The sequence below is a fragment of the Triplophysa dalaica genome, chromosome 11 (assembly GCF_015846415.1).
Source record: "Triplophysa dalaica isolate WHDGS20190420 chromosome 11, ASM1584641v1, whole genome shotgun sequence".
Taxonomy (NCBI): Eukaryota; Metazoa; Chordata; class Actinopteri; order Cypriniformes; family Nemacheilidae; genus Triplophysa; species Triplophysa dalaica.
The window spans coordinates 14,351,460-14,423,548 of NC_079552.1; the positions used below are offsets into that span (position 1 = coordinate 14,351,460).

The 72,089-nt window shown below is 38.4% G+C and overlaps 2 protein-coding genes across 5 annotated transcripts; one reads left to right on the plus strand and one right to left on the minus strand.

Moving 5' to 3' along the window:
* Positions 1-1,872: 1,872 nt before the first annotated feature.
* fgfr3 (fibroblast growth factor receptor 3) lies at positions 1,873-38,838 on the minus strand. Of its 3 annotated transcripts, none has more exons than XM_056760236.1 (18): positions 38,299-38,838; positions 34,309-34,543; positions 26,382-26,648; positions 24,516-24,569; positions 22,378-22,547; positions 17,402-17,525; positions 17,128-17,318; positions 14,183-14,327; positions 11,624-11,799; positions 9,247-9,395; positions 9,020-9,141; positions 8,811-8,921; positions 8,529-8,719; positions 7,804-7,926; positions 6,857-6,927; positions 5,815-5,952; positions 5,506-5,611; positions 1,873-5,420 (listed from the first exon to the last, which is right to left on the minus strand). In XM_056760236.1, the coding sequence occupies exons 2-18, from the start codon at positions 34,451-34,453 to the stop codon at positions 5,256-5,258; spliced, it is 2,448 nt and encodes an 815-aa protein (XP_056616214.1). In that variant the 5' UTR covers positions 34,454-34,543; positions 38,299-38,838; the 3' UTR covers positions 1,873-5,255. The 3 variants fall into 3 exon arrangements, with proteins under 3 accessions (XP_056616214.1, XP_056616213.1, XP_056616212.1); XM_056760235.1 differs by having other exon boundaries at positions 9,247-9,392; positions 24,504-24,569; XM_056760234.1 differs by having other exon boundaries at positions 24,504-24,569.
* Positions 38,839-64,366: 25,528 nt separating this feature from the next.
* LOC130431940 (uncharacterized) lies at positions 64,367-67,396 on the plus strand. Of its 2 annotated transcripts, none has more exons than XM_056761161.1 (6): positions 64,367-64,487; positions 64,917-65,515; positions 65,614-65,808; positions 66,110-66,277; positions 66,426-66,521; positions 66,920-67,396. In XM_056761161.1, exons 3-6 carry the CDS (start codon positions 65,707-65,709, stop codon positions 67,241-67,243), a joined length of 690 nt encoding a protein of 229 aa, XP_056617139.1. In that variant the 5' UTR covers positions 64,367-64,487; positions 64,917-65,515; positions 65,614-65,706; the 3' UTR covers positions 67,244-67,396. The 2 variants fall into 2 exon arrangements, with proteins under 2 accessions (XP_056617139.1, XP_056617138.1); XM_056761160.1 differs by having other exon boundaries at positions 64,917-64,955; positions 65,402-65,808.
* The last annotated feature ends 4,693 nt before the right edge of the window (positions 67,397-72,089 follow it).

A 72,089-nucleotide genomic window follows, 5' to 3' on the forward strand; every position in this document is an offset into this window, starting at 1 on the left:
CACACAACAACCAATGAGATTGAAAACTTGAGATTTGTAGCGCTGTGAAGCAGCAATGTTCTCAACGATTGGTGCTTGTGGTCATGTGACAACCAATGAGATTCAATTAGCCTAGAAAGGTAGTCGTACCCTAGTCTGGTTTTTAAGTGGAACTTTTGCCATTTAAAAAGTGTTTTTATCAAAGAACATCTTGCATTTTTGAGCATACGAGTAATATTTGGAGCTAACTTAGTCATGCTAGGATATAAACAAGATTATTACTTTTCTCACTCAAAATGGCCGCCCGCAGGCTCAACAAATCTTATTTTTGAATCTTTATAATGGAATGTAGTCTTCAAAAAAGCCTCACATTGCTGATTTTCAACATTCGGTGACACTTGCACAATAGACTTGTATTGTCAGTGTATTTTTTTCTGTAAACACATTTTCCTTTGCCTTTTCAAACTTTGCCTTACAGTTTTCTATGTTCTTATTATTTGTTCAAAATTACTTCATCACTAGCATAAATTACATGACAGAACATATTTCTCGTTTGTAAATAAACAAACGTTTTCAGTGAACTTGCCTTCAGCAAGATTAATTATGCTGCAAATAGGACTTAAAATTGTGTTTGAAGTGCGTTATAACATTCAAATTGTACTCTATAAATATTCAGAATCGGACACATGCCACTGACTTTCTGATTTTGAAGAGTCTGACTCAAATGTAAAGTGACTGGTTTTTAATGAATTGTGCACACACAAATCTCAGCTCATTGGGACAAGCTGGTAATACGGTGACAGCAAAAGATGACATGAGGGAAGCCAAATGAGAGAATTCGAGGCCTATGGCAGACATCAACCCCGAGAGAGTGAGAATTAAATAAGAGGTGCAAAGGAATGAGGTTTCCAAAGCCTCCCCATGAGCAAACACAGCTCTGAATCAGACACACCAATTTAGAATTGGCTCTTACAAACACACTGGTGAAAGGACCTCTTCAGCTGCAAAGTAATGTCCACGCAAGCACACACACAGACACACACATATAAAGTGTGAGTGAATGAGTTTGTTCAGAGCTCTGGGTAAGGACGTTCCCCAGCAGGACATGTTTGAGTCTGAAGAGCCGACAAGACACCAGCAAACAAACATCCACAATGCAGTTTTTGTGACACTTTTTCTTATTTCAGAAATGTAAGTTTTGGGAGAGGATTACGTTGCCGGATCACATGAAAATTGTATGCCAAATGCCACAAAATGTAATGTACAGTATGATGTAAATGACTTGAGTATTTATTTCATTATTATCACCTTTAATAAAAGTTTAAAAGAGCTCTAAGTCAATAACAAAAGAAAAACTTAGAAAACATTACACATTATATAACAACTATACAATGTAACTTGTATTGTAAATAGATACGTTAAAGGTATAGCTTACCCCAAAATAAAAACGTGTCTCATTTCATTTAAAACCTGTGTGATTTTTCTTCTTCTTTGGAACACAAAAGAAGATATTTTGAGAAATGTCACTGTGGTTTTGTGTTCACACCTAATAGAAGTCAATGGGTGCCAATTGGTTTGTTTGGTTACCAACATTCTTCAAAACATATTGTGTCTTTGTGTCGGCATAAAAAAAGAAACTTATTTGGAATAAGATGAAGGTGAATAAATACATTTTCGTTTTGGGTGAACTTTAAGTGTATCAAGCTTCTTTTTCTTGGTTGTAATGTAGCAAATACAAAAGGGTGGATTGAGTAAATACTATATATTTTGGGGTAACCTATCCCTTTAAAATTGTGATGCAATGTTTGTCTTGTTGCTTGGCACATTGTTTTCTATGTTGAATGCTAATTTATAAAATCATCTTTTGTCAAATCAATATTTGATGTTCACACATTTACTTGTTTATAAATTTATTCATTAACTCACATTGCAAAATAATGTTCATACAAATGAAAATAATGTTTATTCAAATTAACACCTTCAGAATGATGTAAGCCCTCAGCTCACAAGTCTGTACTGACTGTATATTTTCATTGATGTATTCTGCATAAGTTATGCATTTCCCTGTGTTTATCTTACAGTAAAACAATTTCATTTTAATTTGAAATATGCTTATCAAAAATTCCTAATAATTACTGAACGCCTGTAATATAAAATTGAACAACTGAACGCAGCGAGCATTGAATATTTTAGGAGAACGTGACAAGCGAGAGCTCATTTTGTTGTGTTTATTGAAAACATTTTGATTGACAGCATAAATCCGTCAGGCACAGACTGATAGAGTGTAAAGAGGTTTACAGCTCATAAGGGGCACAACTGAAATAGAAGGGAATGTTCCAGAGATACAGCGATATGAAAAGAATAATGAAAAACAAAACACAACAAGACTGTTAGTCAACTATTCCATTGGTTTGTTAAACCGAGAGGGATGCAGATGAAGGCTGAATGCTAAATGACCTCACTGCATTAAGAAAGAAGTACCTGGAATGCAATGCGATTCGTTCATAAGAAAATACTGAAGCTTTCATCCCTATTGAAACAAAAAAACACACCTAGATAAAATCTACTCGACATATAACGATCATTTGCAAATTTAAATCTATAACTTAATTTAATATCTTAATTCTAATAAGAGCTGAATGGCACTTTCAAATAGAGCTTAAGAGAGAATACATGTGTGTCGAATAAAGAGGCGACATCAGACCAGTATTGCTAATCATCCAGTCACTTCAAAAGTGCTGGAAAGTAACATAAATCTGTTCGGAAGTTCATGTAAACATTAAAGAAAACCTTCTTCAACCGCTGAACGCATCTTGGCTCTACCTCCATTCTATAATACAAAGCATTTAGGAATGCTGTCCTTTTGAATAACATGAAGGTCATAAAACAAAAAGGAAAGGATAAGCAAAAAAAATCAAAATAAAACATAAATACAAGGAAATAAATAATGATGTTTTTTATAAGGAGGGGTAAGGTCCAGCAACATTGTTTGCTATGTTTGAAACAATGCGAAAGGGCCGTCAGTAGTAGAGCAGAGTATGCAAAGAGCATCGAGAGGTGAGCCAGAGGTTACAGGTTGTACAAATAGATCCCAAAGTCTGCCGTCCAACAACAAACAGTAAACAGACTCCACACGTAACAGACAAACAACAAAACACTGTATCTTAAGGGCCTGTTCACGCATGGCGTCGTCTTGCGTCCATTTGCTCAGTTGTGTTTCTATGTAAATACACACTAGATGGATGTCTTTGTCTCAGTGTCAATGCATTAAATTCTGTTTTGTTCCTAAACGCAAGAACCCGCCCCGTGTGAACGGCCCCTACAGAACATGATGTCCATCAGCCGGAAAAAGAAATGACAGAACGATATCACCCACATTTATGAAAACCCAATCGGAGAATTAAGGTAACGAAGTGCCTTAGAAATATTTTTAAGGAACACCCTGCTTATACTCATCGCGGCTGTATATTCAGACCATAGGTCACAATATTCAGCCGCTTAACTCCCTCTCAGGCACTTAACAAGTACAAAAATTCAATGGTTTGCTGGAGGAGGGAAACACTCACGTCGCACTCTCACAGCCATATCGTATCAAATCTACAGTTTTCGTATTTTAGCAGCAAGCGAATCATCCCAATCTCCTTCTTTCCCCCTTTATATTTTATTGCCAGCTTTCTGCTTGAATGCAATTGACACCCTGAGCCACGACCAAGCTATCCCAGAATGCTTCGCTTAGATTTGCGGGGCCAGAGAAAGTCATCTGACAGCCGTGCACGCTAGAATTGAATAGCAATAAAGGTTCTGTACTCATTAACATAGGACTCAAGCAGAGAGGAAGTTGAAGATTTTGGCACTTTGCGAACATACCGACTCAGAGGATAACCTCAGAAACACTTTTTAGTTTAAGTAAAAGAGCAAATAAGAGCATTCTTAAAACAAACGTTCTTAATATGGTTTCACCATTTAGTTCCTTCATTTCATACGGTTGGAAGAAAGGACCACAGTGCCTGTCCTCGCAGAGGATCATCACTTTTCTAATACTATGGGAAACGGTCTACATATATTTATGTGTGTGTATATAAATTGCATGCAGGGAAGCCAAAATATGGAGAAATGACTATTTAGCAATATACAAAAATGTATAAAAGTGGTATAAGTGTGAGTCTTAAAACACTGGCACACTCTTCTCCTCACGAGAAAAAGCACTTGTGGTCCTTTACAATAAAATTCAATACTGAGATAGTGGGCAAAGCCGACTTATTTCAATTTTTTTACGTTTCAGCGTTACACTGTCCTGATGTTACCGATTTTCGTACATTCTCGTCCCCGTAAACCGAGAGATGGAAGAAAAGCAAAAATAAAATAATCTTGCACTTTTGTAGTCAATAATTTACAAAAATTTAAATCTCAAGAAGAAAACAACTTTTTAGTTTACAGTACCAAAACCCAGACTATCATTTTAGACCTCAACCCCTTTAAAAACCTTATGTCTATAAATAGCTTTACAAATATACATGTTAATTCAAATAAAACTTTTGTTTTGTTTTTTTAGATTAAATGTTTACATGATCTCAACAGTGTACGCTCACTAGCAATGCATTGTTCTTAAAATGTCATTATTTCATGATTTTTTTTAACATACACTGCTACTGACTGCAATATGCTACATATTTAAATCTATATATTTACAATAAAACTTTTTTTTAGATACATACAAAGCACACAGTTAAATTCTAATTCAATCTCACATCTAGGAGACATTTCACTCTCGTTTCTCATCTAGAGAGGGATGATAAAAGTTCCTTGTGAGAAAACAATGGAGCGGAGAGGAGAAACTGGCCATGGGTTTAGTTTTCACTCCAGTCAGATATTGCTGTGAAAAAACGTCCTGTCGGCGTGCTCTCTTTAAGCACAGAGAGAATTCACATGTATGACAGGATGATACTGTCGCTGTTACGCAGCAAACAGTGTTCATTCATTTTTCCTCTTCAACGTTTGCTTTTTGGTAGGCACGGAATGGTTTCACCCTTCTTAACTGTGTAGCGTAAAGGAAACAAACTGGCCGAATACAAAAATAGGAATATTCTCTTTTCAAAAAGCTGAATAATGATTTGGAAGAAAAGGTGGAGCTGTGGAACACAATCTTCCAAACAGCTGAAAGTTTGAAGCTGCTTCATCATGAGATCCGAGAGTCTTGTGTGCTACGCTTCTCCAGTCCGCCGAAGGTCTCAGAGCAGAACCCCACGGCACTAAACCGGAACTCTTTATTGGAGTGTTTATGTTCGTATGACCCCATTGCTGTTGTGATGTTTGGGGAGGCAGGGCTCATCCGGTAAAGAATCATGTGCAAACACAGAGTCGTCGCCGGATGAGCAAGTGCTGTTGGAGTCTGGACAGGTGGGTGAATATTGCTCGAACGGCACTGACAGGTCCAAATACTCCTAAAGTGAGCAAAGAAACACATTAGATTTGCATGCAATTGCTGTATATAAACATAAAGGTGTTTGATTGAATAACATCTCTTACATCGGTTGAAGTCATGGAGAGAACTCTGTCATGATCCTCCACCAGCTGTCTAAAGGTGGGTCTTTGAGAAGGAACAGCGTGCCAACACTCTCGCATTATCATGTACCTGCACAAAAAAAAATATATTTAAATATTATTTATATATTCATTTATTAATGTAAATATGTCCATACAATAAAAACATTATATAATTTATAATAAAAAATATTATTCATATTAGTACAAGCTGGGCATTTACTATGTTATTTAACACCATCATTCACTATATTTAAAAAGATGCATTTTTTTAACATAAAAAAACGTGCGTACAGTTCATGTGTGCAGTTGGCAGGTTTATCCATCCGATGGCCTTCCTTCAGCAGTTTAAACAGCTCCTCCACTGGGATCCCCGGGTACGGTGAGCCGCCCAGGGTGAAAATCTCCCACAACAACACCCCGTAAGACCACCTGAGATGCAAGAGAGCCAATATCATACATCAATCACAGGAAATGAAACCGATACAGCTATGCTCGAAATAATTCAATGTGTAGTAACAATACTCTGTCAATCCCTAACTCGCCCACTCCATCTATCTGTCTCGCTCTTCCTGTTTCTCTCTTGGGTGTTGATACTTGGCAGACGTAAGAGAGCAGTTTTGTTGGTTCTCAGTCAAGCTTATAATATATGTCTGCGATGTGAGACGTGAGTCTATTAAACTAGAAAGAGTGTGTGTGCACACATATGTGTGTGTGTTATCACAAGCTGCGCTGTTAACTCAGGGCTCTTTTGTTTGGACCCGCTCCTCCCACGCCACCACTGAGCACTGCTAATCAAATTAGCCACGCTAAGACACAACAGGAGCTATGAGCCAGCTAACGCTAGTTGGCCAAACACACACACATGCACAGATAGAAGCCTTATGGGGCTGAATTGGCTGGTCATCATATCACTATCCGTTCATTAGCTTTGTGTCACAGTCAAATCTCATTTACGGACATCAGCAAACTTGCATGATGTGCACACACAAAAACAAGCAAACCGAATTAGAGCTTATTGACTCATATATCATAGCAAAAGTACCGCCTAAAGACAGAGACAGATGAAATTATTGTATTATTGCTGTCACAGCCGAACTGTGATTAAATTGTATTTAAGTTTATTGAAAAGTACAGTGTGCGTGACAAATATTTGGTCTGTCGAGAGCATTCATAAACTTTCACACACACATTCACTCAACCGGCGTCGATGTTATCGTACAGTTCACTCGCATTCCTTTACCGCTCGATGAACTATATGAACAGAGGGTATGAAGGAGTGAAAAGATGAAGTGACAGGAGTAAAGAGGTGGTATGCACGGGAATGTAAACTCACACATCGCTCTGGTGCGTGTAGATGCGGTCGAACAGTGCTTCTGGTGCCATCCATTTGACGGGCAGACGACCCTAAAAGACACAGATCAGTCAGAACAACAATAACGCTGAGCCAGCAGATGCCCGGAGAACATCAACAGGCCTGCGGATAATCTCCTACTGTCCTATCGAATACAAATACACTTCAGTAGCCCATGTCAGTACAAACCCAACAGCATTCCACTCTCTAATGCCCTTTAATCTCGAACTGTCCCATCGAATAGCCATGTAGTTCGCCAACATCACCCCACACCCAAAACATGCCATCACAACACCTTAGTGTTCCAACGGACACATGCTTGAAGTGTTGGAGAATCTAGTGAAACTCTATCTTGCCAAGCTACTCTTTTGTGTTTTGCTGTATATAGAAGCTACTTGCACTCAAAAATAAAAATTATTTCATAATTTGTTCACTCTAATGTCATTCCAAACCTGTTTTACTTTCATGCTTCAGCAGAACACAAAAGAAGATATTTTGAAGATAGTTGGTGACCAAACCACACTGGCCCCCATTGACTTCCACTGAGACATTTCTCAAAATATCTTCTTTTGCGAAAATATTCAGAATCGTAATAGCGGGGTGGGCTATCCCCTTACGTTACGGGCATAGTTAATAGTTTAGTGAATTCTATGACATAAAGTAGGTCGAGTGTACACTAATGTATTCTCAGATCCTGTCCAGTTTGAGTCAATACTCACATGCTCAAATTACAGACTCTGGTTTCATTCAACAGTCAATTTATTTATAACAGTCTACTCATAAAGGTCCCTTCAACAACGCATACTCATTCAACACCTCTCAATCTGACGTTTAAAAATATAGTATCGAACCACATCCTCTCTGGTCCAGTGCCACACCGATGGGCTATCCTTCTAGCATTCTGAGACTGATTGTAAGTGTCGACTTACGTTGGTGGTCTTCTTGTAGTAGTCAATATTGTGCACGTCTCTAGCCAGGCCGAAGTCTGCGATCTTCATCACGTTGTCCTCGGTAACCAGTACATTGCGAGCCGCAAGGTCTCTATGGATACACTGGGGATGCAAACATAAAGGGGGTCATCTTTCATTGATAAATGTGGAAAAACATGACATCTCAAATATACAGAAGTGGAAAGAAATTTAGAGACCATTCTAAAGTTTCATTTAATCAGGATTTCTAGTATTGTTGTCATTCCAGTCCAGAGTCTGTTCAATTTCAATAAAATCAAACCTCAGGAGTGACAAAAAGTCAGTGAAAGACTGACAGCATGACAAGACACATGAAAACTGTGATAAAAAATCAAGGTTATCACATAAAAAATGTTTGAATTTTTCCTTTTAGAATATTACTGTTGTAGTGCTTAAAAGTAAATACGATTATATGAGTATATACTTGAGGTCTGAAATACAGAGCATCTTTTCTGATATTTGGAGCTGTTTCTCCTGTGTTCATCTTCTGCAAATAGCTGCAAATATAAATATTTTAATTTGAAATTTGGGAGAAATGTCTTTAGTAGTTCACAGACGAAAAAAAAAAGATTATTTAACCGTAACACATACCTATAAATGCTCAATTTGACAATAAAACTGAGTTATTCTGAAATGGTCTCATAATTTTTTTCTTTGGCAGTAATGTATGTGTTAAAATATGTTACCTTCTTTGAGGCCAGGTACTCCATACCCCTGGCGACTTGATAGGCACAGGACACCAGTTCTTTAAATGTCAGCGTTTCGTTTGGGATCTTACAGGTGTCAAATGAGTAGTCCATTCCAGGAGGTCTTCTGGCACGCAGATACTCCCTAAGATTCCCTTTGGAAGCATATTCCACCAGCACATACAGAGGACCTGCATGCACAAAGGTTCACTTAAGTAAAAAAAGCTATTTTTCAAGTCTTTATTCATAATTCTATTCGATCATTTGTGTGTGTGTGCTGACCATCTTGTGTGCATGCTCCCAGCAGATTGATGATGTTCTTGTGTTTCCCAATCATCTTCATCATCTCCATCTCAGACACAAGATCTGACAAATCCTTATCTGTGCCGTCATCTGAGATATTGCGTGAAAATAAACGTCCATTAATGGTCTGAAAAATTACCCTCATTTTCTTTAGGCAAAATATCATTAAATAAAGTATGAACACACACCTTTGAGCATCTTGACAGCAACAGTGAGAGGTTTGTTGGGTTTCTCTTTATCAATCCCCATTGCTTCAGCCATCACCACCTGACCAAAGCAGCCCTCTCCCAGCGGCTTACCCAGCGTCAGTCTGCAAAGAAATAAACAAATAAAATGACCAAATATTTTCACTGAAATGGTCTATATATAAAAAAAATGATAAACAGACAATCACATTATTTTGGAGTCGACTTACTTTGTACGGGGAAACTCCCATTTAGGGTCTGAGGGGAGTTCAAGCTCAGAGACGTTGGGCAGCATCGGTCCATCGCTGGATGACAGGCGTGCAATCCTAACCAAGGGGGTGTTTGAATTCATGGAAGAGTTCGATTCTAAGGACACCTGCTTGGGTAAAAAATAAAGAGAGCATGTTATTGTCCCTGCAAGACAATGAGAGCAAGAGAGCCATTGTAACAGCCAAAGAGAGAGAGGGAGTAAGAGAGAGAGAATTGAAACAGTAAATATCACAGACAGGAATCAATATTATGAGAAGAACATCTACTCTCAAGTGTTGAGTTACAGACTAAAACATGTTGTGTGTTCCTCTGAGGGCTGTTTTCTGGGTTTGTATCTGTCAGATCTCAGAGTAATGGAAAACAAAAGGGTGTAAAGCAACATTGCTGCCAAACAAACAGCTATTATCTGGAGTGGTTTTGTGTCCTTTAGGGATGTTCAGGAGGCCACCAGCTGACTTCCTGCTCATCTTTCATCTTCACTTACTTGTCTATATAATTTATGCTTCATCTGTACAATTCTACAATAAAATCAACTACTCCCATTAGACACGTAAAATTGCAAATATGTAAGTGTCGGAACAAAAGATGCATTCTATCTAATAGTGAATGCTCACCCAGACCTGGCTGAAATGCCTCTTGTAACCACACCCCCACAAATCCACGTCAGTTCGTTGTACGATTTGACTAAGACCGCCTACATGTATACGAAAGTAATGTAGGTGTACCTGTCAGTACAATTGTTTTGGAACCTGATGTTTCAAATATGGTAGAGGCGTTACATTTCTGTCACACACTTGCAGTATTTGACCAATCACAATGCACTGGTTAACTGGCCAATCATAGCACACCTCGCTCTTCAGAGCGATGAGCTTTGTAAAAAATGTGTGCGTTTGTGAAAGGCAGGGCAAAGAGGAGATACAAACATCCAGGGAATGTGGAAAATACCGCGTTTTTGAACCTTTAAATCGTGTACACACATTGCATCACATCTAAAACAAATGATAATATTCGTTTAAGCCGTGTCATTTGACCCCTTTAAAGGACAGTAAACATTTTATCGGCATCTAGTGGTGAGGTTGTGAATTGCAACCAACGGCTCACTACACCCCTCTCTTTCGGAGCACTACGGTGGCTCACACAGCACTAAGATGTTGTCACATTTTCGCTTCTTTCCTAAAGGAGACGTATTTAGAAATTGCGTTCTGTAGAGAAGTTTGTCCGTTTGGGGCTACCGTAGAAACAACAGGGTGAATTCCATGTAAGGGGACCCGCGGTGTGTGTAGATAGATATAGCTCATTCTAACGTAATAAAAACATATCGCTTTATTATGTAAGTTCTTTAAACACCTCTGAAGATATAGTAATGTATATTATATTTCTGTCCATAGGCTATCCTTAATCTTACACACTAGTCATTTATTATTTGTTTGGAAAAGTATCAATAGAATGTTCAGCTTTCAAAATGTATAGTCAATTGTAAATAACTTGTAGTTCATTTACATTCTAAATTGTGAATGGTCCATCACATCAACAAAATGTAACTGAGCAGATGTCTATTACTGCAAATATGGGGTGATCTTGACAGCATCAAAGCTTAAAATCGACTCTTATCTAAACCGTCAACACAGTTCGCTCTTGCAAACGCTGCTTTTTCGACTCAGAAACACAGATCTTGTCTTTCATAAGCCGCAGAGAAAAGTATGTCAGCAGCGGTAGGAAAATCTAAACGTCTGACAATGATATCTCAATATTTTCTAAAATTAGATCAACCAGCGGCGCTGAGCTGAAAATATCCACACACATAATCAAGCTTCAAGCTTTTGAAAATGAGAAGAAAAGAGACATGACTGCCGTAGCAGATTCCTGTGTAAGATGAAACAATGTCAGACTTTGGTTGCTGGAATAAAATCGCGTAAAAGAAGAAGAGAGATTGAGAATGGGATAAAGATTACAGACACTGACAGAATATGAGTGTGTGACAGCTGCTGTGCTTTAAAATGTTTAAACAACTTGAGCGTAAGTTTCACCAGGAGTGAAACGTGATCTAAACTCTGTCAGTCAGAGGAGAGAAGAAATATTTCTTCTTTATGAGACACTTCTTACTGATGTATTCATAAAAACATACAGCCCCAAAACCTCTCTATTAAACAACCTTTGAATTAAAAACTTTTGGAGTTTTGTGGCCAGTATTTGTTTTTAGAATACAAATAAACTTAAATATCTATAGCATTAGTTGTATAAACTCTAACCATGTAAATGATGCATTCATAGTAATGAGGAGAAGAGACAGAGAAAGAGAAAACAGATTGATCAAATCTTGTATCTACTTTCTGTTACCTGTCTCTTGAGAGGGAATTTGGACAGTTTTTGCACAGTCGGGGCGGGGAGGGTCTTCTGCGGGTTCATTCGCATGCGACACAGGATGATGATGACCATGGTGAGGATGAAGAGCACGCAGCCTGTCACGTAGATGAGGATGTCAGCGTAATCGTCTTCTCTCTCCATCTCCACCGCTGACAGATCAAACGGATCAAAGATTAGATATGTGATTATGTCACCAAGTGTGCTGCTGTTAGACTGAGAAGTTCAGCTTACTAAACTTGTGTTTCCTTATCGGCAGAGTCCCAAATGAACACTCACTAAGTGCCAAATGTGCCAAAATTTGGCAAGCTTTGCATTGACTGGCAAACAATGCTGTACTTGCCAGTTGGCTTCTAATGACGTTTTTTTATAAAGACCTGCAATATAATACATGGCTTAAATCGAATTGTGACACTGATATTCTTGACCCTCTCTGAAAGTGACAGAAGTGATTTAAAAACACACAAACCGCCGACTAAAGCACACATCTGTCACAACTCATGCGTCTTCTAACGTTTTTCTCAGTGGAAAATTTGTCCTCAGAGGTTTATCTAGGATCTCTAAAGGGTTTCCATGTGCCGACACATTTATGGAATTTCCCTTGCAAAACAACACAAGTATAAATAAGAACTGAATCACGATGGTTTGTCGTGTTTTTGAACCGTTAAGTGCAGTTTTGCGTATGATTAGCCAAGTGAAGCGGTACATTTTAATTAATATAATTCATTTTATTTGTTACTGTAGAAATGAATATATGCAAAGGTAAAAAAGTGTTTTAATCACATAAAAAATATATTGTTGAATTTGACTTAAATACATGTAGAAATATAACTGTTGTATTGCTATAATGTGAATATGAACGTGTCTTCTTTGCAGTATTTGAGGTCTGCAAAAATACAGAGCACCTTTTCTGTTATTTTGATCTGTTTCTACAGTTTCATTTTCTGTGAATAAATGCAAATAGAAAAAAATATACATATTTTTTAATTTGATAGAAATATTGTTGGTAGTTCACAGAATGAAATAAAATTATAATTTTATTTAAACAGAAATAATTAGTAAAATCAGAATAACATAAAATAACTTTGTAAGGGTCTCTGAATTTTTTTCAGTGTCTGTACACAATTTGTAGTATGTATATTTTTTATTAAAAATTTTTTTTTATTATTTTATTGATACTATTAACAAAATATTCTAGGCTACAATATTTTCACAATTCACCCAATGTTCTGGCTAATAATGAAAACTGCTTATCGCCACAGAACCCAACAATTCTGCTCAGTAGGGCCATAAGAATTTAATTTACAAACTAGTGCGGGACTGAGAGTATCTCTAGTTACAGGTTGTTTAGAAGAACTAACCCCACTAATTAATTTTATTACAGATGATCTAAAGTCAATGAGTTGTTGTTGTTTATGTGTTCGAAGTTCGTTAAGCGAAAAGCCTGTAGTTAAATTACTGCCTCCTTACAATCGAATTAGCATGCTATCACACCCCTACGCAGGTACAAACATCCCATAATGCCCCTCTCTCCGGGAGGCTTATTTGGCATTACTGTAATGAGCTCCGCACACAGAGCTGTGCCGGAGTTTTTTAATTACGCCAGCAGAATGCAGAGCGGGATAACAGGATGAGCCTGCCGTCGCTTATCCCGTTGTTAAGCAGTGAGGATATAAGAATTAATGAATCCAGTCTTCCAGCTACTGGAACTGTGTACCATCAGCAAATACTCCAGTAAACACCTCTGACAAACACTTTCATTATGAGCACTTGTGTTATCCAGCGGAAACAGTCGACGGGAAAATCTCATCGTTCTTACCATGTTTGAGTAATGGTGTTTTCTGAATATGTCATGTTTAAATCTTAAAACAATTATTAACCTGCCGGACTCGTGTTCCCAGGAAATGGACATAGGTGAGAGCAGATGGCATATTTTATTTGACGCAAAATATTAGTTTAGTCAGTTACGTTCCGATTCAGTCTGGGTTGTATTTTATACCTCGATGTTTATTTGTTAAGATGAAAAATCGTGAAATATAATTTTTCTAGAAAACATTCAGTGCCCAGAACAGATGAATTGTGAAAAATTATATAAAACTGAAGACGGCGTCTTCAAGTACCTTTTCAAGCATGTTTTGAAGTGGGCACCACTGGCCAATCATACAGAGGTGAGATGAACAAATTTATAACGTAATACATTTAGACAAAATCGATTTTACCCATCTCGCATCATCTACGTCAAATTATCTAAATCGATAATTACTTTTTAATCTATATAAACCCGGATGAATACAAACCGCATGCTATCTTAGTCTCAATGGATTTTCCGTTTCGGACTTTCTGAGCATGGCATGGTATGATCTTCACAGTTCACCGCTACACCTCACCATTGTAAAAAAACTCCGAAGAGAATAACATTTATAAAATATAAAACAAAATACTTCACACAATAAATCACCCGTGAATAAAAGATGGACGGAAAAGTCACACGAGAAGAACGGCTAAGTAGGACACCCAAGAGATAGACAAGTATACCTGGTAATACTGTAAGCCAGGCAGAGTGATGGGTAAAGCCAATGGAGTTTCCCGCTAGACATGTGTACTGCCCCGCATCCTCAAAAGACACATTGGTCAGGTAGAGAATCTCCAGCTCTTTATCCGTAGTGTTTATACCCGCAGTCTGAGAAAGCAGAGAGAAAGAGAGAGAGACAGATCCATAAACCAGAAGCCTTAAGAAGAGAACAGGGGAGAACCACACCCAGATCCTGAGAGAAAGATCAGTTAGACCCATCACCAATATACCAGGAATACAACCCTGGCTGAAAGAGAGAGATATAACCTACATGGCAAGAACCAATTCAGTACTTAAGTCAGTAAAAATATTTAAAAAAAAAACATTTGCTTCAGAAGCAAAATTTGTGACACAAAAAAACTTGATTCCAAAAACTATAATTCATGTTCAATTCTTGGATTTAAGCATATTTTTCTTACGGTTTCTTAACCATTAAGAAGGTCATGAAGTTAATTCACGATATATACTCTGAAAACTAGTCTCAATGCCTCACAGTATTGAGCTTCGTAAGTAAATTACAGATATTTTTACTGGAAAACAAGACAGACTGATTAGGGAACCAATTTTCGTGGCGTAAAAGCAAAATAAAACCCTAAACCCTTATGGAAAATGTAAAGTCTGTCAGCGGCGGCGGGTCGTGTAGACTCTCCATCCAGAACGTCTGTGTGAGGTGCAAAGAAAACATAAAAATGCCCCCCGAGGTGAGAAAACTATTACCAGCGAACCTCGTTTCAAATCTCATGAGATAAACCTATTTAACCTTGTTTATCACCCAAGTGGTGTGCATACGTGTGTGTTCAAACGCTGAAAAGAGCTGCGGTTAAATTGTGGCTAGCGGTGTACATTATATGGGAAATCGATACGTATGTGTGTGCGGCGCTGTCTCCGTTTCTATTAAACAGGCCCTTGTTGCATTGATTGGAGAAGAAGAGAAAGCGAGGATTTAAATGAAGCGGACACACGCTCGGCTTACATAACAAGTCCTTGGATCAGGTCACCTTTTTTAATGTGTGAGAAGAGCAGGCTGTTTGTGAGGGAAAAGCAGAGAGAAACGGAGAGTTTGTCTCGACACCACCACCAAAGTCTTGAGTGACAGCGGGTGTTTGGAGAGAGCTTTACCTGGCTGGGACACTGTGAGCCAGAACACATTCTCTGACATGCCTAAAAAGTTGCGGGCTCTGCACCAGTACTGGCCTGCGTCTTTCTCTGACACATTACACAGAGTCAGAGTATCCAAGGCCTCTTTTACCTTACTGACAAAACTCTGCAGAGACATACACAAACACTTGGTCAGAGCGAAGCACGTTGACACATGAATACAGACAACTGATGATTTTAAATGATGCCTCCGCCTTGTTTAGCATTGTGTAACATCATGTTGAAGAGTGCGGTGCGTTTGTATTTTAAAGGGACAGTGCACATATGTTTATCATCTACTCTTCCTCATGTTGTTTTAAACTGGAAGATTAATTGAGAATTTTTGAAGAATGTACTGGTTGTTCTTTTTTGGCGGTGTTGTGTCACTTTTAATTCTTAAAGGAGCAGTTCACCTCCATATGAAAATTCTGTCACCATTTACTCACCTTCTTGTCATTTTTAACCCGTTTGACTTTATTTCTTTAGCAAAACACAAAAGATGATATTTTGTAGAATGAGGGTAACCAAAAAACATTGGTCCCAATTGACTACTATGGACGCAAAACCATTGCAAGTCAATGGTGACCAACGGTTTTCTGTTACCAACATTCTTCAGAATATCTTCTTTTGTGCTCTGCAGGAAAATTTCATTTACTCACCATAAATGATGACAGAATTTTCATTTTGGGGTGAACTATCCCTTTAAGAGCCTCCTCTCAACATTCACTTTAGTTAAACAGTGCCATTAATTCATGGATCAAATGTTCTATTTTTGCCTTCCACATATAAAAGCGATACAAGATTGAGTAAGTTATGAAATATGATTTTTTTTGTCATATTTTCCTTTATAAGCGTAAAGCGTCACTATTGCTTTAAAGTTCACCCAATAATGAAAATTCTGTCATCGTCCCTCTTGTCATTTAAAACCTGTATGGCTTTCTTTAATGTGCAGAACACAAAAGAAGATTTTTTTATGAGTGATTCAATGACAGAATATCCATTTTGGGATGAACCGTCCCTTTAAATGAAATGTGCAAATACTCAATTTTAACCTTCTCCGAATGGTTTTCAGATGCTCATTGACTTTATTCTCGGTTTCCGATCTCTTCCTTGATCGCAGCCTTTGCGCCACACATGATCCGTCGCTCAGCATTCTCTGTGTGGGGGGGGGGTATGGGAACGCTTCAGAGGGTGCTCAGATGAGACTGTGGAGAAGGGAAAAGCCGTCGCGCGGCTCCCAGTAAAATACTGTTTCAATTATGTGGGAGTCTAAAATAGCGTGGCGGTCTGGCCAGCCGACGCTCTCCCCTCCTCTGCCTGCTGACTCGGTCCTTCCCTCGCTTTCCGCACTCACTTTTTCCATGGCTTTTTCGGGAGCCTCTTCCCTCGTTCCCTCCCTCTTTCTCCTGTGAAGAGTGAGTGGGGCAGCAGAGCTAATGGCTGTCTCCCTTCGCGACGCCACCGCGGCGGTTAGCTTAGCGCAAAACATATGTATGCCTCCTCTCTCTCTCTCTCTCTCTCTCTCTCTCTCCTCAAAGGAAAAAGAAAGCAAGAGACCCCGTAATCTCCTGTCGCTCAGGCCTGTAGTGAGATGCTAACATGGGTGGGATTGGGAGTTGGAGGGAGGTGCTCTGAAAGCTACTTATAACTCAAAGGAGACTTAATGTGAGGATTTATTTAAGCTGTAGTTGGATCATGTGCTCCCCTCGACAGTCCTAAATACGTTTTTGTACAATAGAAGCATTTGATGTAAAACAGAAAGAAGTTGTACCTTGAGGATGTGAACGTAGGGGGTGCCATTGGGCCCGTACTGGCTTCCATTCACCTCGATGTGTTTGAGCCACTGGATGTGTGGCTGAGCATCACTGTACACCTTACAGTGAAACTCAACATCACTGCCCACCACCACCGTCTGATTGGCCGGGAGTCCAGCCTGTAGGATGGGGCGGTGAGGCGAGCGCTCTGATTGGACAAGAGAGGTAATCAATGTCAATCTCCGAAAAAGAAAGGTAAAATAAGTTTGCGTGCGAGTTGTGTGTTCATACCGAGCACATCGAGTTGGTAAGTGTGTCTGATAGTCCCGTATTTGTTCTGTACCACACACGTGTAGTTGCCTCGGTCGGATGGAACGGCGCTCTCCATTACCAAACTCCACTGCTGGTGTCGCAACTTCAGAGAGACAGACAGAGAGAGGGTTATTCATGAAGTGAGATATTATATAAGGAGTGAATGTGAGTTCTTCCACAGGTCTTTTGAAAATACGCAGGTGCTAAATTCTCCATGTCAGTATGATGTTATGAGTAAGATCCAGTGGGCTTGGCTTGCTGGTGATGGAATGGTTACCCATGTAGACCCCACATGAATGCCATGCCAACAACACTCATATGTAAAGACTGAGATAATTCCTCCAACAAATGAAACTTCTGAATAGTCTTCCTATAGAATACAAAAGTACATTTAAAAGAACATACATTGATATGGTTTGAGGTGATGGTCAGCTTAAAGTGACAGTTCACCCAAAAGTGAAAATTCTGTCATCATTTACTCACCCTCAGATCAAACTTGTATACTTGTCTTCTAATGGACACAAATTGAAAGATATTTGGAAGAATGTCAGTAACCAAACAGATTACATCCCCCATTAACTGTTAAAGTAGGGAAATAAATACTATGGGAGTCAATGGGGGATGAGATCTGTTTGGTTACAGACATTCTTCCAAATATCTTTCTTTGTGTTTAGCAGAATAAAGAAATGTATACAAGTACAATCTGAGGGTGAGTAAAATGATGACAACATTTTATTTTGGGTTAAATTATCCCTTTAACTGCTGCTTTTAAAGAAAAATATCATAAAATTTGTTAAATTGTGGTTTGATTGTCACCAAAAGTTATAGAATACATTGCTCGAGTCATGTGGACCACAGTTTTATTTTGAGCTAGACACTTTCTAGTCCTTATGAAGTGTCCTTCTATGTCAAGTGCTGCTTTACAAATCGGCAATGAAACTTCTACTTTTTCTTCCACGGAAAATATAAAAGCATATGGGCTGAAGATTGACATGAAGGCCATTAATAACGCCAGATTTTTCGTTCTTGGATGAACTATACCTTTAACATCATCAGACATATGAAATGTGCCAATGGGTCACAAAACCTCTTTCTGTTTACACAAACTCTTCACCTTCTCACACACACTCATTCACATACACTAATTACATGTACGTCTTTCTCTCTGCCTATTTCAGTCTCTCTCTCTCACTGTCTCCCTTTCATTCTCTCCGCACTCTGGAGGTCTGAGTGGAAAAAAATGTAACTGTGTAAATATTATGGCCCATGTTTTTGAACAGTTGCGTGGTAACACCGCCTGAGCGGGCAACACGCACACAGACAAACACACATGCCTATGAAAGTTGGCAAAGGAGTCTGTGCCCCCTGCACTCCTCCCCACGTCCTCTGGTTCCTCACCTCGACTCGCTTGTCAATGAATCTTTGAGGTTTGGTGACTGACACGCTGCATGAGAAATGTGCCTCTATGTGCCACTTTCCAAGAATACTGTACAGTTTGGTGTCTCATTATATTGTGTTACAGTAAGTACAGGCAAAGTACAGGCGAATGCAAAAATATTGTTGTTACATTTAAATGAGGCAAACATCACAAGTTATTTAAAAACATCAAAGGTATTTCCAGTACAAATATATTTATCATATTGCTGGAAATCTCGTATCTCCATATTTCGAGATTTTTTTTTTTGAGACATTAATCATTATTATTAGTCACGCTTTATGTTTGTTGCAGGGTTTAGCAAATATCTAACCAGTAAAAAGTATTAAAAGCGCTTATCAACTTTGATAAAATATATGTAAAATATATACATGTATATATATATATATATAAAATACAGCATGTAAATTGTTTAAAAGTGTGGAAAGTGTGTGTAAAACGGTTGAAATTCCCGTGAACCGGAAGTTTTCAAGTGAAATGAAATTTCTAACGAGAAAAATAGTGGGCTTGGCTTTCGTATTTCTGTACGATTTGATGTATAAAAACAGCCATTGGATTTTGAAATGTAACCGATAGCACACTGACAGCTGAAGGGAAAGAGTTAACGGATGCTCCGCCCAACCCGTCTAACATACATCATTTAAGATGGATAGTCGTGGATGTAAGTGCTTTTTCAGATTTTACCTGAAGTTTATGAGGGCACATGATTTTTAAAAAGAGAATGACCCAGATTGATAAACTATTTACAATAAATGCTGCAATATTTCATGAAAAATAGGCATTGTAATTTTTTATTTCACTCAGACTTTAAGAGAGTTAAATCAGGGCTAACTTGACTCTGCCATTTTGTGTAAGACATTTATCTCAATGTGTCGCCTGAGAAGAATTCTCAGCTGCTCTTCAATCTACGTGAGCCCTTATTTAGGAATGGGAGGACAGATAGAGATAGTGTACTTATCCATCACTTCTTAAAAGACAGAAGCAGAAAGTGTGATGTCACCCTGCACCAGCAGATTCTCACACCCAAGCAGGGCTTTGATAATCAGCTGATATTCTTCATAACATAAACCATATAAATCCTCTTTAACATGATACAGGGGTTAAAAGTTTCATTGTGGGAATATTAAGAGTAAAGAGACTAAAATGTGTGTGAGGAAACTCGGGTCTGTCTCGCGTGCGTCCGCGATTTATAGTCGTGTCAAAATGGTGTAGTCTCTTTCTGTCAGTGGTGCTGTTTAATATGACCCACAGAGACAGGAAGCGAAAACAACTGACCCCAGGGCTAGTCATTAAAACGCCAAAACCGTTTCCCTTTCTCTAACTGGAAGTCTGACTTGAATTGCCGTGTTTTACTATTTAAAGAACCCATCAATATTGTACAGATGGCCCATTATCATACACAGTACATGAACCCTTACATGAAACTCTGTTAAGAGCTCCGGAGAGCCTACTTTTAGCCAACCGGCATATAAAATTTCCTTTTGCATATTTAGGATTCATTCCTAAACAGCTATTACTACTAAAGTTGAAGTGAGTAATTTCTGAACAACTAGCGTCGCTGTTTCAAGCTTGAGGGCCTGTACAATTTAGGCTGTACAATTATTTGGAGTGTTTTTTACATTGGTCTTTTATTGCAATATCATTTGTTTCATATAATCCCATCCTTGAATAGCAATACAAACAAAATAAACCTTGATTGGTCTCATTTCTAAGTGGGCAGGTCTTGTGGAAATATGGTTAACTAGACTTATATAAGTGATTTGCTGAATGTTATTCTCATATAGGATCAGGTATTTAAACACAAAAAATGTGAATGGGGGCCAGTTAACAACATTCTTCAAAGTGTCTTCTTTTCTGTTCTAATGAAGAAAGAAAGTCAGACATGTTTGAAATGACAAGAGGGTGAGTAAATTCCGTTATTTTTGGGGGAACTATCGCTTTAATAAAGACATCTACCGCAGTGGCATACAGACAAAAGGCACATTTGTCGGTGGATTAGTGATTCAACATTTCATCAGTGACTAGCAAAACGCTCCAAGCATGCAGAATTTAAAACGAGGGTACTCCCCGCCGAGAATGCACCCTCAAATTGAGTCATCTCTCCGGAGTACGTAACAGCGTTCCTGCGCTCTCTTGTCACTTGAGCAATATCACAAACACTCACACCCTCTGCTTTCACAAAAGCGCCGGTGTGTATGTGTGCGCGAGGTGTGACTAACCCACAGCGCCGCAGATTAGCATTCTAACAATGCGACTTCGGCTGCCATATGTGAGCGTGACAAAAGCCACGCCCCCTCCGTCAATCAAGCTCTCCAAATCGCCACGGCAACACCCTCACGGAACCTCCCCCTTCTGATGACTCAATAGAGAGGTGAACTTTGACCTTAGAACCCTGGCAGTCAGGGAGCAAAAGTGACTGTGTGTATATGCGTGTGTGAGTATGTTTGTGTTAATGTGTGTGGCCATTTTAAAGGGAATGCTGTGAGAAAGTCAACGGTCTAAACAAAGCCATGGACAGCGAGAGTACACGTTGTGACTGATTTTCTGCATTTAAATCTCATTCCACCATCTTAATCCGCAATTAAACAAGCTCTTGAGAGTCGGCCAGAGAAGTAGTCAAACGCGCAACTGGCTCCGGTGCCGACAGAAACACAATCACATATTGTTCCTCACGTCACACAGAAAAACTGTATTAAAACACTGATTTCCCAGGAAATCCTTTCGAGTCGGCGCGCTTTGCACTTTCTCCACGTTTGTTATCAAGACATCACGACTGTCATCTGCACAAACGCAATTTTTCACACATCTCTATGCATAAACGTACTACCCCTGACTTTTAGCCTTGATCTTAATAGAGACAGAAGCCATTCGGTGTGAGCTGTCCAGCCTCTGTGTATGTGTGCGTTAAATAGAGCTATTATGATGCTGTCAGACATCTCTATGCCAGCAGCGACTGTGTTGACTCAGAGTGCAGGTTTGATATAAAGGATGACCTGGGGTCGGTGCGGACCCCTGGTGTGTGTGTTTGTGAGGGCAGGGTGATCACTATGGCCGTGGAGAGGTGGAAAGGTCAATGTTTTGTTTCTAAATGTCTCTCTTAGGGGACATTGGTTATATGCCAACATGTTAAAGCAAGGGTGAGATATAAAAGTAGATTTGAAGAATTGCTCTTTTCTTTTTTCACATAACTCTTGGAATTAAACAAATAAGAAAGACATTAACTTGAGATTCAGTGAAAACTCCACATAGAACACAAATTTACAAACAGAAAAATAACAACAAGACCACACACACAAACATTTTGCTCCTCTGCTCTTTCTGAAGAACAGCGACAGGTGGAAGTTTCTCTAGAGACTACAGACAAATCACATCCAGAGAGAGAGAGAGCTGCTAAAGAAGCAGATGTTGAGAATCTGTGTATACTATAAACAACTGCAGACTTGTGTTATCTGCAATCCTAAACGCAAACCAAAACATTTGCATAATCTAAAATGTAAAACTATAATTCCTATTTCCTTACTTTAATGCCGCCCATTCTCTGCTCTCCCTTGAATTCCTTCCCATTTTTCAGCCAGTGAATGGTGGGTGGGGGGTTACCAGCAGCGGGACAGCGGAACTTTACTGTATTGGCGGCAGGGACGGCCAATAGCTTCTTCTCCATTCGGTCAGGCCGGGTCCAGTATGGCTCTTCTGTAGGGAGATCAAAATGAGAAAAGAATTAGTTGCTGAAAAACAAAACATTTTGTTATGAAAGTTTGACAAATTAATTAAATAAAGTGTTATTATGATAACACTTTATGTTAGTATAGTGAAGTATGGTTAGCATACTGTTCTATCCTCTATACAAGTGTACGTTAACACGCAGGACTATTTTTTAGGGGGTAGGGTGTTCTCTTCGTGTGGGTGAATGTTTATGGAAAGATTTTTCTCGTGCGCTCTGTGGTAGCGTCAGACTGGCTGCCTAATTCCCAGACTGAATTAAAACTTGTTTGGAAAAGCAAACACACACACATTAAACCCAATGCGAGGCGTTTACGCTCGAAGGAGACAAAAGTCTGAAAGATGCCAGTGTTTAATCCTTCACAGAGCTATAATCGCACAATGCAAATTCCTTATAATAATTAACTATCACAATACAAAATGAATTTCTCATCTAATCCGCATACAAAACTAGTTTATAAGTCTGTCATGTGGTCAGGTCTATGTTTATACAATCATAGTAGTTAATAAATTCTAACATTAACCTCGCTCAGCTAAACAATTGTCATATGTGTTTGTGTGTGGCTTTAAGAGATTGATGCTTTTATCCTACGTCAAACAATTAACTCCAGATCACTATAACCCAAAAACTGCCAGTTTAAACCCACAGACGCCATTCCTCTCCAGACATCTGTAAGCACAAACACATTAACCTAGCTGCCTATATAGAGACATACCATAAACTTATAACACGATTTTTATGTGACATTAATTATAAATCCCTAGACCATACGATTTCTAAATCCCCATAAAACGCTTTTATTGCATTTATGAATATTTTGAAGAGTTCAAGAGTTCCAGATTTAGCTTACTTTTGGAAACAGCATTCCCCCAAGACTGCATCTAATACAATTAGACACACAATAAAGCCATTGCTGCAGTAATTTCGCAATCTATATTTTGCTGAAAATCCATCACTGAAAAAAAAGACACACAGCAGCAATATACTTCTGTTTCTCTGCCTGCTGTATAGATGCTATCAGATATGAGTGTGAAGGATGATTGGCAAGCTGGCATTTCATTTGGCATTCACTAATTCCTCTATACACACACGCGCACGCACACACAAATATTTGTCCCATTTGCAATAGATTCCGTGATCCTAGAAACTGTACAGTCAAACTATCAAGTCCACCGGGTGCATACACGCATCCGCGTGTGTGTTTTGCCCTTGCTAACACGCTTTATGGAATTCAACAAAGACAATCAGCGCTTTGAAGTGAGGACCACAAATCTACAATGACCTAACTTTATTTCCATTTACTTTTATTCCACAGCCAAAATAAGCCATCAAAGTAAAGCAGAACACCACACAGCTGATATTACACACAGCTTGCTTCAGTCAGCCGAGTTGAGAGCCGTAACAAGCTCTTCATCATTACGATATTACAGAATGATGTCATCAGATGTCACACACACAACCTCAGCTCTTCTCGAATGATCCAAAGAGCCCAGACCTCACAGCATTCAGCTCTCTCTCTCTCTCTCTCTCTCTCCCTCTCTCTCTCTGTCTGTCTCTTAATTAGAGCTGGATTACTGGTCATTAAACTCTAAAGGGTTTTTGCTTTTTGCTTAATCCCTTGTTTCATGCCCTCCCCTCAACCCTGAGCCCTCCCCCAGCCCACCACAACAGACAGACGTTCCTTTTCTTTCTTCTTTCTTTCTTTCGATTCTCTATTATTTTTCTCACATTTCACTTGACGTAAATTATTTCTCCTTCTCTCCCTCTCTTGACAATTTGCGTAGCGGTATCAAGTGGAATACAGTAGCTGATGAAATGAGATGCAACCTATAACCCCAGCTAAAGGAAAAACAGCACTTATTACACAAAATAAATTCTTGACTCAAAAAAATGACTGAAATGAAAAATGAGAGGGTGAAACACACCGTTTCCATTACCTGCATCGTCCGAATCTTCATCATAGTCCTCATCATCACCCGAGGACAGGGAATCTGAAAGACACAGTGTGACAGAGAGAAAGAGAGAGAGCGAGAGGTTATATTACTACACCACACTATGGCCTTTCTTTATTAACAATGAACCTATTCATATGAAGGAAAAAAATAAACTGATAACAAATCAAAACCAATTACGGCACACACACTCTCTCAAGCGCTCACAAACACACGGCGGTTAATGCATGACAGATGTTAGCAGTCTTGGAGATTTCTAACAACAGCTGTATTTTTACGCACAATCCCACACATGCCCTGAAATACACATACACAAACACACACTCCCGTATCCTGCTTCTAAATGAACTCATTCAGGAGGAGGAAAAAAACACGGCGGCACTGAAAAAGAGATTATTCTGTCCTCAGCTAGTCCTGTTACACAGGTACAGGGCACACGCTCTTAAAATACCAGCGGAGCGTGAAATCCAACACTGGGCCTATTTAGTGCTAAAGATACGCTGTTCTTGAGACACTGAAGGTTTCTGTGTGCGTGTGCAGACAGTTTTCTGTTATATTTTCACTTTATGTGGCTAAACGGTTGTCATTGGATGCTGTGGCTTAACTTTTATGTGTTTTAGAGATGTGGAGACTTTTTCAGGCGTGATGTTGTTCTGTGGTGGTCCACGTTTTTATTCGAGGAATAGCACAGCCAAAACATATATTTTGAAGATGTGTCACGTCACAAATACTTGCAAACGTCTTCACTGAAGTCATTTTCAAGTGTTATATGTTGCTGTCTATCTGGGCGTCTGTGAGATGTGTTCTGTGTTAAAGTGTGCCGAACAGGATATTGCTGTCTTCTGAACTCTTTATCGGCATGCGGTAATTGGTGCAGATTGTGTGCCCATTTCAGTTTTTTTTCTTTCTTTATCCGGACGCACGCAGGGAGGAGAGCTGATCTGAGCTGGCCTAACGCCAAACACATGTGGGTAAAAGAAACCTTTCCCCTCCATGTTCCCTCATCCATCTGCTTTAAATGATGAGGTGATTCCACATCATTACATTCTAATGAGTTGTCAATGAGCAACTCAGCTTGTGTCCCTGAGTTTACAGGACTAAAGATCACCCCGGATTATACTGTTTAAACACCTATTACAAAAAAGTGATAGTTAACCCAAAAGAATTAAATTCTGTCATCATTAACCCTGATGTCATTTCAAACTTGTATGACTTTCTTTCTTCCGCAGAACACAAAAGAAGATATTTTGAAGAATGTTGTTAATTGGAGCCCATTCACTTGCATGGGAACATGTCTATGTTTGCGAATATGTTTGGTATAACATACTTAAATGCTACATTTACTATTTCTTAAGTGCAGTGACCACCAAAACAATAACTAATACATTAGACACTGTGTGCACTATTGTATCCCACAATTCAAAGCGATCGACTTGACCTTACATTTCCCATTTGACGAATAAAGCACAAACAATTACAATTTTCAACCTCCCTTATTATTTGTTTGATGTTAATTTTTACACAAAACAAAACTGAAACAGGTGACCAAAACCTTCCATTCCACTCCAAAGCGTTGTGCAATTTTCCTTCAGGTAATGCCCTCATCTCATTCTAAAACAACCGAACGGTTCGCGAATCTGCACTTGAGCATGTTAAACGGCTTGTACGATGTGAAGTTTGCCAGTAGGTGTGTGCCAGAATATGTCTCAAGACCTGTTTGTCTGTTGGGAACAAGTTTGACTGGCGAGAGGCTAATCAATGCCCTGCGTGCCTGTGCTCGCGTCTACTTTATGAGAAGAGCAACAACATATGCACTTAAAGACATTACAAAACAGAGGCACGTCTACTGACCGGTGATTCTGACAGTGTAGTTGCCTAGCAGCATACTGCTTTGGGCGTGTCTACAGGAGTATATGCCCGAGTCTTCATAGGAGACATTGATGATGCGGAGCACTTTCTGCCCCACCCGGGTACGGTTGCTAGGAGACACGGTGTCCCCGTCTTTCTGCCACACGATGGGGATTAGGAAGTCGTGCAGGGAGCAAGAGAGATCCACGGTGTCACCGACTCCTGCAACGTAGTCATCCAGAAACACCTCCACCTCACTTGATACCCAGTCTAAGAGATATTGATAGAGAGAGAGAGACGTATGTTAAAAGGATAGTTCACAGAAAATGAAAATTCTGTCATCATTTACTCTCATGTCATTTCAAACCTTTATGACTCTCTTTCTTCTGCGGAACACAAAATAAGATATTTTGAAGAATGTCGGTCATCAAACAACGCCGGTCTCCATTGACTACTATTGTATGGACACAAAACCAATGCAAGTCAATAGGGACCGCCGTTGTTCATGTACCAACATTCTTTAAAACATCTTTTGTTGTGATAAAAGCACTGATCACATTAAACCCTTTAGGTTCATGTCTTTTAGCATCATCTATGTTTAGATGCCAACTTATAAACAAAATTTACAAAATAATAACTTTAAACAAAGGTATCCATTTCAACGCTATGATGCGAAAGTATATTGGCTATTAAAATAACTCTTTCAATAGGAAATATCAACATATAATCTATTATAAAGTGTCCAGTGACTTTACTTAATTGTAATTTATTATAAATCATTACATTTTTCCAAAGAAGGGTCTAAGATGTGAACCAGGAAAAATAAGCACCCAAATATGTTGTTTACCAAGTGCCACTCTGGACGTCACGGAAACCGACATGAAGAATATTTAACATTCTGAAATAAATATTCCACCTCGCAGAGTTTGCTTGATTTCTCCATCTCTCCTTTCCTTCAGTCCCCTCAAACCCTGTCTAACGCTAAAAGGCTCTTTCAACATAAAGTGACATTCATCTCTAAGAAAAGGCGTCTGCAGTCATTTAAAAATGACTGATGTATCTGATATATGCTGCGTTTGTGTGTATGAGGTCAGAAGCGTGTTGGCAGACGGCTCGCAGACGCCACTGCTCTGGAGTGGAATACAAAATCACCCATATGAATTATAGATCTACATATGAACACATGCACACACACACACACTGTTAAAACACACCAGTCCATCTGAGACCATCTAAAGCCAAAGAAGGTCCACATGAAGTGTTAATTAATATATCTTTGATCATCTTTTTTTATGGTTATGGTTTTTTTACTGTGTGATTCTCCATCCACCTTTTCTACCTTCATCTCTAACCTTTCATCTTGTCATTTCTCTACCTCTCCTCCGCTCTACTCTGAATAAATGCCTCTGTGTGTGTGTCTATTATTGAACCTGTGAAAGAGAGCGAGTGTATGCGTGTGTTTGTGTAACGTAAGCTTGGCCCAGTGAAAGACACTAATGTGTGTGGGGGGGATGGGTTATAAATAAATATCGTAAATGGCTACTGTGTTTCCATATTTCCTGGCGTCCCGGGAGGTGTGTGGAGAATAGAGCCAGTGTAAGCTGACGTTTTACAGAGCTGATATAGGAACCTCCTGAGAACTGTAGCACAGGCGAGATTTAGCCTTTTATGAAAATTTACGACCCCGTCTACGTCGTAAGTCTAGGCGAGCTTGTTCATTTACGCATTTACGTTTCATTCTCAGAGTTGCTGTGAGAGCGCTAAAGTGTTAGGTTGGGTCTTACGGTCATGATGGAGAAACAGTTGAACAGTCAGTCAAAGTCGACATGTGATCGTTCACTCAAAAATGAAAATTCTGGCATCATTAGTAAAAAAAGCGTTGTGATGCTACAAAACTTGATCACTAGGATTAAAGGAACAGTTCCCCCAAAAATAAAATCTCGGTCATCATTTACTCACCCTCAAGTTGATTCAAACCTGTATAACTCTCTTTGTTCTGTAAAACACAAAAGTTGATATTATAAAGAATGTGGGAAACTACACAGCTCTGGGGCACCATTGACTAACATAGCAGATTTGTTTCTGCTAGGGTAGTCAATAGTGCCCCAGAACAGTTTGATTAGAACATTCTTACAAATATATATTTTTTGTATTCAGCAGAACAACAAAATTCATACAAGTATGAATCAACTAGAGGGTTATTAAAGGATGAATGGATTTTCATTTTTGGGTGAAATATTACTTTAAGTACAGGTTAACCATTCAATGGTTGAGTTTTAAAAGAACATACATTTTTGCTATTCGTGACCACATTAGAGCCGTCCTCCAATGCTTGTAATCATACATTCAGTCTATAATCAGCTTCATGTATTTTCATAATCCCTGTGGACTGAAGGACTATTTTATATTCAGCGAGCACACGTGCATGTATTGAGGACAGTGTTCCTTTGATCAGGCGGAAAGGATGAAAGCTTTTTTGTGTTTTGCCAGAGTTGTGCGGGCTAATATTTGAGCTGTGATTTAAAGCCGACTGCCACAAGCACCAAAGCAGTGTTTTACTGGAATATATTCATTCAGTGTTAATAAATACACAGTGTAGACAGATCAACACTGTTTGTGTGTGTGTGAGGATGTTAATAGGAAAAGTCAGAATACAACAGTCATTGTAATGTTTAATCTAAGAGTATTTTGGAAATGATAATTTCAGTAAAACCGGTGTAGCTGTAAAAAAACTATAGCTATATATGGAAACATGGTTTAATAAAAATAAAAAAACGATTTATTTCGGGGTACAGTTTAGGGTATGGTTGCTTTGTATTAGTAATATTAACTTTATATTAAACCAAGATCTATGACATCATGCAGATGGCAAGATAAACGTGTGCTGTGTTTGAAGTGGGGGGTTAATTTGGCCTCTTGATTTATTTGGTTGTTTACTACAAACGTGAGTTACTGTGCTGTTAGCCCCGCCATCCACACACATGGCTGACATCATGTGATAAATGTGTGTGCAAATAACAGGATCTAGTTCAACTTGTTTTGTGTGTCGTAACAAAGCGACAGGTTAAAACAAGAGAATGAAAGGGAGAGACAGAAAGCAGATGCTGTACACACTCAGGTAGATTATCTATTGTGACATCATGTGATCAGAACATGCAGATGATTTATAGACGGTAATTCGTCTGCACACGTATCTACTCACACACATACAAACACACAGCGTGAGCTCCGCCAGTCTGCTCTTTCCCGTTACCTGCTGCTTTTAGCCGTTTGGCATGATACACTCAACAACCCCTACCGTCACCTGACCTTCAGACTATATAACACGAAGATCCTCATCATCCTCCAATCATCATGTTCCATATGTTGCATTAAAGGTTTATTTATAGTTGTGTAGTTCATGTGCGTATGCATTGCATATGTGTGTTGAGTGCTGCTAAAGTAAGTGTGCTGTAGTGTAGGTGGCATGTTGAATGTAAACACCACTAGATAACATAATCTGGATCCTCTGCCGAGCAAAAGTGAGAGTGAGTCAGAGAGGAAAGGACGAGAGCCATGATTAGGATTAAGACAGAAAGAGAGGTGGGCGGGGAGTCTGCAAAGTGTTACCCCTTTTATTTTGTCCCAATGAAGCGTGTGTGTGTGTGAGAGAGAATGTGTATAACGGCATGCCCCTGAGGAAAGTTTAAGAAAGCCGCTGCATCCAAAAAGCCTTGTCTACACACACACACAGACACACACAGACACACACTGCCACCTCACTGAACTAATTAGTAACGGAAGCAAGATGTTTAGAACAATCAGACCTCATCCAGAGTGTGAGCCAAACTCTTTCAGCACACAAACACACACAATTATATATCTGTACTTATGTGTGGTAAAAATGATTTGAATAGTTCAGATACATATACACACACACACATGTAATGACACCCCACCCACACACACACTCTGAAACAAACACACAGATTCTGATAATGGACAAGACGATCTTAATTGTCATTCAATAGACGAACTGGCCTAGTTTCAAACTCAACACACTGTACAGACACACACACACACACACACTCAAAAACACACAATGAAGGGGGTCGCAAAATGAATTACAACACGGTTTAATTTGTAGAATCGCATTTTACATTGTGTCAATGAGACCATTAGGTCTTTATCTGAACCTTTTCGTCTCTAAAGTAATTTTCTGAGGAAGTACGGCTAAAAGCCTACTGCATGATGATATCATTCATAAGTCTAACAATATCATTAGAATGGACCACTTCCAAGAAGTTGTCTTGGACAAGAATTGCAAATTCAACAGGACAAGTGTGTGGAATTTCATGGCTTTCACATGAATGTTTTTTACAATCTGTGAATAATAGAGTTTCTTTAAAGTTTAACGTTTATATCTGGTCACCCATTTCTTTTGGTTACATCCTTGCAATTTAACATTGTTTGTAGATAAGGTGAATGAAAATGACTGACATTTTAACTCAGTTTTCCTTAAAATTCAACAAATTACTTGAAAAAGAAAAATAGCCAAGAAAGCATAACTTTCACATTTTAACTATAAAATAGCCAAATATTGTTTATATTTGATATTCTATTGCTATTCTGAAATGCTAGACGTCCACAGCTTCGGCCCAAGTTGTCTTCCCTTTCTGAACAAAGTGGAATATTGTGATGGACAGAATAAGACACGAGGAGGAGACATCGCTCCTTTAAATCTGTGACCTCAGATTGCCCTCCAGAAAAACACTGATCTAATAAATACACACACAAACACATCATCTCTGCATGGCCTCAGCCCTCCCCCCTAACCCCCTCTGTCTTTAAGTGTGAATAGAAACATAGGAGGGAGAGCGATAGAGATAGAGAGACAGAGAGAAAGAGAGAGAGAAGGAGATGGGTATTACTGGTCAGGAAAAGTCTTAATCCTCTGCCTTGCTTCCTTCTAGCCAATGATACCCTAAAGCAACTGGCAACAGCTGCTTTCAAATATCCCCAATCACACACACACACACTTAAATACATTCTGAGTGTATCATCACGCATAAACAATACCATTTATAACACAAAATTATAAACAAAAACAAATCCCCCTAAAAATTTGACACAATGTTTAGTCTACTATAGAGAATGAACAGCTAAAACTAGAAACCCAAAGAATTTTTACGGCCTAATGTCCTTGTGTAAGATTATAATAGTTCATAATGCCCTTGCAATGATAAACAAAGCCAACATTTGGTCACATTCACTCGCAAATCGATCAATCTGTGGTATAAGCATAGTTACACTGTTATAAATGCGTTATTAACGCTATATAAAGTATCTTAACCTGAGAAAGCAGCCTTCAACAAGGACACTGTGCTCCTGAGGGACACATGATACTAACTTAAACATATACCTGACCTAACCTAACTAATGGAATGTGGTGAATAGATTGGACAGATCGTGACACACTAAGGGCTGGTTTATTGTTGATACGTGTATGTGTGTGTGCTAGACCCAGGAATATTGCCAGGGCAGAGGTTCATTCCATGGGTGGTAAAGGAGAAGTGTACATGTCTGTGTGAGTGTGTGTGTTGGATTTCTTACAACACATAACTTCTGCCATCTGTTCATGACTGCCAGAAGTGGTATAGGAGAGCTAGCGCAAACACACACACACACACACACACACAAGTTTATTAAATGGGGCCATACAATTGACTTCCATTATTTTTATAGAAAGCTTATATTAAAGACACGCCCTGAAAGAAAACCTTTAGGGTGAAAAAAACATTTATTTGACTAGTGAGATTTTCTCAGAGACGCAACAGTTTTCAGACGAAGATAATGATCTTTACTTAAACCTATCCCTAAACCTCTCCTCACACAAACCTGCAGACATGAACAATTCAGACAAAACAAGATTCGTATGATTTATGAGGATTTCAAATAATTAAGTCCAAATCGCAAGCTGGTTTTCGACACATTTACCAAACTTTGGCCCTCACAAGTCTAGTCAAACCTGTACGCACACACAGCTCAGTTTGTTCTGGCATTCTGACTCAAATGCTCTAAGTATCTTAGTAATTTCCTTCAGGGGAACTAATAATTACATTTAAGACACCCATCCTACAGGCTGACAGGTCAGCAAGTGTGTACGTGCTTCACACACCTTTGCCTTTGTCTGTGTGCATTACTGTGAAGGTACAGTATCTTTAGGTATGTCTGTATGTGTTTGAGTGTGAGTATGTGTGTTTAAGAACAGGTGGCTTCTGTAGAAAGTGTTTCTTTGCTTATAAATAACTCATCAGCTGACCTGCAGTGGCTTTCAAAGAGCATTAATGAAGGGACTGGCCCCCGACTAATGGCGTATAACTGAGACAAACACACACGCACGCACAGTATCTAAATGTGTGTAGTCTATAGACAGCTTGTAATCAGAGGGCATTGGTATGGGATGGATATTTAAAGCATAATGAAGGCCCTAAATCCAGTGACATTTACGAAATGCCAATTTTACACATCCACGCCCTTACTGGATGAAATGTGTTTGAAACCGTGGCAAAGTAGGGATAAATACACACCTTTCTTAATGATGATGAATGTTGGTGAAGTGTGCCCTATAGCTGTCACTGTTTTGATATAAAAAACACCCAAACATAAAAATCATTTTCTAATCCTTGAGCAGAACACAAAAGAAGATATTTTGAAGATTTGTGGTATCCAAACTGCATTGGGCCCCCATTGACTTTAACTGTACGGACACAAAACCACTGAAACATTTCTCAAAATATCTTAAATTGTGTTCCACAGAAGAAAGAATCATATACAGGTTTTAAACAACATTGGGTTGAATAAATGACGTAAATTGTCTTAGATGAACTCAACCTTTAAGGCGCTTTACAAAAATGTACCTGTGAAAATCCCTGTTATGTCATTTTAAACTCACTGTCACTCACTTCATCTGGATACACTGATTTAGAATGGTAAAATAACATACAGATATAAAGAGAGAAAGGAAGAGAATATAGGGTTTTTGGTAGATAAGATTAAGAGTAAAAAAGGCTGGGTTGTAAAGTTATTACAGGTTCTTTTCTCATAACAGTTTCTCTTTGTTTATGCTGCGGTTTTGCCAAAGACTTCCAGCATTTCTTTCGGACCATGTGTAAACACAAAGTGTAATACTCTTACTGTCTCCTAATATTTACCAGCTATCAGTATGGGAAATCAAATCCTTCTGCAATCTCTCCCAACACACACACACACACACACACAAGCAATGAGCCAAGAAAGCATGAACCTACATTCTTTTTTCTAAGTGACTGTAGCCTGTTTAGCAGACGCATCTCCAATCCAAACAAAACAGACACTCAGGTGAACTCGTCCGAGAAACGTGTGTTAAGAAACAACCCACACCTCTATCAACACAGAGCCATGGGCTCTCATACGTGTCCACATATGCATGAAATTCAGACACTGGATTCTGCCTAAAAAGATAAGCTATTATTCATGATGTAACACACACACATACACACACTCTTAACTGTCATGTAATCCACTCCACAGGGCTCGAAATCAATGGCAAGGACAAAGTGTGTTTACATAATATCAACTACACAAGTGCTAACTGCAACACTACTCACTCTGTGCCACTGTACAAACTCAGCATGTTTCGTACAGTCCAAATGAAAGAGAAACCATAGACACTTAAAGCCACAGAAACGCTGACAAATCGCATTTGTTAAGCGCAAACATGAGACTCTGAGCCTTAGATACACGGTTCCCAAATTTATCGATCATTTGTGATTTAGCGTAATTGCAATTAGTGAGATTATTATTAAACAATATTATTAAATCTCTGATATTTCCAGTATGTACATCACGGTAGACAGTAAAACAGAAAGAAACAGACAAATCAATGAGTGTAAGGGGTGTGATGTCTGACCTGTGGGCTCTGGAGGCAGCAGACTGGCGCTGTGCACTGGAGAAAGGATGAGGGCCGTAAGGTACAAGATGAGTGAGAGCTGCACCATCCCGTGCGGAGCGACGCGGGGACTAGTGTCCTCACCACGCTGACCAGATTCAGACATCTTCCACCGTTGCACACATGCTGTCAATGTAGCGCAGCCACTCGCACACAAAAACACAAGTCCTGTCCAAAAAACTCTCTGGTCCCCCACCTGAAATATAACAGGAAGAATAAAACATTTAATATTCATACCTAAAGAGGTTCAAGAGAAGGGCAACTTTTGTTAATAGTTTTAAGAGGTGAAGTGTAAAAATTGTCACAAATATTCAATGCATTTTAGCTCTGTTACTTGTTCTACTGAAGCTGTGCTGATGTGCAAACGTCTGTATACAGTATATTGAAAAATAAAGTGAGACGACCACACACAGCTGCCTCGGGCACATAAAATGTTATTTCATAAAATATGTCGTGTGCTAGTTTAGATGAGGCTGGGATTTGTTGTAAACTCTTTTTAGCGCGTTCTCTCTCTCTCTCTCTCTCTCATCAGGCTCCTCTGAAACACGTCTTTCACTAAGCTAACGCAAACACACTTATCTCTCTTAAGAAAACATATGCTCCCCTCATACACAATGTGTGTGTCTGCACCCTGCCACATAGAGAGTTTACATTAGACACAATAAAAGGAATGTAAAGAGGTTTAAATTAACACATACGTACAGACCAGACCAGAAGGCTGTACGGTCCGACACCCTACTGAGCAATTTTCACCGAACGAATATAAGCGAACACAGTGTTACTTTAATCTTGAACTCCTGTTATTTCAGAACAGCCTTGGCTTAGCAACTCAGACACACAAAATGTTTGGGTTCACTTTAAACGGTGGCGTTCTTCTGGGACGGCCTCAGAAAAGTCTCTGCACGGCTCTGTTTTTCTTTCCCCCGACGCTCAGTTCTTGGTCAGCACATATGAGAGGGAACTGTGAAGCCGTCTCAAGTGTGTTGGGTAAGACAGTGTTTTCTCTGGCTGGCACAGCGCGGGAGTGTGTCCACTGTGGTGTGGACTGATAGTGTATCAGGGCTGGCTGTGGGGTATATTTGTGGAGTGTATCAGTGAGGTGTATTTCTGGAGTTTGTAATGTTGGCGTGTTTTAAAGAGCATTTTTCTGGAGCTTTACTATCTTATAGTAACAGTATTATGAGTGGGGGAGGACTCAAACTGAAACAAACACTGGGCCTGCTACCATAATCTTACAGATAAACTTATATTATCTTATGTTATGGAATAGCTGATTAAAAATACTTTTGGATAATAACAACAAACCTGTATTGACAGATATTACCTCCTAGAAAGTACTTGTTTAATATCTCTCATTTCACTTCACTTTTATCTTCAAACTCATTTTATTAATATTTTATATGCATGAATTTATTTACCTGGTAGGCACAGTTTGAAACCGATATTCATAGTCTGCTAGTCAGTATCGCAAAATAACCCCTTAATGATAATACTAGACCCGAGTGACAGCCCTGTCTGGGATTTGTTTTCTGATAATCCCTGACTGACTGTACTGCACATAATTCATGGTGTAACTCGAATATTAAACTGAGTCTGCTATGATCATGTCCTGGATCTAGTTTACTTTAGATTATCCACTCTGCTAACGTAACTGTTTGTGTTTAAGCGATGGGCTTAAGCAACTGTAACACAATATGCAGTTTTGGGCTTGGATACAACTGGGATGATGTTACATGACTGACCTCAAGCAGTGCTGCTACTATTTTTCATTTTTACACTGTTGTGTTCACATTGTCATTTTCAAAATCACATATTTAGAACACCATGCCTTTCCAAAGCTGTATCAATGGCAACAAAACATCCACAGAGTTGAACAAGGCTGTGCATGAGAATATGCTGACATACTCTATCCTGGGCGTTATATGTGTAATATCATAAAGTTTGTGAAAGAAGGTTTTAATGGAATCGTATCACACGCTAGTCACACCTTGCAACAAATCTGTGACTCAAAAAATATCTGTAATCTCCAGCAATTGAGCAACCATGTAAATAGCTGGCCCAGCCTAAACCTGCCAATGAAAACAGGGATTAGTAAAGAGACAAGAGTGAGAGCGATAAAGACAGGAGAAATGCTTAGAAAGACAGAGATGGAGAGCCAGACAGCAGATGAAAAGCTGAAGCCCGAGGTGTCTCTATTAGAGTTTGGCTGTAATCCTCTTCTGAGGGCTTCACTCGCCCTCCTGTGGCTCTCTCTGGGCTCTGTCATAGTGTGCGTCTTTGTGTGTGTGTGTAGGTTAATACATTGCTTTAGCATAGACAATTGCACAGAGGTGGGGATGAAACTCAGTAAGCCATACTATAGTAAGCTCTTATCTTAAACACATGCACACAAATTAAGAGAAATAATATAGGTTTGAGAGAAGAGAGATATGAGAGTAATTTAAAGTAGGTGATGAAAGAGAGAGGGAGAGCAGGGCTCAGTTGCCTGTTGTTCATTGTTTATTGTGAGTTCATTTTATAAAAATGCTTTGGACCGCACATTACTTCTTACTTTTAAATGATTTTTTTATCAACAGCTAATTATTATCAACAGAATCTAAATAAAAAATAAAGAAGAGAGAGATGGTTTCTCCATTAGGTATATGCCTTAAATAGATATGTAGAGATCTTTCCCACAGTACGTCTACCAGGGCTGTAACAAATATTTAAAAAGTCACTTAAAGTGTCACAAGATGGATTACTAGCTAAAAAGTTGGAAGATGTATTCAGAAATTTCAAAAAGTTGGGGAAAATTATTACTTTCATGTCCAAGGTTTCTAAAAAGCTCCATCATCTGGAGATGGGCAGATTTAGGCTTAAATCCTAAAAAGTGCCTAGATAAATAAAAGCACACTAAAATCAATTATTTCAATACAGATTAAATGAAAAACTAACAGCATAAATCATTTAAACTCTCGTTCTGTCAGGTTTGAATGACTCTAGTAGTACTTGAGGTGGCTAATTGCCCCCAGTAGCCCCCAGTTAACACCTCCAGAGACTCTAATTCACTCCGATAGCTACAATTGGTTTCAGATGGCCTTTGGGTACATTGAAGGAAAAACGAGCAAGGTTCTGTTCAAGTGCGAGCTAAAAATAAGACAAATGAAGCCCTGCTAAGGTGGCCACAGAATAAATAGGTTTAATTTTGGTTTTCAAATGCGTCAAATTGTAAAGTGCTTCTTGAAGTTTCTCATCGGAAAGCTTAACGAGTGAGTTTACAACAGATATAAAAACTAAAAAGTTTCATTTTATAAATCCAGCTGTGCAGTTTAGGGATGATGCGCATCACAAAAAGCGCTAAAGCATCGAATGGACCGGATGAAAAACGCCTTCGTTTCTCATCGACACCTCGCATCACACAGTATGCTTCAGCACATCTACAACACCTTACACCTACACGAAACAAAGTGATGCCAACGAATGATAATTGCCGATTCTCATCTTATTTGTATCTCGTTTTAGATTGACGGTCCCCATCTGTTTAAATAAACCTCAGCAAGCTCAATTACACACCCCAAATATTTTAAATCGAGTGTTGTTGAAGTGTGTTTTTAACACAGGTGCGGCTCTCCAAGACTGGTAGAGCAGCTTTCGAGCACGCGGTTTGGCCATCAGTACGCACACAAACACACGCGCACGAACAGCGCGCAACACCTGTCCGCCTGTAAGTGATACGGACACACACCACATGTCCCCGAAAACCGCAGCTCACTTCTCAACTAAAACTTTGTTTCACTGCAGATTGCTTTGATTGAATCGGCAGCCCAATTTAAGCTAGACGCAAACCTTAATCTAAAACCAAACAAACTGTGTAGGAACTGAAACAAGGAAACAACGACATTATCACTGTAATGTAATAACAACAACAACAACAACCGTCTCATAATAGTAATTAAAAACATAACATCTCACCAAATATTTATTTCTTGACAGTAATCCCTTTCGAGATCACAATACAGTCTCTTTGAGAAAGATTGGTCTGTGAGGTCCCTCCAGATGTTCCGCAAGTTTCGTTCAAATCCTCCGGACGCTTAAAGTTTCCAAATCCAAACGTCGGGCTTCGTCAAGGAAAGCTTGACCTGACAGACTGTTTCAGAAGAAAGCGATATTCACCACATCTCCAACTCAGTCCAGTCCTCAATTGCTTAAAAATCACACTAAAGTGTATCAAATTAAGATGCGGCGGCGTATCGTAGTTTTGGGTCGTAAGAGGGACTCTAAAAGACGCAGCTGCCCTCTTGTGTGCTGCGCTGTCCGGGCACAACTGCTCCGCTGCGCCGCTGGGTTGCTTGTGGAGTGCGGGTGCTGTGTGTGGAAGCTTGGCTCACAGACTCCCACTAACAGTTTGGAGCAACGGGCTCCGGAGAGAGGGAAAAAATTAACCAGGATCGGATTTCAAACCGCGTCCCCGCTGCGAGTGCAGTGCTCGCCGCCTGCCGCCCCCCCTCGCGAGTTCAGGGCAGAACGAGAGAGAGAGAGAGAGAGAGAGAGAGAGAGAGATGGAGCCGCAGGCGCCTCCCACACTGAACCCGAATATTCAATCAACTTATTCACTGTCAAATGAGCTGCGCTCAGCGAACCCAAACCGCGCTTTGGCCCGTAGAGAGTCAGCAGAAAAACAATTAAAAATAGCAAAAATCTGCTGTTCATACAAACCCTTTATACACACTTTCTTTCGTTGAATGTGGTTATTACATTTGAACATAAACTATGACAAAGAATGCCCCTCATCATTTCAGAGGTTACACTGCCTATAATTGAACCACAAATCACAGCCTGCTAAAAGACACATGAAGCTGATGATTTCTACAAAAGCCCAATATCTGTTTTGGAATTGCTCAGTTTATTAAATTTTATAATACAAAGCCCTTGAGGTCTTTTTTCTTCTTTAATGTTTTGATTATTCTCTCCTCAGTCCTGCAAGGTTTTAAATCTGCTGTCATTTCATAAGCACAAACCAGAAATACGAGTGTGTATAATAACAGGTTGTGTAATTGTGCAGGTCTGTGTGAATATGTACTTTTGTGTGCTGCTGTCAGTGTATGTTGTGATTGTTCCATCTCATAAAGCTGTCATCCATGTCGCCTGAAGGCTTATTAGACGATTGCCAAGTGTCGACGAGAGCAGTAACTCTGTCGATTACGCACCAAAACAAAGAGTCAATTACTGTTAAAGCTGCAAACGTGTTTGCAGAGAGAACTTTATGAGACCATAAAGAGAAGAAACCTCGTCTTAATCACCAGACGAGTGTGTGTGTGTGTATGTGTACGGGGAGGGACGGTGAGAGACAGAGGCCTCTTCAGTAGCTGTCCATCTGTGTTTGCTTTTAAGGGCTGTTAGCCTGTGAGTGGTAAAATCAGCATGCAAACATAAGGAGCGAAGAGACGGGCCCTCGGTCACATCAGCACTCTCTTCTGACACCAGGGTTAAAGACGATGGGTAAATCACACACAAACATCCTCTATTCAATAATAACTGCTATTTACAAAACTACGTTAACATTAGTGCAGTGCTACTTACATATCTGCTAGACATTTTGAAAAGTTGATTGATTGTTTTGATTGACGAGTTGCATATCTGACCTCCGATTCCAGAATGGGTGTTTATTGGGAAATTTAGTAGTTTATTCGCAGTATAACTTCATGATTGCTGCAACATACAGAAGGTGAGAGAGGAAAGGAAATATAATGAGCATGGGTGTAACAATATTTGCTGTATATCGATGTATAGCTTTAGTGAATTCATTTTTACATGTTACAATTTAGTTCTAGCTTTCAGTGGCAGATCTTTTCATTTTGTATTAGTCTAAATACAGATTACAGATGAATTAGACCAAAATTACAAATAACAAGTGTCAGTTTCATCTTAAACAAATATCTTAACACAACCGTAATCTAGCACCGTGAAACCTGCCCAAATCCCAATAGAATATTTAATGGTTTTAATGGTCATAATGGGAATTGTATTGGTTTTAATGAAACCTTCTGGTATGTGATGGATTCTGTTGGTGGGACACCATCAAATTTATTGAAGTAATGCCCAAACCCACAACAAAAGGTAATTTGTAATGGTTTAATGGAAAAGCTAGTGGTTCATAGTGGTACTTTAATAGGAACCATTTTAATGTCTGTGATGGCTTCCATTGTTTATTTTCAGCAAGGTCATTCTACCACATTTATTGTAAGATGGACCTAATGGCATCTTTTTGTATATAGTTCAAATGATTTGTGCTCTATTCTTTGATATTCTGAAACAATTAAAATAAATTATCTTACTAAGGAGTCATCACAAAAGAAAGAAGGAAAGAGAAGACATCATGAAATGGTTTCAAGTGCAGCTTTCTATCTTTATAAATGTCTTCTTGAAACAGAAAATTAGGGCAGGCCATATAAAAGGAGTTACCTTTTTAAAATACCCATTAGCCTTTAGTTTACAATTCAACCCTGCCCAAAACCCAGAAAAACTAAACACACACAAATTTCCTTTTTGATATTCCTTGTTTGATGTATGACATTCATAGGTATGGACATTCTACAGATCTTTGAAAAAAATCAGTTCACTTCCCTGTGAACATAACTGCTTAAAATCCACTAAACTCTAATTCTGAGTCTTTCAAGACTGGTGTTCATGTGACCTCCCCCCAACAGCACTTCATTGTGGAACGGAGGACAGAGATTGATGATTAAGTAAACTGAATGTGCGCGTGTGAAAAAGAGAGTTTGAATATGGAGAACACAGTATAAGAGACTCAGGCCCACGGGCCACGCAGGCTGCAGAGTCAGGCATTCTAACACAGAAAGACAGGATGACCCACCTTCAAACTCTGAACTCTCTGCCCAGCGTCCCCCTATTAACAGTCTATCCCAGCCTGTGGCTACTACACACAATAGAGCAGAGGTGAGGGCGAGGGCTTCCCTTTAAAAGCGGTTGAATATTAAACTGGGTAACAATTATCCCCAAAAAACAATTTTCATGGATGACTGTGATCCACAAAGTCCTTTGTGAGTGCCTCCCAGCCATGTTTACACAATCTGAGAGTTGTGATTTTGTGAACAGCGGGAGATAATGGCAAATCAATAACTCTCTCATTGATTACAGATGTGGATGAATCCCTAAAGCAATACGGGATGAGCCGGAGATTTAAGGCATCGGTTCACCACATGGGCTTTTAAAGTGTGTGAATTGTAGAGAAAGAAAAAGACTGTGTGTGTTTGTTGGATCTTTTTTGCAGTTGAGCTCTTATCAGTGTGCATACCTCTACTGATAACCTAAGAAGCTGATAGCATTCTTGTTTGTTTTCTTTTGTTTCTTCGCATATTGACCGTAAGTATTTGAAAGTGTGTGTGCGTAATGGTGATAAACTCAGTTCTGAAAATCTACCGGTATGTATTCTTCATGGGCCATTTATAAAGTACCTGTGCAAAATCTTTTGCAAGAAAACAAATTTTGATTGGATGACAAAACATGTATAAGTTACTTTAGTAGTCTGCTATTTCTCTAATTATTTATTTTCCTATGCATAACTGTTTTAATATTAATAAATCGATTATTAGTTAATCTTTTATTATATTGCCACCACTTTTAAAAAAAATATTATTGTATTATGGTTAATAGAAATGTAGACATGTTTTAGTCACAAATTGATGTTTGCTTGAAAGGTCCAGTTTGTGAATTTAGCGCCATCTATCGGTAAGGTTACAAATTGCAACCAACGGCTCACTCCACCCATCCTCCCTCCCTGTCAAAGTACTACAGTTGCTGACACAAGACTGAGATATCTTCACATTTTCGCTTCTTTGTCGAAGTAGATAACGTATTTACGAAACGCTCTGTAGAGCAGTTTGTCCGTTTAGGGCTCCGTAGAAACAACATGGCGAATTCCTAGCAGGGCTACTCGTGGTTTATGTAGATGGAAATAGGTCATTCTAAGGTAATCAAAACATAACACTTAATTATGTAAGGTCTTTATACTCCTCTGAAGACATAGCTGTATAGTTGTATATTATCTTGTATTTCTGTCAATAGACCCTCCAAAAACTACCCCCATTTAAGATCAGATATACAGTAACAACAGTAGTGATGATGAAGACTTTAGTGACCTCATTCTTCTTTCTATTCTTGTCCTAATTGTTCACTGCACACCAGTTGTGTCAACCTTCCCGAATGTACAATGAGGCGTGTCCCACAGCAAGGGATATACTGTATATCCTTCTTTGCTAAAACCATGACCTGTAGACACACACAAAGTCAAACACATACACCTACACACCAGGATCTGTGTGCAACGGTCTGTATGTGACTCAGTAAAGGTATTCCGTTTGGAACGCTTTTCGGTAAGATACAGAGAGGGAAGTGGCATATCTGTGTCACTGTTTCTATTTCTGTGTGCAGTTATCCACCGGTACTGTAATGAACAATCAAATACATGCTTTATCACTGGGATGTGAGAAACGAGCAGGGCATAGCACCAACACAACTTCTAGCAAATTTTAGAGTGCTCTCTCTTTCTCCAACTTTTGGGAAGTAATACTGTATTTTTTACAGTACGTTTGCAGCAAAAAGGAAAAATGCAACTGGCAACATAAACCATCACCATTATAAATGCTAGTTGTTAAATGGCTGCCCTACCATAGCTTTCGCCTTTTTATCATTGTCAAGCCTTTCAGCAGATCATATACTACCACATTTATTGTAAGAAGGACCTAATGGCATTTTTTTATATAGTTCAAAAGATTAGTGATCTATGTTCTATGATATTCTGAAACAATCAAATAAATGATCTAACTAAGGAGTCATCCTAAAACACCAGAACAAAAGAAAGTAAATTCAAATGCAGCTTTCTATCTTTACATATGTCTTGTCTTGAAACAGAAAATTAGGGCAGGCCATATAAAAGGAATCACCTTTTTAAAATACCCATTAGCCTTTAGTTAAAAATTCAACCCTGCCCAAAACACAGCAAAACTGTACACACACAAAATTCCTTTTTTCAGCAGATCATATACAGTAGCACTACTGAACATTAAATGCCATAACTTAGACTGTTTGTGCATTTCTCATGTTAATTTTGAGTATTTACAGAATACAGATCACATTTGTAAAAGGCCGACACAGCTGTACGATTAATCCCAAAAACCTACATAACGTGCGTGGGGATGGGGGGGGCGGAACTAAAGCATGCCATTACCAACAAAACAAAGACATATGACTCAGTTTCAATTACCCTGTGTGGTTCATGTCCGGCATCTTTTATGCTGGGACCGCGCCATCTATCAGTTTCAAACGATCTCCAAATTCAGCGTTACATCCACCGTTTACATAACATTCATCACTAAAATGCTTTGGACAAACAAACACACCTCAAATTCTCTCGCTATCGCAAGAGTAACAAGCTCTAGGCCCACAGCGCAGCCAATCTTGATGGTAAGCTTGGGCTTGGTTGGTGCATTGGTGGGCTATTTCTTTTGCCTTGGCGTGGCCATGCTTTTCTGGGAGAATTGGCCAATAAGGGATTGAGAAAAGTTGTTTTGAAACGGATTTTCATGTTCGAAAAAACTTTCCGTAAATTTAACAAATGCTGGGGGAGTGTATCGAGCACAGAAATACTACATCATACGCCCGGCCCAACTCATTTTTTGACAAGTTGACCATGTTAAGCATGAGAAGACAGCACATTTAACATTGTAAAGAAGTCAGACATTATGTTTAATTACATTATGCCAGGTAATGAATATTCCTTAGGTTTTTTTCATTAGTTTTACATTTGTCTCTGTGTGTCCACACACTTTTTAGAGCATTCAGAGCGACTTTGAGATGAGTACAAATACGTTTCTGTGTACCTGACCTTCAATTAACTTCGTCCCCCATCTTTCCCATCAGCATCTTTTCGCCCATCTTTCTCTATGTTTCACATTATCCTTCTGTGCGACAGAGACCACTCTCATCTCACTCTCAATTTGTATGTATGTATTCAAGTCTTTCCAAAGGATGCATTTGTGCAAGGATGTCCTATAAATCTTTCTACACAAGGCAGGCAGGAGCTTGTGATGATGTTACCTTCACTTTGACTAAAATCCAACCCATCAACATGAGAGAAGGCTCTAATTACAAATGATTTAATTATATTCAATTTTCCCCGGATTCACGAGAAGTGCGACATCATGCACGCTGATGCGTCGCAATTAAAGGCTATTGCAGGATTTGTTAGTCTGAAACTGAGTCACATGAACACCGATCCCAAGCCTGTGCAACTGCCGCGGATCCATATCCAAACACACCAGCTCTCATCCCTGATCCAGCAGGCATGCCTGGAATTTCTGCCCTCTGCACTCCTCCCCTCCTCTCCCTAACCTTAAAGCCCTGCTCCATCGCCCTTCTAATCTCCCGCTCAGACACCCCGAATTAACACCACATTCTCCACTGATAAGAGTTTAATACAAGTCTCTGAAGCATCAGACGTCCACAGCGGTGATGGGTAACAGACGTGTTTTATGTTGTGACTGTGACTTGTGTTGTAGATCAACATCTTGGATACCATTAGAACGCTTTGTCGGAAGCCACAGTGGCTTTATGATGCAACATCAACTTGATGTCTTAACTGCTATTCATTTATTTTCACTAGCATGTAAAATAAAAACAGTAAGAAATGTGTCTGCAATTCTGCCAGCTTCATTTTAGGATTTATTATCAAGCTCTGCGAACATTGCATCTTTTTTGTTATACATTATTAACCAGTTTGTCCCGTTTAAGTTTTCTGCAAATAAATGCAAACCCCCCCCATTATTTTCATTTTTAATTTGGAAGAAATGTTGTCACTTGTTTACAGAATGAAACAAAAATGTATATTTATCATTACATCATCATTATGATTTTTTACACGTACATAGAAATTGTAAATTCATAGGAACTGACAATAATTTAGAAGTGGTCTCTCTAAGGGCCAGTGCTTCAAATTTAGCGGCATCTCTGTAGAGCAGTTTGTCCGTTTAGGGCTACTGAGGAAACAACACGGGGAATTCCATGCAAGGGGACCCTCGGAGTATGTAAATAGAAATAGCTCATTCTAAGATAGTAAAAAACATAATGCTTCATTATGTATGGTCTTACACCTCTAAAGACATACAGAAGTTATGTAGCCTATTTTATATTGCATTTCTGTCGATAGATCCTCCATAAAATTACACATTGGATCTTTCATTTTTCCAATATAATATTTTTTTCCAAATATAAAAGTACCAATGTTTTACTATCTACTACGTACTAAGTAAAATGTATAACCATCATTGTATCATGGCATTATTGGATTTTGTTGCAATATTTGACCACTGGGTTAAAAGCAGAATAACCCATTTCTCCATGAGAAATACATTTTCTAGCATTTAACTCAATATAGAAGTGGGCCAAGAACTGTGAGTCACCAGAACAAACAAAGTAACACCCTCCGCTGTATACACACACACACACACATACACACACAACTCCGACACACACAAAGAACAATTATAGGAGACCTGTTGGTACTCAGAGAACAGCGCTGGTGAGATGTTTACTAACGGATTTGGGAGTAAATCTGCCCCCTACATTCCTATTGAGATTCAGACTGAGCCTTGAGAGAAAGCCGGATTACTCCCCAGTATCTATAGACCCCACTGTACACAGTGCTCAGCTTTAAAAGAGCCTAACACAAAACCTGCCACAACAGAGAGAGCGAGGACACAGAGATTAAAGGAATAGTTTTCTCCCCAAAATGACAATCCTGTCATCATTTACTCACCCTCATGTTGTTCCAAACCTGTACAGCCCTCTACCACAGGACACAAAGATGTTAAGGAGAATGTTAGTGACTGTCAGAGTCACATATAACCGGAAGAAGACTAAGAGCGCAGCTTTAATATTCTTTAAACTTTCTCCTCATGCTCCACTAAAGACAAAAAGACATAGGTGTAAAACAACATAAGGATAAGAAAATGTAAACAACATTTTTACTTTGGAGAGAGCTATTTAAAGTTGTTGTGCTAAATATCATACATTCAAGATTCTGTCTTAAACAGAGAATGAAGTCTCTAGTGCTTCAAATAATACTAAATTAAGTGGCATTCAGAAACATTACAAATTTAGGGTCTCTGTTTTTAAAAGGAAACTTCACCCAAAAATTGTTCTGTTGAACACAAAAGAAGTCATTTTGAAGAATGTAGGACAGCAAACAGTTCTGGGACACATTTAACTACCATTGCATTTTTTCCTACTTTAGTAGTCAATTTGGGGCAAAATGTGTCTGGTTAAAAGCATTCTTTCAAATTTATTTTTCTTTGTTCATCAGAAAAAATGTATACAAGTTTGGAACAACTGAGTAAATCATGACAGAATTTTCATTTTTGGTTGAAATATCCCTTTAAAAGCTAGAATGCAGTACATAATTAACCATTTTAGCAAAGACAAGACTATTGTTTTAAATCATGTGCTGAATCACTGGGCGGTATAGTTATGTCCTTTTGTATGTGTGATTGTCTTTGAAGAAGAGCCAGCCATGTGAGAATTTACGGCCAATCCAATAAGCCAATGACATCACTCTTTTAAATATTTCACAGCTCTATGAAGTTATTTCAGTTCTATCTGATCTTTTATGAAAATTCCCTTTCCACCAAGCTTCTCCAAATTTCGTTTATACATCACTCATCCAAAACTCAAACAAAACCCCAAAGGTTATGAACCAATGTAACATTAAATGGAAACATTTAATGAAGCTTTACTTTGTTCACTAAACCACCAAAAACGAATTTCTGACAATAAATAAAGAGAAATTAGCAGGTCACACGTGTGCTTAAATATATAAACACAATTGAAATCGGAGGAGTAACGTCATCGTACTTTTTATTCAGAAACCAAAGCTCCCTTCATCACTTTTATCGGGCAGTCTTGTCCGGTCCAATATGGCGGCGGCGTTCACACTTTTCAGTGACCAATGTGGTGTCTACAGTCTAAACACCGTACGAGCAGTCAAACATATTAAATGCTAAGCGAATACGCTAAAAGCATTAACCAGTTAGTTATTAAACAGTTAATTCAGCATTTAATTGTTTCTGTTACTACACAGTGACGGCAAGAAAGCCTCACCTTATTTTGACAGAAATGTGTTGTGGTCGGATTTCAAGGAAGAGCACCTAGTGGAGGTTTCAACCTAAGGAACATGTGCTTGTAGTATTTATCTGCATTTCTTTATCACCACTGTTATGGAAGATTTGTACATGACCAACATTTCAGCCATCCCTCCCTCACAAGCATCACGCGAATCATCTGTGCGCTGGACGATGGTGAAGAGAAGACATCCACCATTTAACGTTACCCGCGGGGCTTGTTTGACCCATACAAGACGATCCAGATCAGGTCAGTTAGTGAGCAAACCTGAATATTTCTGTGTGTTGCACCTCTAAAACGGTAATCTACACAACAACAAAAATAAAAAGATCAATCAAAGCCAAATATTGGGGTAGCCACGTCAATGAAGGTAAATGTCATGTGCTATAGATTTATTTTCAATGACAAACGCTTGGATGGTGTAGGAGTGGGGAATTTGATTTGGGTTGTCCCTTTGTGTGTCTACCAGCTGTCCAATTGAGTTTTTTCTTTTATCTTTTAGGCCCCCGCACACACTGTTCTTATTACAGTATACCCAACTGCAGTTAAATATAAATGTAGTGTTGTGTAGTCGTATGTTGTACTGGTCTTTTACAATTTCTTTAAAGCATTCTTGTACTGCTTTTACAGTATTGCTGTGTGCTGATCTTATATTAATGTATTCTGCTTGAATATACAGTTTGCTGATAAATCCCTGCATACCATTCTTATGAATCCAGGTTCTAGTTCTACCACAAATCCTGCTGTTGCTTATGTTGAGTGATTCACGGTTATGAAAGAGAATCTTCCAGACGTGTGAGAAACATTATTGAGGTTTATGTAAACTCATAACCTCGTTCTTGCTTCTCAGTCAGAATGAATCTATGATTATTATGCATGTTTACACACTAGGATTTTTAATGTATCCTAATACACACACATATCCTTTATGAAACAGCAGCAGATTAAAGCCCATTTTCAGCCTGTTCAAGCTCTATTTTTAGCTGTTGGGTTTTCAGTTCAAACTCCACTGATCAGGCCAACATCAAAAAGAAACAGTGATAGACGAGAGAGAGAGAGAGAGAGAGAGAGAGCAAGACTTTGAAAGTGACATGCAATCTGCCGCATTCGGGGGAGAGGGAGATATAGAGGATGCAAAGAAGAGAGAGTTAGATGAAACTCATTAAAATGAAGAGGCTCAGAGTGGACTCCTCTCTTACTACTAATGACTGAGGGGGTGGACAGAGAGACATATCCCATTTCTGCTGCGTGCTGGTTTTTCACTTATAAAGTTACCATCACTCCATTGCCTCCCATTTATGCACCAATTACACACACACACGAACACACTTACGTATGAAGATGTAATAAAGAGGACCTATTATGTTGCTGAGAGTTTAATTGATGTTATTGGTTGAGACGTCATGTGATTTAGGTAATGCAATGTGTCCCAGCCCCCCTCATTCAGTTTTGTCATTTCAGATTGTCCCGACATACAATGTCACAAAAGGATAAGTGAAAAAAAAATTCAAATATGAAATACAAACAAAAATGTTCAAAAACATATAGCAAACTTTACTTTTAAGTCATACAAATATTAGTTGTTTTTAAAGGTATGAATAAATAAAAAAATATTATTTTCCTAGAACCTTTAGGAATGACATGATAAAATGCTGTTTTAACATAACTGCAAGAACATTTTGTGTGAGAAAATTTAGAGAACGTTAGCCAACTTTTTGAGAATGTTTTGTATGTGCACTGTAAGTACATCATTTATGCTTTTATTGTCTTGTTTGTTGATGTAAGTATGTACAAAGGTAATTACTTTTATGTGTTCATTTTTTCTATACTTTGATTAGACTCTATAATTATATATTGAGGGTTATTATTCTATTTGATCTAATTTTATATTTTTTCTTCTTTTTTTCTCTTTATATACATATATATATTTTCTTTTTATTTTATTTTATCTATTGTCATTGGGGATTGGGGTAGTGTGGGGGGGAATGTTTCAGATCTGATTGGTCAGTTGGTCTAGTCTGCTGTGCTTGGTCTACCGTGAAAGAGGCTCACGAGCTACAGTGTTTGGGGGAGAAGAGTGAAGTTTTCGCAGGCAGTCCTAGCAAAACATGGGCGGGGTAGTGACGTAAAACCGATAACGCACTTGACTTCGGCCTTATTTGTTCCCAAGTCGTCACGTTATTATATTTAGTAACATTTGAAAAATAAATTTGTGAAATTTGTGAATAGATGCAAGTGGCTAGCTCCCGACAGTTTATTCATACAGCCATGTATATACAACCATAATCTGCTCCTGTGTCAACAAAGCCAGAAGTACAAGTACAGAAAACCGTCTCCATTCATTTGAAACCTGTTCGAACTCGTTTGTTGGGGGGGACATGTTTGTGTCACATTTTGGCAACTTTATTCTGACCGCCCAATGTCACAAAGCTTCACAGCAGCTCACACTAAACGAGTCCAACAACCGTTGAGACCCTCCCGCCGACCTCTAACCCCACACCACGAGAGAAAGAGCAAGTGTGTGAGAAAGCCAGACAAGGAAAAAATAAGACAGTTAGGAGGGAAAGAAAGAGCAGAGATTAGCTCTAAATAAACTCTGTCAGGCAGAAAGCGGTAGGAGGCTGAAGAAACCTCAGTCCCAAATCTCTCTTTCTGTTTAACGCCGTCTCACTCCCACCCTCAAGCTGGATTTTGCTTTCAGGCCAACAATAGTAGGAGGTGCGAATGCTGCAGGCTTGATGAGGATGGACTGTATAGAGATTAGAACCTTTGTTGGCAAAATACAAATTATACATCTCCCAGTGCTCCCTCTCTCCCTGTCCTCGCTGACGTCTTTTTCATCCCTATGGAGCTTTTCCCAGCGGTTCGCTTCAAATCACCCTCTTTCACTCTTCATCTATCTTGCATGCCTCCTCTAGGGAAAAAAGGAGGAGAGTTTGATTGAAAGAGGCTGAAAGAGGTGGAGAATGGACCGATTACACTTCAGCCAAATCGATTGTAATTACGATGAACAAGATATACTGTGAAAGTACTTGCTGGCATCTTTTCTTACTCTTTAAGCTTTTCATTGTTTTAACACGTACAATTAGCACACCATTATAATCAGTTTAAACCTACTATTTACATATTGTGGTCACACCTGTAGAACATACAATATATATGTATAGGTTATAAGGGACACGGTAAATTAAATTACATGTACTGCGGATAAGACTGAGGGAAGCAGACTTTCTTGAATAACTGCATTTAAATACAAAATAATAATAGTTATATACCACATGATATGAGTCTACTAGTACAGCCTTCTGGTAAACAATGAGGGGAATTACAGTTCATAACCTTGTACATTGTCACTTTTTAATAAACTGAATAGCTGAATTGCAGCTGGGCTTCACACTCAGCATTTGAGCGCTTTTGATATTTTAATAATAACTCCTTTTTTTTCCCACTGCAACAAAGTTTCAGATAACATGAGGGTTGCAATATGATTAAGAGAGCGATTTGATCGGACTGACCAGATTTACATCCTCTCGGAGTGGGCATGTGCATCCTCAGCCTAAATGAGGACGGACGGTCACACACCGTGCTGAATAACACCAGGCTTCTCAACAGGATTATGTGCTCCCCAGGGCCAGAAATGACCACTTAGAATAACAATATTATGCCCGTCGAAAGGTTAAAATAATCGTTAGCACATAATCTCATGATTTTTATAGTGAACACGTAAAGACATTCCATTTGAACAATATCCGGTTAAATATGAACTTAAATCAGCATATTTTGGTTTGGTGTCTCTGACAGCATGGTCCTAATACACATACTGTATCTCACACGCACACACACACACAAGATATATAGGAATGCACACGCACAGACAGCCAGAGGTGCAGTGAGGAGAAGCTGTCTGAGCCTCCGTAAACCTTTCACCTCTATGCCAACCTGAGAGAAAGCTGTGGTTGCCAGATTGTCTAGATCTGTGTTTTTCTCTCCTGGTCTTGGGCATTAGACGCTCCTTGTAGAGCACACACACTGATGAAAACCAGGTGTGACTATGTGCTTGAATATGTGTGTGACAGAGTGAGAGTGAGAGTGAAGCAGAAAGAGAGAGAAGGCACAGAGCTTAAATAAGTATATACTTGATCTGTTGGTAGGAATGATTGCTATGTAAGTGTGTATGAGACGGGTCTTCCTTGAGTTTAGTGTGTGTACACACACCTACATACGCACACACGCGCGCACACACACACACACACACACACGCACACACACACACACACTCACTCACACAAAGCCATTTAAACATAAGTGTGTTCAGTTATTCCAAGAGTAGTGTAAGTAATTAAAGGCAAAATATCTAATAAACAAGCACAAAAGGGACAGCAGAGAATTGTTGTGAATGGTTTAAAATGATAATTCACTTAAAAATTCTGTAATAATTTGCTCACCCTCTTGTCATTTCAACCCTGTATGACTTTCTTTCTTCTGCAGAACACAAAAGAAGATATTTTGAAGAATGTTGGTAACCGAACAACGGCGGTACCCATTAACTTCCATTGTATGAACACAAAACCAAAGCAAGTCTATTGGTTCTTCTTTTGTGTTCTGCTGAAAAAAGACATGAAGGTTTAAAATGACAAGACAGTGACTATCACTTTAAATACTGTGGAAGTCTTCTGTGGGCACAGACTCCATGTTGGCCTGCCTATAGCCATTTGCAAAGAAAAAGTGAGAATATCTACATCCCATAGTTTCCGCAAATTTTACTGTCCTTTTTCATCTTAATCCCTCTCTCCCCTTTCATTTTTTCTCTAGCCCCATGTCTCTGCCAGTGGATCTTGTTTGTATAAGGCATTTCTCTCTGTCAGCAGTGCTATGTTTAATACTTGCTCACCTAGACGTATGCCAACCCAAGCAAGAAATCTACTACTGCTACTGTATACACATGCACACACACACACACACACACACACCAACTCTCTGTTGCAATACATTTTCTATTAGCATGTCTAAGTATGGTCAGAGGTATGGTCGTGTGGTCGGTTTCCTCAAGTCTGTCTTCATGTAGCTATATGGAGACTCTGTCCATCTGTAACCATAATGTTCAGGGAGGGGCCGGAGAAGCCTGTCAAAATGTTGTGTAAACAGAGGCATCTCTTTTAATAGTGCTACTCCCAAATTACACTAAACCAATAAGCCACAGAACAGACTCTGATTGAAAAAACAAACACGCGCTTCTAAAGGACCTTTTTGCAGTACGGCCGCATTTATAAATCGACAAAAAGAGAAAAACATTGTTCATGCAAATGTAAAAGCCTTGTATTTTCAACTAATGTCTTTTATCTCAAGCCATCAAAAACCACTAGAGGTTGTTTCGACCATCTGTGGTCTCTGAGAAAACTCATATATAGATTTACTGTAAGCATGTTGCACAGAGAGAGGCAGATATAAGAAAGAAGCTATAGAAGTATATATATACTGTGGTAAAAGCAAAGAATTTATGAATATAAAGTATACGGTACATACACAGGCAAAATGTTGAGGTTTTAGAATCGGTCTTGAAAACACACGTATTTGTGTCAGTGTTTATGTGTGGAAATGCCAATTTAGCTCCAGACAAAAGGACCTTTCAGACAGACAAAAGTTATTTATTATTGCATTGCGATGAAACACATATATTAATGCGGCCGTGCAACTGTGTTTCATGCATTCTGACTTTACAATGTTAAACGTGCTGTCCTCTCATGCTTAACATGGTCAACTTATCAAAAAACGAGTTGGGCATATAACGTTGTATTTCTGTGCTCGCAGCTCGATACACTCCCCCAGCGATCGTACAGGTTTTGTTTCTTTCAAACATATAAAACTGTTTTGTATCAACTTCTCTTAGTCCCTTATTGGACAATTCTTCCGGAAAAGCGCACGGCACGGCCACACGGCAGCAATGAGAACAGTTGAAGGAGCATGCGCAGACATCACTTTCACTTGTAAGCAGGAGAGAGAGAGAGCATACGTTCGCGAAGTTCAGTTGTTTGTTTCTTCACTGCATTTGGGTGATGAATATTATATAAACTGTTGATATACCGCTGGATTTTGCTGGATCATTTGAACCTGATATATTGAGCCGTCCCAGCGTTAAAAGATGCCGGACATGTTGTGAGTGAAGCTGATGTCTGTGTTTGGTCGACAATGGGTGCACACGTTCAGCCTACCCCCCCCCCCCCCCCCACACGCGCCCTATGATTTTGGAAACAATCGTAAAGCTGTATCTATCTTTTATAAATGTGATCAAACTAAATACTCTTCGAAGATACAAAGTACGCACTAGTACTCTGTATGTACTCAAAATTAATATGAGATTGGCAGAAACCCCGTGTGTTATGCCCACTTAAACAACAGGTATGTTAAATAAAATGGCAGAAGGTAAAAAATATATACATCTTTTTCCAAGTCGCAAGGCAAAAAAACCCCAGAATACAAGGAATGTAACACAGTGCATCGATATGGCATCGATGCATAAAAGCCACATGTAAATCGATATGACAAACTTTTATTTTATCATCCTCCACATCCTCATTCAATAGTGGACTGGCCGTCTGGGGCACCGGGAGTTTTCCCAGTAGGCCGCTGCTCAATGTGGGCCATAAGGATATAAAGAAATAATAATAATATTTTATTTTGCTCATATGTTATAGTTGTGATTTCTTAACCCTAGCCACAGCGGTAACAGCGCTCAAAAGGTTCTGGTCAAAAGGTTTTCCAATCAAACAGGGTTTAGAGTATTCCAGCCAATCAAATTATAGAGACCAAGCAAAACTTAAACCAATCAAACTGCCACCCATTGCAAAACACCCAAAAGTTTGCCTTTAATAACTTTTTGGAATTTAATTTGAAAGGTTCTGTGGTTAGAATATTAAAACAATCTAAACCAGGAAAATGTGGTTAAAAATAACTTTAATTGAGTGTTGCTCTTTTTCTTTGGGTTTCATAGTGTGCTTCACCAGTCCTACATGAAGGGCGATGTTTTCTTTCTCATCTTTATGAGACAGAAGTGTTGCGTTGGCTTTGAATATCGCATTCTCAGCATAACCGGTCAGAACACAATAGGACTATACTGAATGGGTTGGATTTGCGAGGTAACACTATAACATTGCAACATCAGTGTGTAATAGCGATTTACGGTCCCGAAAGCAAACATCTATCCAAACATGCATGTGTGGATTCTGACGCCTTTTCTCACAGACACTTGTACAGGCTCAGAAGAACTGTTTCATTGTTTCGTTTAGCGCCTGAGGGTACGGGGTCGAGTGGAATAAGTACAGTTATCAATCAAACCCTAAGCAATAGGACTCTCTCTCTTTCTGTCTATCTCTCCCTCTATCTCTAGGCTCTGCTTGCTGCGGGGTTTTAACAGACGTTCCCTGGAAGGTGTCAAATACCAGCAGTGAGAAATAATTGCTGTCCCGCTGAATTCAGATCCACTTACTCCCTTTCCACACCTCCGGTCTCCCCCATCTTTCACTGCTCAACTCAACCCCTCATACGTCGATCTGCAGAGGGAGGCAGTCGCACTTAAAGCACTCTTCTACAAAGCTCGCTGAAGTGGTTGATCTCTCAAGGGTTGGTTTCAGCAAAGAGCTCCTCTGTCAGCATCTGCATGCGTGTTTGTGTGTGTCTACCTGTGTGTGCTGTATTTGCGTCCCTTTGGGAGTGTCTTATTACCGAGCTGATTTAGTGAAGCGGGGTTTGTGTGTCTGTGTGTGAGTGCGCTCTTGGATTAATGCCACTTTGGGAGTATAACATGACCAAGGCCGTAACATACAGTAGCATATGCGTCTGCCAGTTACTCCCGAAATTTTGGGTCTCCGCAGAGAACACACACACTGTGTGTGTACACAATTAGTAGGCCTTAGTGGGATCTAAAGTTTTTAAATGATTTGAATCGGAAATCAATAAAAAGTTTCTTGATATATGACATGTTCTGCGAGTGTGTGGTTATGTGCAATATTAACATGCACTATTCTTGTAGTTAAAAGCTCAAACTTTGTGTTACAGTGTAAAAAAATATTTCGTACATCTTTATTTGACTGTGTCACTGTTACTTGTACATGTATTTACTATAAATTTTCCATAATTACATGTAAGCTGATGTAACCCCACACCCTAACCCAGATGACATGTTGTTAAAGGGATAGTTCACCTTCAAATGAAAATTCTGTCATCATTTACCACCATCTTGTCGTTTCAGACCTGCATGACTTTCTTTCTTCTGCGACCACAAAAGAAGATATTTAGAAAAATGTTGATAACAGAAAACCCTTGGTCCCTTTGACTTGCATTGGTTTTGTTTTCATACACTTGAAGTCAATGGTGACCGATTTTGGTGAACAACATTTTTCAAAATAACTTTTGTGTTTTGCAGAAGAGTGAAAATCGTGTAGGTTTAAAAGGACAACAGGGTGAGTAAATGATGAGAACATTTTCATTTTAAAGGTAATCATTCTTGTAATCACCATAACTCGGTACTTAAATAAATAACATAACTACACAGTAACGCTTAAAATAAAGCGTACCCCATTTTTTTGAATAACTTGCACCATTACACCAGGGTTGTCTATCAGGATTGATTTTAAGCGAATATGATTGATTTTAAGTTAACGCTGACATTAAAATAATATGGTAGATTATTAACAAGATAAACTGTATCAAGAAATCTGAGGGATTAAGTAGTATAAACGTAAAATAAAAAAAGCTTTGTTTTTTATGTAAGTGGTCACAAAGCATGTACTTGGGTCTATATGGATATGCAACGGCATGTCTCTCGTAGGAGAATGGTGTTAGTGTATACTGTCAAGTAAACTGCTTGAATTTACATGTATCTATATGACTATTTCAACTTTTAGGGTCTGTGGTGTTCGTGGCTAGAAAGAGAGTAAAGGATCAACATAAATATACTCTGAGAAGTATACAGATGTTGACATTAACAAAAAATATTGCACTTAACATTTACTGCACATTTAAACAATGTGATTTAGCTTATTACACATTTAAGATCAACAATAGTTAAGATTTGTGAGTATAAATTGCTTGGTGTATCTACAAAACATCTAAATGGTAGCAGTAGTTGATATCAAACAATTCCAGACATTATTTATTTTCTAGTTGGAATACAGCCTGTGACCTTCAGACAAAGTAGGTAGTACGCTTGTTTTTTTCAGTCATATCACAGACTGTTTCGCCCCCTCACACAGATTTACACAAACACTGCACCTGTTGAAGTTAAAAGCGCACAGGGCAAAACTTCTTCTGTCATTGGCTTAGGTCAGATTCATATGTAATTGCAAAAGAGACAAAGCCTTGTTAAAGTGTTATGTTTGTCGTAAGTCCTCAAGCTTGAGTCTTAAAATAAAACTCTCAGTTTTATGTGTTATGACATTGCAGCATGTTAAAATAGTGAATGTAGACAGTGACCAGTTATAAAAGCACTATTCAATATTCGTTGGAACCTTAAAGGTTTCTTTTCGCACCTCTAAAGGTACAAAACATATAATCTTGCACCTTTTCGGGTACATAATTGTACCCTAAGGACCTATTGTGTACTTCTAAAGGTACACTGTAAAAAAAGATTATTTTGACATGTAGTTGTTCCAACGTATTTTTTTAAGTTGTCACAACTTTTAATATCTCAATTTGTTCATGTTTTTACTGCCTTAATTAGTTTGTAAGTTGACTAAGTGAATTTGTTGTCTCAACTTAAAAGGGTTTGTTGAGTCCGTGATTTCTCATTAATTGGTCCTCGTCTCTGGAATGAATTGCCAGTGGAAATCTTAATATAGATTAAGCACATAGATTCAAAAACTGCTCAAATCGGGGGAGAACTCTGCGCCTGCAGTGGCAGCTGTGTAAAAGTGCCTGGGTGGACACAGCCCTTCAGATGTCAGGTACCAACAGTTAAAGTGTGGATTGTGACTGGATGAGAGATAATGAAAGTAAGTTTTCCCATATTGTTTACATTCTTAAAACATTGTTAACATTGTGTATTTTGGTTATTAAATATATCATTTGTTTATTAAAATCAGTTTACTATTGCTATTTTTTAAGCTGTGAAGGTTGTATGTGTCAAAGCATCTTTTAAAGTTTATCTTTATTTTTTAAACAGCACACAGATTCTGAAGAAACGTTAATCAAGGGTGGACCCTTTTTCTTGTGACTGGAGTGATGTGGCACTTGTTGAAAAGTCATCCTTTGACATCTTGATGGACTACTAAATGCGTTTGTCAATTAAATGGGATTCCTTTAGGCACTTTTCATTGGCTACCCAAAGACTTCAAATACTCTTTTAATGACATTCAGAAGTAATTCATGAAAATTTGAGCTGATAACTGCTGAGAACAACCAACATTAAGTTGGTAAAGTATGGATTAGTAGTTGTTTTATGTTATGTAACTGTAACGAAATATGCATTAAGACAGTTGTAAAACACCATTTTGTGTGGGAGTTGCAATACATTTAGTATTGGAAAGTTCATTTGCGATTGTTAATATGCCATCATTTTTGTTAAAGAATGGATTTGACAAATTTATGTACTACTAAAAATTAAAATGTTTTGGTACTGCTGCAGGTATGAAAAAAACACCACTCTAGTTGTCTGAACTTATTTGATGCAGTTTTGAGAACTTTACTTTAGTTGGTAAATCTTATTGGATGTAGTTCTGAAAACTTCACTTTAGTTAGCAGAACTCAATTCAAAATGTAGTTTAAATAGTGAAAGTAGTTATAAAAAGTTTTTTATGCATATGATGACTTTGTGTTCATTTTAGAGTGACTCCATGTGACAAATACCATCAGTTCTCACGATTGATCACGATTGATCATGATATCGAGATAGAAATTAGAACCTACAAAATCAGGTTGAGTTCTTAATCATTTTTTATTATAGGATAAACTATTTCTTTTTTGTATAAACTATTAGTTTGGTATTCCAGTCACCTGAGGAGGGTTGGGGTTAAGAGGGAAACACACCAATACTAAAACAACACAAAGCAGTGCTAAAAAAACACAATTTCCCAAGAAAATGAGAAGATTGTGGCCTAAAGCCATTAAAATAGCAGTGTCCTTATTTGTTTGTGTTGGTTCTCTTTGAGTTAAAACATATTAAAGAAGCATCGAAGCCACAAGCTTGTGCCTGTTGTTTGTGTGTAAGGTATAAGCTGGTGGATTTGTTTTTATCCTTATATTGCACTTTTCACCTCCTGACTAATTAAAGGGTGATGTGTTTTCTCTTTTCAATACTTTCGTTACGCTATTGTTTTTGTTGCTTCACAGAAGAGTCTTGATGTCTTTCCTTGCACACCACTGAACTACACTATAAAGCCCTTTTATAAGAGATATCTCTGGGGAAATAAGTGTGAAAACGCAGAGTCTTCACTCCTGACATTCATCCACCTACATTGCTGGTCAAAGCACTGACATGACACGTATCATTATACGCCTTCATGAACCTGCCATAACCTGTCGTTTCACATATTAAACACTTCAGTGAGCTGTAAATGGACATGTTTTTCTCTCAAGGTTTATTACACTTGCAATTTGTCTCAGAAACAATATGACATTCCGACCACTTTCGTTGGTAATTTGTTGCAAATAAGTTTGTTGCCTGCAGAGATTTCTATCTTGCAAGATTTTCATTCATCATGGAGAAGGAAGGACAAGACAAATCACAGCAGAGCCGGCGTGCATTTTTCACAGTGAAGGGAGCTAAGTAGGACACGGAGTGGGTATGTTTAATAGATGATCCACCCAGGGCTGTTTTGCATAATATCTATAGCTTTGTATAGAACTGGAAGGGTAATTTACCAACGTAACAGTGAAGCAAATTATACCAGTTTACTAATCACAGGTGGAGGGGTGGGGGTACTACAAAAGCAATGTTGCAACTTCTCTGTTTCTTTTCGTTTTGTGTATTTATTCGTCCGTGTGTGTGTGTTTACACAGTGTGAAAGTCTGCAGTAAACACAGACCCTCAGGCTCTGCTGGCTAATAAACACCTTTCTCCAGAAGACAAACTCATAGTGTATGGTACACTGTGACACTTCTGCATTCTACACTCCCACCACAGTGCAGGCACAACATATGGTCCATGCAGACAAGATTAACATCAGCAGTGTGAAAGTTTTAAAATAAAGTTCTGTGGTTGTTTAATGCATAAACTGCTAATATTATATAAGGAGTGGTTAAATGCCAAAGGTAGAGCAGCATATAATGGTAATATAAGTCAATTATACAAGTAAAATGTTAGAAAATAGGGCTGTCACAATATCCAATTTTCACTACACAATTGTTGTGCCGCGGAAAAATCTTGATTGATATTACCTAGATATGAAGCAAAATGTTTATAAAAAAATTTTTTTTATAAAGAAAATAGTTTTTTATTTTGTGTTTTATCTGTTATTTGGTCAAATAAACACAAGTGTATGAAGGCAGAGAGAGAGAGAGTTTGAAACCATTTTAACTGTTATGGCTAAATTTGTAACGGGTGATGAATCTTTTACGATATTACAATATGTGTAACGCGATTTCGATAATTGCGATATTTAATAACATGATTATTACCAATATGGTTACATTGTCACACCCCTGTTACGAAACATGTGGCATTACCATATTTTGAAGCTGTTTTAATTCCATATAATTCTTTACGTATTTTCAGTCTAATATATCGTCGCTGTCTATCCAAAACTTTGTGGGTCCAAATTCACTGGTTTTCAGGAAATGGAAAAAAACTTGTACTTTTTAAATGATCAAATACTGTGTTGTACAAGCACTTTTTAATACTTTTTATTGGTTGGATATATGAAAACCCTATGAAAAACATAAAGGGTGACTAAAAATTACGAAATATGTATGTATATAATATCGACCATCAAATACCATCGCTGTATGCCATAAGGAAACAGTACTTTTTTGTAATATAAAAAGCTAGACAAAAACTCTACATTTAAGCAGTCTATTAAGAGCTGAGTAGAAACCGAGAGTTGTTTTCTGAGGAATTTGGCATGCAGGGCAGTCTGCATTACTGCCTTATTAAGATCTGACCTTGACTTCACTTGCCGACATGATGTTTCCATACCATTGAAGACAAGCATGAACACTGCTCCCTGCAAATTAAATTGGAATTCATATTCGTAGCTGAAATGGTTTATTGTTATTTTTGTGAGACGTGATTGAGTGTTTGCGTGCACAAGCTTGTATTCACAGTAATTCTTTTTTAACAGCTTTCTGCCCTTCAGTCTACTGAAAAGTCTTTGCTGTCAGTTGATTAGTTCAAAGTGAGAGACCGTCTGATAAATATAAAATCAAAACAGATGAGATGAAGAAGCCCATTCCAACAAGGTAAATACCAGTATGACAACAAAAACAGTTCTGCCATCTTTATAGCTGTTAGGAAAGATTTAAAACACAAATTTGTCTTTGATGTTTTTATTTCTTCTTTCACGTTAAGCGTTTTTTACTATCAATAAAGTTTTTCTCATCCAGGAGTTAAAAAAGTTATAAAAAAAACATCACATTAACAGTTCACCCAAAAATGAAAATTCTGTCATCATTTACTTACCCTGTTGTCATTTCAAATCTGTACAACTTTCTTTCTTCTGCAGAACACAAAAGAAGATATTTTGAAGAATGTTGGGATCCGAACAATGACTGTATTAACTTACATTGGTTTTGTGTGAACTATCCCTTTAAGATCATTACACTGTCGTACCGTAACTACATTAATGCTTTTTGACCTGAGCATGTTTAAGGAAATCTATTCTATACATTTTTATAGAAATACATTTTTAAATTATAGCAGTGTTCTTCATAACAGGATTTAGAACTGCAATAAATAGGAAAATGTATACCAAATAGCATTGACTCGTATCAAACCTCAGGAAAGAAAAAAGAGCATATGGGAAGAAAATAAGCCAAGAGAGCAGGGTAAGAGGAGGATTTGTTAAGAAAATAGGGCGAGCGAAGGAAATGAGGAAGACAAAAACAATAGATCTGACGAGAGTGAAAGAAGAGAAAGTGAGAGAGTTGTTGTGTGAAGGTAAAGCGAGCGTCTCAGACTGACCCCAACACCATCAGATTGGCACTGTTCACCCTATAATGATGGCAATTTATTTCAATTAAACCAGCCTATTATTGTTGTAAAATGGTTAGCATGGCGTCTGGGCGATTAACACGCTATGTGAAGAAACATGTAGACCAAGACAAATTAAACATGCCCTCAATTCCTGTTAACAAACCCCCTCCCACCCCTTCTAATCACCCTTGAGTGTGCCCCATTAGCTTCATTTGTTTACATGTAACTCACATTAACCCATTAAATTCACTAGTACAATCCAGTCGCTGTGCCATTAGTGATAAAAATAATTGTTCCAAATAGATTTTGAAATCACGTTATTAAAAATCCTGCTTATAAAAACATAAACGTGTTAACTGTTCTGAGTTTGTTTCCTGCAAGGGCTGAGGTTAGACAACGTTCCAGTCTGTTTGGCTAGTGTGACAGTCCCTTCAATAATGATTTTGTTCATGAATAGCAAAAGTCGAAATGTGTAACAGAACGTCAAAGTGTGTCCTGCTGCTCATATATTTCCAGCTCTCCCCGACCTTACTTTTATTATGTCTGCCTGGCACATATATCTCTCGCTTTAAAACAGACGAGCGAAGAGAAAGGGAGGAAAAGGCAAAAAAGTGTGGCGCGACAGTTTATAGCAAGCAATTTTAATGCAGCTGCGAGCGCAATTTAATATCTGAACATCCATTCCACGCAATCTATTAAATTGGGATTTTCTGAACGGAGCATTTTTATGTAGTATTTGTTAACACCACAATGCGTGTTTGAGATAGAAAGAAAACAAAGGACTTGGAGTGCTGCCATATGCTAAATTAAAATGTGCATTTGTTTATGTAATGTTATGTGGAATTCATTCACAGGCAGATATTTTTTAAGATAATTTGTATGTTGCTTAAAGACGTTCACCCAGAAATGAAAAATCTGTCATCACGTTCCTTCAACCTAATGTTGTTTTAAATTTGTGTATTTTTTTATTCTGATAAACACAAAAGAAGATATTTTGAAAAATGTCTACTGTTGAGTCAACGTTGCCCGAAAACTGTTCGGAAACATTCTTACAAATCTTTTGTTGTGTTCCGTGTAACAATAAATGTAAACAGATTTGAAACAACTATTAAAACAACAAGTAAATGATGACATCATTACAATTTTTGGGTGAACTATATCTTTAACAAAGTAAATATGAACTTTTCATAGAAAGACTGTTATGTTTTGAAATGTCTGTTTAGGGGCGGTTTGACCCCTGGAAAAACAATCAAACTTGGTATGTATGTGAAAATTGATGTTCTCTAAGGATTAAGGATGGTTGAAACACTATAGTTTCCTTGAGTTTTTCTTGTGCAAACATTTTACTCGAGCACTGCCTCTTCATAACCAACATTACTGTCTCAGCTAATGACGGTGAACAGATTCCATAATGATTACAGCAGCAGTTTTCAGAGGTGAGAGGTTGCAGTGTTTAAGAGACATCAACACAGTTGTCCTTCAGGCAATTAGAGATATATATAAATGAAATATAGGTGAAAAAACACTCTCAAGGGGTGTTTCCATTCGCTTTGGGGGACTTGATGATGGTTTGATAGGTATTTTATCCAGTGCCAAGCACTGTTTTAAAACCTGTGCTCCAGGGATTAGCAGTGACATGATAACTCACCACTTCAACATAACCAAGAGAGCGTAAAGAAACCCTCTGCTGTTCGCCAAGGCCTATTCTGTCAAATGAGAGGTTAAAGGTCAGGTGAAAGTTCACTGGTGAACGCAGAAATGTTCACTGTAATCTTATGACATCCAAAGTTATGTTGTGCAATGTTATGAAGGGTGAACTAAAGTCATGAGGAGGTTTTTGTGATGCTTACTGGATCTGAAAGGAGAAAAAAAATTGTCAACATTATTCTACAGTTAAAGGGATGGTTCACCTAAAAATCTTTTTTACTCATCTTTTCGTCATATGACACGGCTTAAACAAATATTAGCGATTGTTTTAGATGTAATGAAATGTGTATACATGATTTAAGGTTAAAAAACAATGTATTTACCACATAGCCTGCATTTTTGTATCTCCTCTTTGCACGGATTTTAAACAAAGCTCATTGCTGTGATTGGCAAGTTAACCAGTGTGTAGTGATTGGTTGAATACTGCAAGCGTGTGACGGAAATGTAACGCCTCTTACCATATTTGTAACATCAGGTTATAAAGCAATTGCGCTCACAGGTACGCCCACCTTATTGCATATTTTGTTTCTGACACTTGAATTTTTGCAATTTCAACAGTCTAATACATGCATGGCAACTTATTGCACACCGAAGACACAGAAAAACACGTGTTCGCGCCATATGACCCCCAAAACACGTAAGATATTTTGAAGAATGTTGGTAACTGAACGACGACAACACCCATTGACTTACATTAGTTTTGGGTCCATACAATAGAAGTGAATGCGTACCACCCGGGCGGCAATCTTTATTGATTGAAAAATGTATTGATTGGCCGCTATAGAGACTGGCTCCAAAACAGTGAAGAATCTAAATGAGACCCATGTTAAAATGGGCAGCTTCATAGCAGAAAAATACACTGTAAGCCCGAACAGTACTACTAGCTTATAAAGACTGAGGTCACTACAGTTAAAATCTCTTGCTGAGTTCATCCACCTCTTAATGTCTATGAACAAATATGTATTTTTATGTTTGTGTGGCTCAGCATTTTTGAGGGAACACCGCTGGTTCACTCACTATTTTTAAGTGTACCGTTGATCACGTGATATGACGTCATGATGTGCGGCGCTTACTGACGTTACCAGAAAAATCGATCCAAGATGGCTACCCTCTCGAGTGACGTTGTATGAAGCAACTTGTAAGTAAACCAAACACTTCAAAACTACTTTGCTTCTTGTAACATAGTAAGAATATCATATTACACGTGATATTTGACTGCTAGACGAGGCTATTTTTAATATATAAGTTTCACGCGCATCTTCACGGTGCCGCGCGCATTTTTTAGGCGCCGACACCGCAATTACCATCAGTCCGCCAGCTAGTGACAGATAATATCGCGTGTACCCGTGTACTGTTAAGGTCGTGGCAAGACAATAATGTGAACATAAGTTAATAACTATTTTCAGCAAGCGATAGTCCTTCTGTTTTTGAGTGTGTTGCTGCTGTTTGTGTTAAGCGCCCTTAGATGTAACTTTTACTCAAACAAAGTTAAGGTTGTGTACATAATAGTTACCGAATGACCTCTGCAAGTTTTTATTAAACCTTTACAAACGTCTTTTCATTATAGGTTGTGGAAGAAGTGCAGTGAGCATCCCCCAAAACCAAGGTGACTCAAATGTTAATTTAGGCTGTAACCTATTTTTCACCATTTCTTTTATTTTCTAATTCCATTTCTAATTCATTAGCATATACATCTAGCCTTACACTATCTCTTGAGCTAATATTTTTGAATAACAAGTTAACGTTAGCCACCCTCTAAAGTGGAACAACATGGTTTCTGTGTTGTCAGATAAATTCATTTAAATGTTTATAAAGAGCGGAAGCAGACACATTCTATGTGATTTCATAATATCAAAGCATAAAGCAGATAATACCCCACCTGTATTTTGAAATCTGATAATATTGTTATTTGCACTCTTGTTCTAGATCAATTATTTTAGGCAGTCAGCAGTGAATGTATGGACACTGAAGACTTTGATCTTTTTTGCAAAGTGAGTTGTAATGGTATCTATATTACCCAGTCGTTGCCAATTATTTTTGCTTGTCTTAAAGAGCCTGGAAGTGTGAGTGGATGGTATGGATGGAAAATGAGCCTGAAATTTAAAATGGGGGATTATCGTGGCAAGCTGTCAAGATCTGGATGTTTGGAGGTGTCTGTCAACGCAGGTAAAAGGAGCAAAAATTACCCTGACAAAGAGCATCCACACTCCAACATAAAAATAGCCAGACGTGCTGAAGTGAACTTCCTTCCAAACTTGCCCAAGGGAGAAAGTCAGGCCAGTTTGGAAGAAATGAGACTGCAGATTATGGACGAAGTTCAGAGGAGTCAGCAAAACCTACGCTTGATAGAATAGCTAATGCAGAAGACCTTTGCCCTTCGTCGCCTGGAGATAATTCAGGAAAACCCACAGGTGAAGGACTTCTTGGGGAAATGGCCTGCTTTACGGATTGAATCACAGGTAAAACACACTCACTTCTCTTTTCTGCCACTTTTCACACATAAATCTATGCCAAATTTTGAATATGTATCACATTCAAATGGAACAGCAAATGCCACTATTCACTGCGGGTAAGAACTATCACTTTTCATGTGACCATGTTGCTCAACAATGTATTTTATGTTGCATCACAAATGTGTTTTCTGTTGAAAATCGAGTATTAGTCTTTTTAGGGCCCAAGCCCTGAGAAGGCGCAAAGCCCTATTGTTCTTCTAAGGATTATTTATTATATAATTATTTTTGTTTGTTTTTGTTTTTGTAGCTTTGTGCTGAGTTCCAACGCATCACAAACGTCAACCTACGGAACCAGTTCTATGCTGTGCTTGACCAACATACACCTAGACTGATGGCTTTGTATAGACAGAAGGCGGCACGAACCGGAAAGATATCAGAGGCGCTGCGTGACATCTTAAAGATTTATGAACTCCAGGTGAGTTAAAGATGAACTTTGAGCTTCAGGTCCCACTGGACAGCAGGGCCTCAGGGTGTCATTGTCTGTCTAACACTTTGCCAAATGCCATGAAATGTGGTCAGCACAAATGAAAATCTGTTATAATAATTTTTGCTTGTTCTTACAGGAAGTGCACAATGTCAATATGAAGCGTACTTTAGCCCTTAGTGCCCTCCCGGTATACCTGCGTGAGGAGGACCCACAGTTCTTCAAAACCTGGAATGTAAGTATTCAGTATATTCACAGAACTATTAGTATCTCTAGCAGCCACTTAACTATATCTAGTTATATCTAGTTATGAAAAATTAATCCGTGCAAGTTAATACACACATTTTTTTTTGCCGTGGTAATCTTTAATCAAAATCGGAAAAGTTACTTCCGGTCTGGAATGCCATTCCTTCTCTGATGATGTAGGTGTGACGGCTTGGGTCGGTAAACAACTCCCCCCAAAGCCGTTAGTCTGCTATGAGCGAGAGATGGAGAGGAGGAGCGCTGGAGTAAAACCCTCTGTCCAATACTCAGTTTCACTGGGAAATACGTCACAACACTGGAGAAAAGTCGTTTGCAACTTCCGGTTCACACTGACTTTAATCTAACAGTTGCACCCTCTGTGTCTTTCAGGTGGAGGAGTCAGATGAGCCAGGCATCATTGACACTCCTGTTGCTCTCGTCACAGCAGTCACAGAGGACACTGCAGATCCAGTTAATTTCAGTCCTGCAAGTATTTGTATTGTTGTGGAAGACGATGTTACGATGAGTGATATCCCTAACTTGGCTGATGCATTTGCATTGTTGATTGGGTTGATGTATGCATTGCATTTGGACTATCCCAAGAAACTCATTAACACTTTTACTTTTGTCCAGAAAATCATAATGGGTCTTGATGATGGTAAAGCACTTAAACCCCGCCTACTGAGTCTCAAAAATGACCTGTTAATGGAATAGTAGGATAACTTAACAGTTGTGTTTACAAAAAAATACACAGTTCTTTTTTTATATTTTGTTTTTTTAGGTTTTTACAAAAAGGATAGATTTGATGTCCTGATTTTGGGTTTTGATAAATTTATTTATTTATTTACTTTTTATTTGATTGATGGTCATGGCTGTTAATAATGCTGCTTTAATAAAGTTTTATTTTAAGATGCTCAGTTCCTGATTGTCTTGTTCCTGTTTGATATGTAGAGATACATATGTACACACACACAAACACAAACGCACAACCATACACTAAATGAGTTGAACTAAATGTTAGTTATATTTGTAGCAAGAGCAGAGGTGTTTAATTTTTGCTGTCTATGTAAGTGTTCATTCCAACTAAATACTTCACCAGGTTATTTCACTGGTTAACACACTTACAGCTATTGGGTAGGTGGTGAAACCAGTATGTGACTTGAGTCACTTAGCGCATCATGGCACAGACGCCTCTGAGCTAAACAAAGTTTTACAAAAATGAATGCTGTTGATGTTCTGACATGTTTGTATAAAAAATTTTAAAGACTGAATAAAAAGAAAATGTACAGCTGAAGAATTTTTTGTAGTTAACTTTAAATTTCATTAGCTTGTGGGTCATACACAAGTATATTTTTTGAGTTAGTAGATTTCCATTAAAATGAGTACCATTGGATCAAAATAATTAAGTATGGAGAAACTAAAATTGTGTGAGTGTTAAACAATATTTGTAAGCACGGTGCACTTAAAACTTTAAAAAAAATCTAACTTAAAAAAATTAAGTTAGTTACCTCAAAAGTTATTATGTAATCAGTTTCTACAAAAGTTTTGAGTACTATGAACTTATTGGGGTTTACAGTGTACATGTTTAGCCTGCTACAGCCTGGTACAAAAAACTATAAGGGGGATGACATTTTTTCTAACCCATCCAATTAAATTATATTATGCCTTAAAATTCTGCACAATTAAGGGGTCACTTGAGGGACCAGGCACCTTGGCTCACCTCACGTCCCGCTGTTTGCTCATATCCGATTAACCTGGAATGACGACTGGATCCGCCCACTTTAGGCTTCAAAATTGCTCTTTACAAACCGAGTGCATCACAGACACCACATCCATGTTTTATAGAGTCCTCCATTTTTTATATAGAATGATTCCATTAATGTTTGGTTTCTAACATTGTTCAAAATATATTCTTTTGTGTTCTGCTAAAGAAAGAAATCATTCAGGTTTGAAATGACATGAAGTTGAGTAATCAATGACACAACTTCATTTTTGGGTGAACTATCCCTTTAACACAACCAATAACACAAATGTGCTCTTATAGACAAAATTTAACATTACTTTTTAATTAATTTTTATTTATCTCCATCTTTAAATAAGTTTTTGAATAATTTGTTTTCAGTTCAGACTCAGATACTAAGTCTAACGTTAACTTAATGGTAAAGGACTACTTTTCTGTTTCCATAAGAGATTTGAGGAAGCAACTAAGTTAAATGGAAACATTCTTGCAACAAACAAATGGAAACTGAGCAAACAAATAAAACTTTCCTCCTTCACTTGCTCTACCCTCAGTCAATGAGTCACTCATATGCCACAACAATTCTAAGAACAGCAACACATATTTACTTTATAGCAGCATTAACAAAGACACACACTGACCTGAGGGAGGGAGAGAATTTCTGAGTATGAGCACTTGAGAGAAGAAGACATACTGTAGGGTTAAAACAAATGGTGTGAAGTGTTGGCATAGGTAGCAAAATGAAGACATACATACTGTATGTGTGTGTTCAATTGTATTTTGTGTGTGTACAGGCTGATATATAAGATTACAGTGTGGGAATGTGAGCTTGTCAAGGAAAGAGATTTATTGAATAAATGTTTTAAATGCCTCTCCCTCACTCTCTCTTGCTCCCTCTCTCATGTGCTATATAGAAAGTAGTTAAATGTCACCAATAAAAAGTGCTAAACTGAGGTGTAATGGTCTGTGTATTTATAACCATCAAAAAGGCACAGCCTTGCACTGATGTGTTTTGGGAGATTACCAGTTGAAACCGTGTAGGAGCGTCATGCCTTCATAGGGAAATGGGCTTTTCAGGTCTTACCTGTCAGGCTGTCCCTCTGGCCCAGACTCAGGTACAAATGGAAGTGACTGTTAACGCAGACTTTGTGTTCGTTGTGTGGCTTCCCCATGTCTTCAGGCAGTTCTCCGCAGTGTGATGAATCTGAAGGCAGTATTCATAGTAGAACAGCTGAATCGCCTCAAAACTATGTGGACTCGCTTTGATTTATTCCCACGAGTTTGGGTACTTTGAAGGTTTTTGTGCACTCATGGAATATTAAGAGCATTCAGAGGTGCATCTGTAGTTGATGTAACTTGTTTTCTGTTTGCACTTCCATAAAAAAAGTATTCTGTAACATGCAAACTAGGAACCGAGCAATGTGTAATTTATTTTTCTCATATCCAAACAACATCAAATATCTGGACAGGGTTTTGGTAATGAGCTCCAGCTGTGCGCACACCGGTCTCGAATCACGTCGTAGGAGATCGGAGCATATAAGAGAATGAGTGACCGGACCGTCGAGGAGAGAGGACCGGTCCCGAACATGTTTATGTTTGTATTTGTTTTATTCGCTGGCAGTTGTCCGTGAGAGGCTGCCGGCTTTATTTTTACTTTGTTATTTTGATTAAATGTTTAAATGTTTGCCGTCTCCCGACTCCTTCCTTTTCTTGAACCTTTCTACAATGAGTTTTAAACCAGTATGCAATGTGCTTTGTAGCTTGACCATTGTAGAAAAAACATTGCATCAACCTTTTTCTTTTCAACACAAATTAATTCATAGTATCTTCTGGCAACATCATAAAGATCTGACAATCCAGGTTATGTGTGTCCATGGACACTAGTGAAGATGTTTTCTGTGTGCGTAAGAAGGCCGTTTGCATTTTAACTGCATTTGGAATCTCAGTTCCAATCAGGTATTTGTTTGGTCAACCGATTTCACATCTAAACATCACTGCCGTTTGACACGAAGCTTAGCAGTTATATGAAATATTTAGGCCAAGTCTCATCTGTCAGCTTATGCTTTGACAAATGAGACAAAACAAAAACAAAGTTAAGGGAAGCAGCTGAGTAAATTCATTTTGGGAGTTGGTTCTTCAGTGACACCTTAAACAAAGGGTGTTACGTAAACTGATGATGACGAAACCTATTAAGCTCGCGGAGTCCAGTTCTTTTCTGCAGTCTCGTGGAATATTTTAACATTGTTTTGCCTGCATATTTGTGTTGATGTATTTACTGTTGAAACAGAAAATCACGATGTGATGTAAATCGCATTACCTTGTTTGTAAATAGCCAACAGTCTTGGTTTACATCACACAGCACAACAAAAACACAGCTTGTACCATGGAGGAAAGTGAACAAAACTAGGGATGCACCGATAACCGATATAAACCGATAATTCTTTAACATTGGAAGCCAATTATGGATATATTGAACGATATACAGTATCCTAATATTAATATAAAATTCCCTAAGACTGAAACCAAAGACGAAAAGTGAACAACTGCTTTTCTTTGAAAACATTCACCGCAGAAAACAAGGTGGCAATTACTTCTCCTTTTTCCAATGAAAATGTACCAAGCCTACTTTTTTTTTATTTTTTAATAACGAATCAAATTATAGATGTTCTTTCAGTGCAGCCCAGCAAAATGTTCTTAATAGCTACATGTCTAACAGGTCTCAAGAAAGAAATCATTCAGACAGCATTTTGATTCAAACAATATGCGTTTTTTCCTATAATTTACACATTCACAAATATCTATACACTACCTACATAAACAATGTTTTGCTAATAGCAGTAAGTGAATGATCACCATGAAATATTGTACTGCAATCTATTTTAACTGAGGAGGGTGCAGCTGAAGAAGTTTAACAAGAGGAATTGATTTAAGATTTATCGACTAATATATCTGCATAAATGTTATTATCGATCGATACAGATAACATTAAAAATGACCATTAAGCAGCAGATATCGATATGGTCGATAACTTATCGTGTATCCCTAAACCAAACAATTTCCAAAAGAACATCAATTCTGCACACTTCCATCAGAAACAACTGATGGTTAGTAAGGAAATGAAATATAAGTGCTCAACAATGAATAGTTGACAGGTGCAGGCAGGTGGTATTTATCATTTGGGAAGAGAAGACATCATCAACTTTGTAGATGTTATGTAAAAGATTATTTATAATGTGTGTCATTTTACATATTTAATGCATATAATTACTATTTGTACTATTTCATTTGCAAGCACCTCAAAGCTCACCACAAAAAAACACAAAAGCTTTCCATTTAGTTTATGCCTTTCAATAACAGATCTGTGCTAATAACAGTGGACAGAAAAATTAAGAACACCACTGAAGTTTTAACATTTTTTGCACAAATAAAAAGCTCATTTAATAATGTCATTAACAACAACCAGATTTGTGGTTTTCTGATTTGTAATGAATCCATTGGCCAATTATATGAAGACATATTATACATATTGACTGAAACTGGTGCCAGCTTGTATCCGTACCAGGTTGTTTTGTAGAAATCCAACAGTATATTTAAAAAAACTGACACAACTTCCCCTTTCATTGAGACTATAGTGTTTGCTTGTGTGTTTCTGTGTCGGAGCACAGTTTGTTTATATATTCTATGTAGCGAAGCGCAGACTTTTTTAACTCCTCTCTGCTTGATTTCTTTGCTGTCTCAGTTGGTTATCTTGCATGTGCTTTGAGCTCTTTTTGCAGTATGTGAAGAGCCTAGAAAGGGAGTTTGTGTTAGGGGCACAAAAAC

What these genes read in the sequence shown, in the direction of transcription:
- LOC130431940 (XM_056761161.1), top strand. Translation starts at nt 65,707, where the DNA reads ATGCAGAAGACCTTTGCCCTTCGTCGCCTGGAGATAATTCAGGAAAAC. An exon ending in TAAAGATTTATGAACTCCAG is followed by an intron (nt 66,278 to 66,425) that starts GTGAGTTAAAGA and finishes TTGTTCTTACAG; the next exon opens with GAAGTGCACAATGTCAATAT. An exon ending in AGTTCTTCAAAACCTGGAAT is followed by an intron (nt 66,522 to 66,919) that starts GTAAGTATTCAG and finishes TGTGTCTTTCAG; the next exon opens with GTGGAGGAGTCAGATGAGCC.
- fgfr3 (XM_056760234.1), bottom strand. Translation starts at nt 34,453, where the DNA reads ATGTCTGAATCTGGTCAGCGTGGTGAGGACACTAGTCCCCGCGTCGCT. An exon ending in CTACACTGTCAGAATCACCG is followed by an intron (nt 24,570 to 26,381) that starts GTCAGTAGACGT and finishes TGTGTCTTTCAG; the next exon opens with ATTCCCTGTCCTCGGGTGAT. An exon ending in AATTCCCTCTCAAGAGACAG is followed by an intron (nt 9,396 to 11,623) that starts GTAACAGAAAGT and finishes TTTTTACCCAAG; the next exon opens with CAGGTGTCCTTAGAATCGAA.